The 72,089-nt window shown below is 25.5% G+C and overlaps 2 protein-coding genes across 2 annotated transcripts; both read left to right on the plus strand.

Moving 5' to 3' along the window:
* The first annotated feature begins 27,702 nt into the window (after nt 1–27,702).
* Nucleotides 27,703–53,372, plus strand: LOC129613191 (uncharacterized). Its single transcript, XM_055527161.1, has 10 exons — nt 27,703–27,990; nt 28,078–28,255; nt 31,573–31,800; nt 31,895–32,148; nt 35,093–35,259; nt 35,566–35,742; nt 35,901–36,087; nt 47,417–47,530; nt 47,656–47,840; nt 53,175–53,372. The coding sequence occupies exons 1-10, from the start codon at nt 27,703–27,705 to the stop codon at nt 53,314–53,316; spliced, it is 1,920 nt and encodes a 639-aa protein (XP_055383136.1). The 3' UTR covers nt 53,317–53,372.
* A 1,855-nt stretch (nt 53,373–55,227) lies between these two features.
* LOC129613201 (uncharacterized) lies at nt 55,228–59,969 on the plus strand. The gene is made up of 4 exons (XM_055527174.1): nt 55,228–55,231; nt 58,816–59,220; nt 59,284–59,465; nt 59,547–59,969. The coding sequence occupies exons 1-4, from the start codon at nt 55,228–55,230 to the stop codon at nt 59,967–59,969; spliced, it is 1,014 nt and encodes a 337-aa protein (XP_055383149.1).
* Nucleotides 59,970–72,089: the final 12,120 nt, after the last annotated feature.

A 72,089-nucleotide genomic window follows, 5' to 3' on the forward strand; every position in this document is an offset into this window, starting at 1 on the left:
TTTTACTATGGTAATCTAAATAATCGAAATATTCACTGCTTATAGTGTTTTACTTAAAAACACAAAAATTTGAATCCCGTTAGCGTACCTCTGCATTTTAATTTGGTATAAAAATTTTTAATATACTTAAGAGCAGTGTTTTAACGTTATGAACTTTAATCCATTGAATTAACTTGCCAAATTTATTTTTTTTTTTTTTGTATATCAATGAAATTTTTACTCTAAAGTTATACGAAAAATCGCATTTTTCTCTTCTCTCATTTGTTTATTTCTTTCTTCTGTGTGTTTATGTTTCGTTCTTATTGTTATTTATCTCGAAAAGTCAAAACTTTCTGTGGCAATTTTCTTTTATGCTTTTTCACCATTTGCGTTACCAATTTTTTTTTTTTGTTTCTTCTTTCTTATTTTTCAAAAATATTTTTAATATGTCATATATTTGGAACGTATTTTCTACAGTCAGTACATACGTAAAAGTGTTATACAAGTTTTTTTTTAAACAAAATTACAAAGTTATTATAAATTTAATATTTCTAGTATAATATTAAAATATTATGACATTTTTACGGTCTTTTAATGTTCCATATTAGTTAAATTTAAATTATCTTTTCAGAAAATTCTTACAGCTGTTGGTAAGAATGTGCTGAAAAGTAAACATTTTTATTTTGTATGTATCTAATTATGTTTTACAAGTAAACCGCCATTTTTTCAATTTTATGTTTATTTTTTAAGGACTCTAAATTCCTAAAAATTACTTAATAATATTCTCACCAGTGAATATTTCAACATTACTTCTTGAGAGTAGCAATATTTCTCAACAGTATTGTGACGGAATACATATAATTAAGGAAAATTATTTAGGAATATTTTATAAAATAAATTAATAATACTTTTGAACCGTAATTTCTTAAAATATTTCAGAAATAATGTTATATTATATCCTCCTTAATTAATGAGATGAGAAAAATGCTTAAAGATGTAAATATGAATTTTCCTATTATTGAGCAAAGTTCATTATCCAATATATCCAAACAAAGATTGAAATATTTTAGAGTAAGGTGGGAAAGTGATTTTTCATTTATTATTCCAAAATTTCATTTTTATGTCTCTTTGAAAAAAATTGAAATCATCAAAATTTTCTACTTTTAGTATCTTACATTACATGTATATACATACGTTTTAATGTATATTAAATACACACAACCAAGCATACAATATGATACACATACATTCGGTCTACATGTATAAAATGTAGTGTTTGTAGTCAATTTAAGAAAAGATGATGTGCTGATAGAATAAAAAAAAGAAAAATATGAACTTAATTGTTATGAAATTTGGTACAGAAAGTTTTTAATAACAACGCTCTAATACACATACCCGTAATAATGTAAGAGAGAGAAAAAAATGAAAGTTCTAAATAAATCTTTTAAGCTCAATGGAATTTAATTTTATAAATAATTTTCAAAACATGAGTAAATTCTATATTACTTTGTAATTATAGTATTGAGAATCATAACGTTACAACAATAAACAATGCTATTAATTAAAATAAATTTTATGTTTTGATCCTTAAATCAACTACGAAAATGTACAAAAATTTTAGAACTCTACGAATTTGAAAAATTGAAGTGTTGCAAGACTTAATCGTTCAAGTGCACTTGCGGCACGAAACTCTTTTACCAGCCTCATTCAATTAAATTGCAAATCACATCAATATTTTAACTTTAAACATATGATTGCATAAAGTAGGCATAAGAGGGACTAGAGGTAGCAACAATATTATGGGATTATCTTGATGCTAATTATGTGAACTGCACCACATAAGACTAACACTCTTGTAAACCCATTCACTTTACATTTTTAATCCATTTACATTAAATTTAAACATTACATAAAAATGTTACAAGTAAAATATGAAATTTTCAATACCAATCATGAGTTAAAAATATAGAAGGAAAATAGAATAAAGGAAAAATTAAAATCGCGTGCCAAATTACTTTGTCTATACAAAAAAAAAAACAGACAACAAAAATTACATAAAGGAAGTATGAAACAAAAAGTCTAATGCCATCATTAACATAAACAAGTTCATGTATGTATGTACGTACGTATGTAGAAGTTTACATAAGTAAATCAGAATGAGTTTAACATCTTTAATAACACTGTCAAAACATATTAACACATTAGTAAACACATTGCGTTTACTAAAGTTTATATTAATGGAAAAAGTGTGGTGACAATTTCTTCGGTTATAAAAATATCAAAGTAATAGCAATTTATCAAAAATTATTTTTGTCGCGTAAATTCAATTTTTGAAATTGTAAAAGTTTTAAGCATTTTTTTTTCTACAGCACATTACCAGTCATAATTTTATAAGAAAATATCTTTTAGTGAAAATAATAAGGCTAAACTAAGTTGGGAATTATAAAAGAGTTTAAAATTAAAAATATTTATTTCGTATATAGATTGTTCTATTTACATTGTTGTCATAATAATGTAAGTGCATTCTGTGAATTTGGTAAAGTAATAAAATACAAAATTTTTACAAGAATTTTCTGCTTTTAAGAATTAACTACTAGGTACGGCTTTTGTTTGAAAAAAAAATTTACTTTAAAAAATTTTTAATTAAAATGTTCTTTAATTAACTTTTCTCGAAATTTCGAAAAAAAAGTACTTTCTATATACAAATGTATTATACCGTCACGAAGAAATCTTTCATACATAATATTACGCCAAAAAGATTTATTTCAAAAATATAAAAAAAAATTATGTATTTAAAACACATATTACAAAATATTTCACTTGTTATATTGCGCCATCACAATACTGAAATTCGATAATATTCTTAGATTTATTTCAAGCGAACATAACTCGGCATACTTCTATACAAATTTTTATTAAAGACGAAACTATTCATATTTAAATTTTCTCATATATAGGAATATTTTGTAGAAATTGTTATTAATTAAGAGTTGCCTTCATTATTATACAAAATTTGTAATTAAATATTAAAACATTTAAATTTTAATAATAAATACCATATATAACAATTTTAATTTTAAAAATTCTGAATAAATATAGTTATAATTGCATTCAGCGCTGCCAAGAGTGAAGATTTATCTTCAAAGCAAAATTTTTTGTGCCAAATTTCAAAATTAGATTTTTTAGAATTTTAAAATTTCACATTTGAAAAGACCATCAAAATTAAAATTTTTTTCATATATACCAAAATTTACAAAAAAAAACACTTTGACCAAAAAATCAATTTAAAAAGCAACGCATGGTAACGCTACTTCCATAACAAAAAATTTTTGATAATCTCCACGGCAATTAATTCTATATTGCATGCCATTAATTTTTCTTTTTAGTTTTAAATTTGGTTCGAATTGAAATCGTGATATTGTGGCTCCCTACTTTTTGCAATTTCACTTTAAATGAAAATCTCGAAGGGGTTCGCGAGGATTTTTTTTATCGACTGAACGTTTTATTTTAAAAAAAATTTGGATATTTGAACTAATATATTTGGCAACACTGCTGCTGTTACAATACAAGGTATCTACAATGTATTTATGTATTTAATAATTTAATTATTTTTGTTTTCATCTCCTCTTAATCATATCTCTAACTTTTTATTAGTAACAATTTAATTTTCTATAATGAAAGAGTTTTGAAAATTTTATAATTAACAAAAATTATAAATTAGTAATAAAAAATAGTAGCAATAAATTAAAATAAAACACACAAAAAAATTTAATAGTAATAGTAAAATAAAATTAAAGAAAGAGGGTGTTCTTTGAAAGGTTAAAGAAAATCGAATTACAAAAAAAATCTATTTGACAAATTTTTATCTGACAATGTGTATCTGACTTACACATCTGACAACTACTATTTCCCTCATTTAATAGATCTTCATAACACTAATACCAATAACCTACTTACAAATGTCAGATCTACTATTTTCAAGCAATAGTTACTTAAACATGAAGTTTGCAATTTTTAAAACTAGAAATTTTTAAAAAATCGTTAGTTATCTCGAAGAAGTTCGCAGTTTTTTCTCTATTTTTTCCATGGCGTTCTATATCCTCTGCAATTTGGTCATATCTATACATAGATTTCATGTCACACTTACCGTTCATTTTTTTTCGTTTAGACAATTTAAAATTTCACTTTATACTAGTGCTAAATCGAAACTTCAAAAAAAAAATCCTCTTAGGTCTTAAAAATAATTCTGCTGTAATTTTACGAGTATTATATTATAATATTTTCTTATAAGTGCAGATATGCGTCTAAAATACATATGTACATTAATTGCCTAAAATTATAAATATTTACAAAATATGTACTCATTTAAATTGGCATAGATTGTTAATATCTATGTCAAATATAATTGCATGTTGTATGTATAAGGCTTATTTATATTCATTAGGGTATTTATTCCCAGAAAGGAAGTGTTTTCCTTTGATGTCGATTTACATATAATCAACATCTATTAATATTTAAATTTAATTTGTTTAAGTTTCCGCAATTTTCTCAATGGAATATTTTTCTTTTCAATGAATATTCTAATTTAAATAAATTAAAACCGCAAACGTTACACTCAAAAATGTGTTTATTTTAATTTTATAATTAATATAATTTTAGTTCACATTTAAGTTTTGCGGCATATGTTATTATACTGATTTCTAACTTTTACATAAATATTTCTAACATTAAGTAAATTTAATTAATTATTACAAATAGCTATATATTAAGAAGCAAGTAGGAGTAATTCATGGTTGTCATTGGTGGAAATTTTTTTGAACATGTGGGACAAAATTTTATTTCCGTTATATCTGACACAACTCTAGAGTTTCTATATAAATTTGAAAAAACTATTATTATAATACTTTTTATGGGGTAGATACACAGCATGGAATTATATTCTGCAGTATATTAATCAAGTTTATATAATAATATAAACCTGAATAAATAATAGGATATAATCAATAATATCATTATTTTTTCAACAAAATGCAAGGTAATCGTTAAACTCAAAAACTGTGAGAACTAAAAGTTTTTAGGCATTCAATATTTCAAGTTAAGTCAACAAATTATTGAAAATTTTTTTTACTTACAAACTTGAATTAAAAAGCAAGTAATTTAGCATCTTCCTAGAAACGTAAATAATACAATATGTAATTTTAATAAATACCACCCCTTCAAATTTATTAAAATTACATGTTGTATCACTTACTTCCACCCGCGTCATGATGGAAGTGTAGTATTGTCTCTGATTTAGAAGATACAATATTATTAGGAAAATTACCATCATTGTCATTAGTGAATTATCATGTGATTAAAGCAAAAATCTGTGAAATCTGTGAGAGATAAAAGTCCTTATTTAAATAATGAAGTAGGATCAAACTATTTTTTCCTTCAATAATTGAAAATGCCGCTCGAAAAGCAATCTACATTATTTAAATTACTTTTATTCATGGTCAATTCAGTGGCTTCAAGCACAAACGACTTAAGTCTGTTTTAGTGATTTCGAGATAAATGCATTTTAAACTTTAAATTAAATTTTGAAAAAAGTTATGAAGTTTTTTGAACCAATTTTTTTTTTGATTGAAAGATAATTAAAAAAGGAAGTAATTAACTCACAATCTGAAGTAAAACAACTAATAGTATTATCATAATTATGAAAAAAGTGAGATAGGCGGTTATACAAAATTTATAAAAAGCACTTTGCAAAGCATAACTCGACTTAGGCGATTTGTGAAAAATGACTTTTGCATTTTCGTCAAACTTAAGTCGACTTAAGCTGTTGTTGCAAAACTGAAAATATGGTTTTAGGTGACTTAAGTTATAGTGAAAAGGGAAGAAATACATACATATATTATTTTTAGGTTATTTGATTTTTCACTCTTTTTTCAAATCAGTGTCATAAAAAACATAAATTGAGGTAAGAAATGAATAAAATTCAAGGAAAAATTATTTTTAAAAGTTTAAAAATAATTTTTTTATTAAATTTAAGAAACGTGACAGTATCTTTTATTCTCTCTCGGATTCTCCAACTAAATATGGATGAGTATCTGCTAAATCTCCAGTCTTAACCAACACATTAAAAAATTGCATCAACTCTAAGTTTTTCTTTTTTGGGACTAATTTTCTCTTCTTCTTCAATTTGGAGCATGTCTTGAAAATCTAACTAATTAACACCTCGTCTTAAAATATAAAAAATCTTTGTATAAACTGTTCTTGTAAAATATTTTTGGAAGTCAATTTTTTGAAATCTGTGGTGCGACTCTTTCCACTTAAGAGAATTTCAAAAAGTAATTCGATTACAAAAAGGCTTCATTGTGCAACGGATCTGACAAAGTTGTTACATTATTGTAAAAATGAGCACATAAAGTAATTTCTAAAATGAGTTTATGAGTTTGGTGTTTGTTATTTTATTTATGTACTATATAGTCCATATGACTTTCTTACTTGTTCATAATGATACTAAATGCGAATTAATTAAAATTTTTAAATCAAAAACAAAACGAAATCGAGCGTGAGTCATTACAACTACTGTAATGAAAAGTCAAATTTGATAGTGAACTCGAACTCGTATAAAAAATAATAATTCGATACTTGTGAAAATTAAATCTTGGAGACGTATTATTAATTACATATAGAGGATGGTTTGTTCGTAAGTTTTTCTCTAAGTTCTGCCGTAAAAAGTATATAGATCTCCGTAAAAAGTTGTGGCAAAGTAAATTGGTTCGGAATTTGCTCTCCTATCATAGAGTATATAAGTATTTGATTATCAAATAAACAAAGAATATTGTGAGTTTGCTCGACATTTTTATTTTAGCTGTCAGCATTTACTTTTCAATTAAGACTCCATACAAATTGATCACGAGTCAGTTTCGAGCATTCATGTACTTGAGTGCATTCAGGAAGCCCGGTCGCGAAAGATTAAGCGAATTTTTCTAACGGTTCGGCAAATTGTAAAAGGATTTTTCTTAAAAGAATAAAAGTAGAAAGCCTTTCATATTTTTTTATCTCTACAGATATGTTCACACGCCCAATAGGACCCGAAAACTTGCTTTTGAATGTTGTCAATTTGAAAATCAGGATCATTAATACAGTCACCACGACCAAAGTCAATTGCGGTTTTCAAAACTGTATTAACTTCGGGTTTCAAAGTAAGATCTGTTGTGTAAATACTTGTTTATTTACTATAGGACCAGTTTCGCTAATTTCTATGCTTTAAAACACTTTGAATCCGTTATGTTAGTTTCAAATATATTGCAATACCTCTAACATCCGCCACAATCATCTCAGCTCTCCTAGCAAGTTCCAAAATTTTTAACGTACATTTATTAAGCGTGAATAAAGTTTATATTGGATAATTTTTGCATTATTTAACAATTTCCAACATCAGCACATTTAAAAACAATAATAAATAACTGTCTTTGTAAAAAATACTTCCTTCGAAATAACAAAAATATCATAAATATTTGAAAATCGAAGAAATTTGATCCCACGGAAATGAGTAACAAAAAGTATAACAAAATATTGTTATTCCCAGATGTACCAATTTTATATATTGAAAACCCTTGCAAATTATAAAAATTTGAATTTCCTAACAAAATGTGTTTTACTAGTGTATAATAAAAATATTGCTTTGTAATACAATAATTAAAATAAAAACTCTTGTTAAACACAAAAATTTGATCTTCCTAATAACATGTGTTTTACAAGAGCGTAATAAAACAACACTTTGTTTAATAATACATTTAGACAACAAAGGCAAAACAGTCTACCATCAGGTAGCTAGCCACGTGTCATTTTAACATGGGAACTTCGTCAATTGAAAAAAACATTTGTCGCAGGTAAATCACGAAATGACCTACAATATTATTTGTTAACTAAAAAAATTCAAATCTTAGCCATGGGATATTTGGGTAATTAGAGCATTAATAATGCAGGTAACTTGTGTACATGTTTTATATTTTGGGTTAAAAAATACAACTATCTTACTTGTCCCTGAATGTAAGATTTAATTTTAACTATAGTGAACAAGTTTTAAATCACGGACATAAAGTACCTACACTATATATCACATAAAATAATATGTTAAGCGTTATAAAATATTTTTTATTACAAAAAACTAAAAAATATTCTATACTGATCATGTATTATTTCGAACACTAAACGCTTAATTTTGATTTATTGTTCTTATTTGCACGCGTTATAAAAACCTAACTCAACATAAGAAGTCTTTTGGAATATAATTGTATTTGCAATAATCGCCTAACTCGAGATGAGTTTAAACAACCAACAATTATTATTTTACACAAATCGCTTATGTCGAGTTAGTATTTAAAAAAACTCAAAATTAATTTTGCAACAAAAGCTTAACTCGAGATAAGCGGTTGTAAAAATTCATACAAATAAAAAAAAAAGTCACTAATTTCGATTTGCAACAATAGCCTATGTCGAAATAAGTGGTTTGTCAAAAACATAAAAAAGATGTTTTCTGCTCTTAACTCGATTTAGGCGATTAGTGCAAGTGCACATAGTTACCATTTCGAGTTAGGTCATGTGTGAATCCGACAATAACTTCGGCTACAACAGTCGTAGAACCACCAAATTTTGTGAGCATATGAAACTCAAAACGGAGAATTCGCTGGTAAACATATCTCATTTTTGTCTTAACTCGAGTTAGGCGGTTTGTGTTTGAGGCCACTGAATTATTATTTTAAAAATTGCATACATTTAGGATGGAGTAACAAAAAATTGAAAGAGCCGTTCACATTAATAATCATATTTTTTGGTAACTTGCCATTTACAGTTAGTTTTGTTCACTTATAAAAATTCGGAAAGCCTGTAGTTTTCGAAATATATTATGGTGTTGAAAATTCAAATTTTACGAATTTGAAAGATGATAACTTGAGAGGGGATTAAGATGGAAAAAAAATTTCTTTTAACAAAAGAAACTATTTATTAGTAAAAGCTGCTAAAGCATCAGACTAATGCAACTTATTGTATAGAAAAAAAATTATATCAAAAATTTTGGAAAAAGTAGGTTTTAAATAGGTTTTAGATAGGTTTTAGAAAAAGGGTTTGTGGTTTCGTTGCAATAAATAGTTCAAATATGATTTTGAGGTGTTATAACTTTTGGAGGTGGTGGTGATATAGGTATAAAAATTTTCTTCTACGGCAATAAAGTTACAATAATAAAGATCTACCAAACCTCAATCTTTTTTCTTCAAGGGTGTAGAAGTTTTGTAAACCTATCCGTGGACGAACGGATAGAAAATTTTTTTAGAAAAGTGCTGAAAACTGACTTTATAACAAATTTAACAAAACCTTTTACAATCAAAACAAAGCTTCATAACCTTTACAGAACAAAGTTTCATATGATTTCATATTTCGAATAAAATATAAAAATTAATTGTTCATCTTTATTTGGCTACAAGTCTATATTAACCATAACTTCCGTCAAATATCTTGTTTTTTTGTTTTCTTTGTATCTTGTTTTATACTTCACCACTACTCTCCTCGATATGGGTATCTGACGCGGTGAAATTATTCGATTTTTCAGTCTTCTTCACTTTAAAATCCATTTTTGTTGTTATTGATTTTTACGGTTTGTATTATTAAGTATATTTGTGTGTTTATCACTACTACTTCTGTATTTGTTTGTTTGTATTTCGTATATCACCAACATCGTCATCTGATTACATTCTGTGATACGATTAAAATTCCAAACAAGAAAAAAAACATTTCTTGTGTAAAGAAAAAGAAATCAATAAAAAAACCCGTTCATTCACCGCTTTGCACTTTTGTATGAACATCAACAAAAAAGTTAAAAAAAAATTTGAGATAAATAAGAAATTTATAGGTCAATAATTAGTACATACATACATACGTATATAAGATGCGTGTAAAAGGTGCGTTTGTAAAAAATTTTTAACATTGAAATTGTGTGTGTGTGTTGCTTTCAATGCATTTTTATAAATCCTTCTGATTTCCCTTTTTCCTGAAATTAAAATACAAAAATTTTTCTACCAAAATTTTTCTGATATATGAGGGTATACATATATAAATTTACAAATAAACATTGCCTTGCCGCACAAAATTAATGATCGCCTATCGAAATTATCGTTTATAATAAATCAATGATGGCGACGCAACTTTCCATTATGTTCCGAAAATAATGAATGCTTGCAATTGACAACAAAAATTTCCAAATTTTCAAATTAATTTTGAAAATGTTTTGAAAAATTTCAATATAAATAAAAATTAATCTTCACAAACAGCATATGTCAAGTCTCATTTAAGCGTCTTATATAATACCAATAATAATCAATTGAAACGGAACAATTATAATAGCCTATTATCACATTAATATAATAATAGTAATAATAAAAATAGAAAAAATTGTGCTTTTATACGGAATTTTCTTAGCAATAACTGTTGAAGTATTAAACATTTTCTTGCATAAATTAATCTGCAATTAATATGGGAAATGATAGAGTTGATCGTGCCAACTCATTCATTTCCATACGACATAATATGTTAATCGTACCTTAAACTTCTTCAATGGAGCCCGATACTCTATTCACTGCAGCGTCCGTATATAAAGATATGTCATTACACAATTTTGAAATGAAACTTTCAATTACGTGTTAAACTTTTTACACAAATTTGTGTTAGTGTTTAAAATTGTAGATTTCAAGCTTTTTGTGTTTATCATTTAAGCCATAATATTTTAAAAAGTCAGTCCATTTAAACAAAAAGGTAAAAGGGTTGAAGAAGAAGTTTAAAAATTAAACTTTGCGTTTATCACCGTGAAGTTCTTTTAAAACATATTAATCTTGCAGTTTCGAAGGTCAGACGCAATTACTTTTGAAGTTCTAAGGAAAGTGTTCAAAACATTTTTTCGACCTAATCCATTTTAGATAGTGTTCAGCCATAATAACTCAATTCTAGCTTATTGTGATTGTTAACTGTTACTGAAACGCACTGCCAAAGGAAAAGAAATGAAACAGTTGAACTGAATAACGATTAGACACTGATTAAGAATTGTATCTATAGTACGTATATGGTTTTGTTCCTAAGCATTAAAAACAGAGTGGATAATTTATAACACATTTCGAATATTTTATTCGTACAAGTATAATAAAAACTCGAGAATAAAATTGTACAACATCATAATTATGCTTTTTATTGAAACCGTAATCAGAATAAGTGTCTCTTTAAAAAGCAGTAGGAAAAAACTGTTTACATAACATACTGGAGGTTAGATCTTATTTGTTTTTATTAAGTAGTTGTTATGTAAGTGGAATTTCTTGTAATAAAATAAAAACTCATACAAAATTATGTTTATTAGTAAAAGCTATTGTTTAAAACTCAATTTGTCCAAATTATATGAGAAAAGCTTGAGATATTGTTAGAATTCTAAGAACTTTGTTAATACCAAAAATTTATTGGGAATATTTTCATTTAATTAAGAATATTGGCCGATCTTAAAATTCAAAAAGACTAGTCAAGTAAACTAAGATGAATTTTTTTTATATATCTAAGAATGCTCAGTCGTACATTTTGCAGTTCGAGACCACTCTCTCAAAGAACTTTAATCGAAGCATTAGATTTAGCAGCCTGACTAAATGAAAAACCGAATCACATTTCCAAGATTTCAGGCGGACAACATAAACACAATTATTATACAACAGTTATCCTGACAATATTGTTAAAATAATGGTAGAATTTGTCAATTCTGGAGAATTCATATAAGCTGAGGCACTTTAATGGTACTTTTGTAACACCGTAGTCAGATACACTATCCATCACCAAGCAAGCTTTGTCAAACTTTAAAAACAAAAGCAGAAAAAAAAAACAATATTCATTATTATAACTACATACTCGACAAACACAGTTCATATTATTCCAACTTACTTGAAGTAGATTTCTGTTGCTTATGAAATCTACAATTTAGTTCAAAAGAAATACTTTTCTAAATGTAATATAGAATGTGAGAGGTCTTGATCTGAAATATGAAGATTTTTTAATTTTATGAAATAGAAATTTCAAACTTTAAATATCTATAAACTTAATAAAAGAATGATAAAAACATAAAAACCCACTAATTTTTCGAATAAACCAACACTCAACATTCATGCTTTTACCTTTCAATCGATTAAACTTTCTTTTTAAAAAATGTACATAAAATGTATAGGTTAATATTAAAATTAAAATAGGCATTTATGATTTTTCAAAAATGGACAAAAGGTTATTAAAATAATTTTAAAATTTTATTAGAGTCAAATAGATGTTCCTATATTCAGATGTGATCTATAGCTTATTCAAAGTATAACAAAAGCATTCTTCCAATACGTATAAAAATTAAGTTATACTTTTTAACCTATTAGCCGTATAACGCCAATTTCACTATCTTTTACTCATAGACACGTTTTTTTCATAAACAAGTGTGACACTCAATTTTGAAAAACTAGAAAAACTAAAATTTATTAATTGCAGGTTAATTTGTTTCGAAAAATTTGTCTTTTTTTAAAAAAAAAAGGAATTGTTAAAACTTTAATTTGTTTTTAGCAATTTCCAAAAAAAAAACTTAAAAAATTTCATCACTCTGTTAGTGTGCGCGTCGGTCTGGCCGTGTGTCTTTTTGTGATTATGTTTACAAACAATCCTTTTACTAAAAACTTATTTCAATAGAAGAAAATTTTTCCTACTTCCTTCTCTCTAAAAGTTATAGCTTTAAAAAATCCTTTTATTATATTTTTTAACTATTCATTAAAACAAAACCATAAGCATCTAGAAATTTCTAAGATTTGAATTTTTGGCCCCTTATGTTGGCGAAACTGGCAGCTTTTCCAAATTTCAATGAATGCAGAAAGCTAACGGTAAATTCCATGATTAGCAATATAATATGTAATTATTTTCTTGACTTGACAATGGACTATTAAATTCGAGAATTATGTTAACACCTCTATAAATTTTTTTTTGTTTTATCCTAAATATATGCAATTTTTAAAATATGTTGGTGTAGATTGCAATATACGCAATGTTGTAGATGGTTTCTAACAGCAGCATTTTGAGTTGTTGAATCTTACATTACAAATTTTTTATGTTAATTATCAAAAATGTGAAGAACAACTAAAGAAAAGAAGAACATTTCGTTATAAACCACAAAAATATTTTAGTTCTTCGTATAGACCACACGTCTTAAAATACGTGATCTAAAATATTTATTAACTAGAACTATTACTTATATATTTTAGATATATTTCTACGTGAGAACAAAATCTACATACTATGAAGATACTTTGATTTTGTAATACTTTTTTATGGATGTTGTAATTGACCTTACGCTTCACGTGTATAAAATACGAGCAAAAACAAATAAATGAAATTTAAGATAAGTAGTTTTAGAGTAAATCTATGCATCTATATTTACAATAAGGAACTGCTTAGAAAAGTTTTGCTTACGAAATGTAAGCACGTACCAAAATTTCTTAAATTTCGTTTTGATAATAAAATCTTGAATTATTTCTTTGTTATATCAGTTACATTGTCCGAATTATGCTGTATTACATAAGTAGTAACATTCAAAGCTGTTTAACAAAAAGTGTTAAATCTTGATTTTATTGCGTCTATTCTAGCCAACATTTTATATGTATTAAAATTTAAAGTTTGCGATATACCGTTGGAAAAAAACATTCTAAAATCTTTAAGTATCCCAGACAAAAAAATTAAATTATAAATTTAAAATTTTGTTGACTTTTTTATGCGAACTCTCAATACACGTTTTGCTGTAAACTTAAGGGTTTACAGGAATGTTTAATTTATAAACTAATAAAAAAGAAGTCTAAATTTTGTACAAACATAATTTTCAAGTTTTTATTGACTAAAGCCAAAAGAATTGCCTTTAAACTATGTGTACTTTAAGGAAATAAAATAACGAAATTTTCTGCGAACTTCCAATATCAAATTTTACTTGGCAAATTCAGTTAAAATGCCTGAAGAAAATAAGCACGTGTAAAATATATGATATCAAGGCTACAGTAATGCTCTTACAATTAGTTCAAATAAAAGTAAGTCACGTCGAGTTACATAAAAATTATTTGATTTCCTGGAATCTAAATAATATCTTTTAATAAAATCTAATACGTAAAACAAGTTGTTAAACGGTAGTTAGAAATGAAAATCAAAATTACGTTTGTAAACTGTAAAATTTTCTGACCAAAATCTTTTTTCTATTATTATCCACTCTTCACGTGCTGCTCTTTTGTATTTGTAAATAATGTTGTCTATTTCACTTATTAGGCAAATGGGTATTATATAATTATGAAAAGGTTCTGATATAACCACAGACGCAAAAAAAGAAAACAGAAGAATAGTATGTATTTCAAAGGTAGAAAGACTAAGTGAATCAGTTTAAAGAATAAATTAATTAAAACCCTAATAAATAGTACTTTGAGTATTTAATTTAAATATGAAAAATATTGCAAGTCAGTTTACCAACAATTCGGGATAACAAATAAAAATGACTGAAACGACACAATTCAATGTGTGCATAATATCAATATTATTGGCCATGATTGATTTTTCTGATGTAAGTTTGAAAAATCACCATAATTATCGCATACTAACAAATTAGAGCATTGTGTGCCGACAAAAAATGTTGTATTTTCCTATAAATTTTCTTAAACTACTCCTAGACCTTTACCATAAAAGGTCAATATTTTTTTACTATTAACACTTTGCTATTAACAATTGCTTCCAAAAGCTTCCAAAACATTTTCACAATGATTTTTCTCACAAAAACAACCGCTGTAGTCAATTTCATAATTTTTACGGAACACACATACATGTTGTTTTTCTAATTGAAAGATATGCTATCTTGCTTTTGCAAAAAACGGCACTAAACTCGAAAAGGGCAATTTAAATATTCCAATTTAAATATTCCTTCTATATGTTAAAACATTACACTTCAAATTGCCATTAATTGCGCGTTTGATCTGAGGAAACTTGGTTAAAAATTTATTATGTAAATGTTGGTGTTCTTTTTTTTCTGACATCATAGTTAAATACTTCTATCTTATAAGGGAACACCATTTTGGTATCTAATTTTTTTGTTTGTTTAATATTAATCAATTTTTAATATGGAAAAAATGACAACAAATTTTATGGTAGCTTAACAAAGCTCATGATCAATAAATGTTCAATGTCCAACCCCCGTCCTTAAAATATGAATTTAATAATTTTGTAAACAAAAAAATTTACAAGAAAATTTTTACAAATTTTAATTAAAAAGTAAAAAAAAAAGTGATTTATTTGTTAATGCAAAAAAAAAAAACCTTTAAGTTTTTTTTTTTTCAAAGATTTTCTCTTACCTTATCATTAATTGAAATTAATATGACGCATACCTGAGCGAATTTTTAGTTGCGTTTGTTTTTAATTTTCCTACCGGCTTCTTAAAATATTAAAATTATTTGTAAATTCAAGAAAAACTATGCATCACAACTATCGCAAACTACATGAATACGTGAGAAAACTTTTAAAATGAATCATAAACAATCTCAAACATTATAAAATAACTTTTATGGGAGAAATTTATAATTTCTCACTACATTTTTATACGTAACATAGGTTTTGAACAGAAATTTTTTTTTCTTAGAAATTTAATGAAAAAACGCATTATTGCTCGTTTTAAAGGTTTTTGTTTTTTATAGTACGACAATTTCAATTTAATTAGAAAATTAAAAAAATTCACTTTTCATTCGTGATTTATTTAAAACCACATTTAAGTTTAGATTTTCGAAATGGATTACCCTACACTTAATCTAAGATTTATTAAAGAAACTAAAAATTTTAATTGAAAGCTTAAGTACCTACGTGCTAATTAACTTGAAAATAAAAATATTTACGTCTAAAATTTAAATAGATTTTAACAAAGCTTCGTTAACATTTCTGAATGAGAGTTCAACTTTCAATAAAATTGGAAGAAAAATGCAAATGCCTGAACAGAGTTAGTATAAATGTAAATATTTATATTGAATATTAAAGAATTTTAAATTATTAAACAATGCTTCCTAGTCTTAACATTGCTATAAACCACTTTTCCAATTATTTTAATTTGTTTCCTTTAATGAAATTTAAACACTTACTTACTTGACTTTAATGCATAAATCTTGTCTCCGATCAAAAATAACATTTATTAATAAAGAAGAATTACATTGTGATTTCTCAGATTCTTTTTAAATCAGAAATGCATTCAATTCCGAAAAAAGAATTCAATATTTTATACGTAGGTTATTCCCAAAATTTCGATGAATGAAAACTATTTTAAGGCAACTGTTGAATTTTTTATATAATAATCACAATATTTTTTATGCATTTGAAACATTTCTATACTAAATATCTCATATAATTTTAGAAAACTCTAATACAAATGTAGCTATACAAAATCAATTGTAATATGCCAGAACTTTACATTTAATCTGAATTATTAATGCGAAAAAAATCATTTCTGTTTTAATTTTCATTATTTTTCATTATTTTTCGATGACGTATATGAGTTTTCATCCGAATGAAAAATTTCTTCAATAATAAATAAGAACACACACAACATTGCAATCCATGAAATTATGTTGTGTGTGTTCTTATAAAATACTCGTAATACTCAATATTTAGTTTATTGCTAAAGAAGAAGAACTAACGGCCCCTTGTTGCGGTTTCTCACACACAGGAGCTGGTAAATGTGCGCAAGCTGTAGAGCCGACTCGGTACATTGATTAGAGCTCTTATACCAATTTACAATATAATTTTGTAATATAATATTTTTCTTTTAATTGTATTCCAATCTTTTTAAATAACAATAAAATAATAATTATAAACAAGGAAAGGGGAAATAGGAGAGAGGTCTCATAAACTAGTCTCAAGCGCACGCTCTGTGAGAGATCTTCGGGAGTAGATTTACACTTGTTAGTAAATGGTTGTCGAAACCCTTACTTACTGCCTATTGGCAAAAATGATTAAAATGTTGAATATTAGGCCTTACAATATTTGTCAGGATCGGCCTTCTTCTCTTAATCTCTCACATCGAATTAGTTTTAGTATAAACAATAATAGATTAAACAAGCGATTAGTTAAAATTCAATCAGTTAATTTAGCAAAGATCAACGTTTAAAAGTGCAAATCAATGGATAAAAAAAATTTTTCTTTACTAACTCTTATACGCATAACAATTTAATTCCTTTTTATGTGTATTTTATAATTTAAAACCAAAATCACTTTCTAACGTGTTTGACAAGATTTAAGATTAATTTTATTTAAACTGCACCCAATATAAAACTGTCATATTCTTCAGTTATTACTCATTATATAAAAGTTAGTGGTTCAGTATTCTTTAGTTTGGACATGAAGGCACATTTGCGAATATACTTCATCATTCTTGATAACGTATCTTATGATAGTTTCTAAAATAAAGAATGCATATTAAATACTCACAATTGCAATATAAAGAATTTTGTTGTAATTAAAATTTCATATTATCATAAAATGTGGTCTTAAAATTAAATGAATCAATAATTCTTGAACAATTTTCGTTTTATTCAGGCTGGCAATTACCAGAAAACCATAAATTTTAATTTTTAAATAAAATAAAATTGAAAAAGAAGAAAATTATTTTTAGGTTGCACTTGCAACTTCTTTAGACAACGAAAATTTTTGATAATCAATTTTATAATATAGAAACGAGAATTTCTGTAAAAATTTTTCAGTATTAAATGAACGTGTTTAAAATACTTTCAAACATAAATGATCGGTGAAATGATCTTTACTTTTACATTAAACTTTAAGCAACTACAAATGCACTTAAAAAAAATATTCCGTTTTGCCTTAGAACATTTTTCAAGTATGTTTAATATCCGTGTTAACAATTTACATAAAATTATCTCTGACTTTACTTTCTTTCTTAACTATCAATTACGGTTCAATAACTACAATCAGGTTTTTTCTTAAAAAATATTCAAATAATTCTTGTACTATAAGTCAAAGCAACGTTCATAGATTTATTAAATGTAACAGACATACTTAAAAAAAAATTGTAAGTCACAATACGTTCATCATAACCAGAGTTACGTATATGCAATATTTTTGTAGAAAAGTACTAAAACGAAACTGCAAACTATAAAAATAAATTTATCCGAATTCCATATGGTCACTTTTATTAAAAATTTTTATATAGAATATTTCTACCAGAATAGCGCTATTTATTTTCACTATTAATTTTACTAGGCTGACGTCATTTGATCGTCATTAGGCGACTATAAAGACAGGTTGTTCATAATTCGTGTTATGACAATCTATAATTCGTAATTTTATTATTGAAATTGAATTTTGTTGCGTTTTTATAAGTCTAATAAATATAGAAATATTTGTGAGAATTTTTAAATTATTTTGTGAAAAATCAGACATTAAAATCTAGATTTGGAAAAATCTAAATTCTAGAAACAGCTAATTTTTTGAGAAATTCAAGAATATAAATTTCCTAATACTGCTCACAAGTTTACTGAAACGATTGAATACATTTTTCAAAATATTTTTTTTTCTCTAATTTTAAATTTTTTCTATACAAAACTATTTCTAGGATTGCATATATTTAGAATGATGCATATATGCAGTCATTGAAATAAAGCAAAAATTAATATAAAGAGAGGTTAACATAATGCTCGTTTTTAAGGGTTAATTGTGTGAATTAAGAAAAATAATTATATTTTGTAATGTCATGGAATTTACCGTTAGCTTTTTGCGTTTATAGAAATTTGAAAAAACGTGCGGTTTCGAAAATATAAGGCGTCAAAAATTCAAATTTTACAAATTTCAAGAGGTGATAACTTGAGAGGGGGGGGGGGATGGAAAAAAATTTTTCTTCTAACAAAATGAACTATTTGTTAGAACTATTCTAAAAGATCCTTAAATTTTAAGCTTCTACAGGCTGGGGTCTAGAAGAAAAACGACATCAAAAATTTGGAAAAAAAAGACTTTAGATAACGGTAAATTTGAACGCCCATTTTGTTTTTCTAAAGTTTAACTATGGTATATCGCGCTAGGGGAAGCAAGCCGCTGCCTTTATGCGTTTGCAAAATTTCAAAAATGCTTATGGTTTCATTGCAACAAATAGTTAAAAAAGTCCATTTTTAGGGTTTTGGGGGGGTAAAAGTTCTAGAGGGGCAGAGATAAGTAAAAATTTTGTTCTACGGAAATAAGTTTGTAGTAAAGATCTATGTACGTACAAAATTTTAGCTTTCTATCTTCAAGGGTGTAGAAGTTTTGTAAACAGACACATGGACAAACGGACAGACAGAGTGAAACTTATAAGCACTTTTTTTCAAAATTTTTTTGGAAAAGTGCTAAAAACAAAACTCTTCTTACAAAAATTTATTTAATACAAAAATTTTGATAGTATTTAATTATCAAACATCTAAATTACCTACATTATTAAATCGGAAATCCGTTCAATAGAAAATGAAAGTCATAAATCGAAAATAATCCCCTAAGTTTTTTCTTATTATGCGCCTATAATATTAAAGAGTCTTATTGAAAAACACTTACCTATTACAAAGAATTTTAATAACTTTGAAAGCTTAAAGTGCTCTACAAATTTATTTATCCATAAGCCTACCTCATATTTTATTAATAAAGTATAAATACCACCCATGTATGTATATGTATGTTTATGTATAAGCATATTAGAATTGTATACCAATAAAATTTCATTTTATTATTCACCTTCCATCATTTGTGTTATATTTTTTTTTTTACTATAAAAACAATTTTAAAATACAATAATGACGTAAAAGTCTTAATTTACAACGTTGTAAAATTCAAAAGGAGAAAAAACTAATCCACTCTCAATTCTGACGAACTATATTGAAAACGCGACGTAATCTGAATTAAAAAACCAAAAACGTAAATAAAAAGATTAAAAATTTCACCTGCGATCGCCTTCAAATAAAATAAAAATGTTTTCAACTTTAATTAATTTTATATGTGAAAGTGAAAATATTTACCGTAGAAGAAAGAAATTGTAAATAAAATAAAAAAAAATAAAAGCATTTTCTTAAATTTTATTTTTGTTTTCAGTTGTTTTTTAATTTATCTCTCAATTTTCTTTTATTCTCGATAATTTTCCAATAACCTTTTCCTTCAATTTAAGTACCAGTAATGAAGGTTTTTCAATGCCTTTGCACTAAAGAAGAAATAAATTTGTTATTTAAACGGTTCAACAATTATTGCTATTTTTTTTCTTATTTCCTTTCACATTAGAATTTTATTTCTAATTTCTAATATTTTATTACACCTTTAACATCTTCTAAATGCCAAAACAATTGAATTATAACCTTTTTTTTTCTCTCATTTTATTTCCTATTTTTTACTATACATCACCTTTATTATTACATACAATTTTCCTTTACATAAATAATTTTATATGGTCTTTCATTACATACACACGATAACTTTATCATATTATAGAATTCAATTGTCATTAATTGTAGATATATTTTCAACTTGAACACCCTTAACAATACACACAATTAATAGTGTTAAACTTATAAAATTCATCGTATTGGAACATATCAATTGTAATATTATATATATGTGCAAATATATGTACATAAAGGGTATCTACATGGGTAAATATTTATTACATGAGTTCATTAAATTATACGGCTTACAGCTACCAAATACAAATATCATTTACGTTCCCTTATATACTCGTATTACACTTTATTTTGGTTTGATTTTCCATTTCGAGCAGCACATTTTTCTATTCTCTCATATTTCCCGTTCATTCATTTTCGACCTTGTTTTTTTTTCAATAAAAGTTAAAAATTTAATTTATTAATAGATTCACGTTTTTACAACAAATTGATTTTCTTTCTTTCTATTTATTTTTTGTTTTTTTTTTTCATTTTATTTATAAATCATCCAATAAATTTTGCAGATGATCAGCTTTTCACTGAATAAGACGGTGACTACGAATTACGGCTTATAAGATATTAATAGATAAAGGTATATTTTATGTACACACATAGCTACATTGTATATGTATATTTGTAAAGTAATATAGACGTGTTGAGGCACAGTCACATCTGATTTTCATTTAACTTGTTCTACTGGTTTTTTCCTTTATTTTTATCTGTATATAAAATATTATGGAAAAGTGTTATTAAATTTCTTAAATGCATTGCACATACACACAAAAATGAAAATAAAAATTGCATTTAAGTAAAAATTTTTACAGTCCAACAGGAAGCAAAAACCATATAAAAAGTGAGTTAGTAGTACCAAGGTTAAGAAATTGAATTCGAATTTTATGTATGTAAGAGAAATAATGAAGAAAAAGAAGGAAAAGAGAATATTTAACATTATTTTGTGTGCATATTGGGAATAAAAAGAAAATTATTATAAAATCTGACTGAACCAGTACCGTAGTAGTTAGTGCCATGCAGAGCAATTGTAACATGTATGTGTGTGTACTTAGTTTGATAAAAAGAAAACTTAAAATATATTTTAGTGTTGTCTTTTTTTTTCAATTACAGTAGGTTAACAAAAAATCAAGTTTAGGGTTAATAAAATTATTGGACAATGTTATTAAATATATGTATAACAAATTTAAGTTTTTCTTTTACAGTTTACTATCGCATTTAAACTATAGAAATCGAAATTCTTTAAAATTTCTTAAACTAAAAATTTTGACTGAAATATTTATCTTAGCTTAATATTTATGACGGAAACTTTAATATAATATCCAAGAGCATGTTAATTTTATGATTTTTTTAGTCACTGCGTTACGAAATGCTTAAATGTCAAATGTAAAAGAAGTAGAAGTTCTGTGTTCAAAGGTAAATTTTCAAATAGGCAAATGCGAGCACTAACCGTTCATTATTTTGAGTATAGTTTGAACCTATCATCAATTCTACTCTAATTTTCCAACTTTAATGAATCTACGAACAATGTATTCCATATTTAAATATGGGAGGATGAGGAGTATCTAGTTGGTATTCTATTTTTTACTAAACGGTAAACAATATTCCGAATTTAGTTTTGTATTGCATTTACATACATAAATATATAATATATAAAAAACAAAAACTGTACCTTGTTATATTTTTTAAAGATAAAAGAAAGAATAAAAATATATTTAACATAATTTTGTTCCATAAGACCGAGCGATTGAGAACTAACTCAAATTTTACTTAACTTTGAAATTTTGGTAAACTAATCTTAAATCAACTCTACCTTTCGCTGGTTGTGTCAAAATTTCAAAAAATTAACTAAACGTGAAATTTTTAAAATGGTAGAAATTCAAAAACTTTAATACTAATTTAAATGCCACATAACATAACTTCAAACGTTCAGAGTTGATCTTTCCTTAAATTTTCATTTTAGAACAGTTCACACAAAATTTTCTTTAACGCACATTTGCAAACATACATACATACCAACTTCTTCTTCATTGCATTTTCTTCATTACTTAATGCTCCAGAATTACTGATTTACCATAATGCCCTTGAATATTCCATTTAATTCTTATACATACATATATATATTTGCAGGTAAAATAAAACAAATTTATAACTAATATTTTTTTACCACACTTCAATTACCATTATTATTGAACACGGTAATTCGATCGAATTCTGCACCTCAAATTTACAAAAATCTAAATGTCAACGTTGGTGTAAAACTGAAAACCTATCATTTAATAAATAGAGTACATAAAGAGCAAAAAAATTTAATCATAACATAATATACTCATTTTTTTTAAAATGAAAAAAATATTCATATGCAACTGACCATAAATGGGAAACCACCAATACTTTTATGGTTATACCATTATTACCGTAAAGAAAAAGAAAAAATTTGTGTTCTGGTCACTTGGTCAAGCGGAATTTCAAATAACCAATATTCTTCAGTGAATTATTAACCACCGGAGTGTTAAGGCGCGATACTTTAATTTATTTTTTGCTAACTTGCTTTAAAACCACGATGCACTTATAATTTTTATTAGATCTTATATTTTTATATTGTTTAGCATTATTTTGATATTTTGTAGTTTTGAACTATTTTTTCATTCACTTTTTGATTTTTCATTAATTTTGTTAATAAGATGTCTTAAAATTAAAACTTATAAATAAAAAGAGAATGAATCACGATTAAATGTTAATGAAATACATGTATGTATGTGTATGCAATGTAAAAATGTAAAAAGAAATAATGGAAGAAATCAAAATAAAACCGAAAACTTGAAAATTGAAAGAAAAAGTAAGTGAAATACAACCATAGTAACGAATCAATTGGAAAGTTTTTATTTTTTCTTGAATTTTAAAAAGTTATTAAAAGAAAAATTAAAAAATACATCATCACTTTTGTTTATTTTGCATTGGAAACAATAAAAATATTGAATCTGAAGGAATAATGAATGCTGTAGATTCTTAACTTTTAAATATAAAATTAATTCTGAGAAGAAAAACATAAAAACTGACTAAAATTTTAACTAAACTAAAATATTTTTTTACATTTTTAATTAAAAAATTTTTAAATTATTGAATATTTTTCCGAAATTAAGTAAAAACGAAGATAAATATAAGACCGAACGAACTCTGTGATACCCGACATGTGAAAAATTCTTGCAATTAAATGATGAATTCTATAGGGATTTAGCTATTGAATTTAAATGTCGTAATTTTTGCTTATGGTACATATCGGTATAAGCTGTAGCACTGCAACTTGAGTATTTCCGAAACATGATTTCATTGTTGAACGAACGAAACTATTTGCCTCAAATAATGGTTTTAAATGAAATAATTTTTTTACTACTTAATACTTAGAGTTGTGGAATCATGCTGAACAAACGAAATATCTTCAGCTCTCACGAGACGTGCGCAACGTAAAACAATTTATAACCAACATGGCGGATCGATGATTTTTGATGCTCTTTTTTTGGATGAAATTATATTTTTTGATTTTTGTTTGGTTTTTTTTATTAATCAAATTTCTTCACTAATGTGATAATGAAAAAAATTTCATTGAAATGTTCAAAACAAAACAAAAATTAAAAAATTTAGAAAATAAAAGTTGAAAATTATAACTGGAAGTCGGTGATCATTCATTTAGAATGTCATTAATATTGTTATATGTATTTCAAATAATTCAGTTTTCTGTTGCAAATTAATTTGTGAAAAATATTATTCACGTGTTTTTTGACAACTATTTTATTTATGTTACATTTTGACAACTAGATCTATACAAATATAACCTTGCTTGCCAATTCAAATTGAATTACCAAAAACAGAAGTTTTGAACCTTCTCTTAATTTATTTATTATCGAATTTAAAATTTGGAATTTCGTTCAAATAAATCTGTGCTGGGAAATAGAAAACCATGACCCTTAAAGGAAGAATTTTCAGTAAAAAGTAAAATTTATAAAATTAACAAATGCAACTATAAATGGAAATTATATGAAATTGCTGAGAAATAACAGAAGCAATGAAATCCAAACCATTGGTAAACTGCAAGATTAAAAAAAAAATAAAAAAAGAGCAGCCTTTTTTAACGAAAATTAATAAGAAATAATCTAAAGTTCAGAAACTTATGATTTTTTAAATATTTCAAAAATGGAAGCGACAAAATGTTTATAAGTTTCATACCATAATTTTGTATTTTAAATTTCCGCTTACACTCGCGAAACTTCAATAAAATCCAATGAAATCAATCAATTGCACAGATTTTGCATATGCACAGAATTTCCGAACAAAAGTTTTCAATTAAATAATTTTTTCGTTGTAACAATTTCTTCCTCCTTTCAAAAAAAAAAAAAATTTTTGTATTCAAAGAACCGGTTTGGAATTTTTTTTTGCACATAACAACTACAAACACAATTTCACTTGCATAATAACGTAATCAATTTCATGCTTTTTTTATATTTTGCCGAAATTTTTCCAAGTGCATACTTTAATACTTTGTTTTTCTTTTTAGCACTTTTCCAAAAATTTTTTGAAAAAAAGTGCTTATTAGTTTCACTCTGTCCGTCCGTCTGTCCGTGTGTCTGTTTACAAAACTTCTACACCCTTGAAAGCTGAAATTTTGTATGTACATAGATCTTTACTAGAAACTTATTTCCGCATAGAACAAAATTTTTACCTACCTGCCCCCCTCTAGAAGTTATTTTTTTTTTTTCCTTCTTCACTCCTAGGAGAAGTACAGGGCTAGTGCATGATATCTATTTAAACTCCAGCCTGTAGAAGCTTGAAATTTTAGGGGCTTTTAAACATTAACAAATAGTTCATTTCCTTAGAAGAAAATTTTTTGACTTCTCCATCCCCTCTCAAGTTATCGCCTCTTGAAATTTGTAAAATTTGAATTTTAGACACCTTATATTTCCGAAACCGCAAGCTTTTTCAAATTTCTATAAACACAAAAAGCTAACGGTAAATTCCATGACATTAAAAAATATAACTATTTTTCTTAACTCACACAATATTAACCCTTAAAATCGAGCATTATGTTAACCCCTTTTTATATTAATTTTTGCTTTATTTCAAAGACTGCAAATAAGCGTCATCCTAAATATATACAATCCTAGAAGTAGTTTTGTATATGAATGAAAATAATTTTAATAGTGTAATAGGTATACATAGACTGTATTTAAAAGCAGAATTTTCACTTGTTGAAGGGAAAAGTGCTACAATACAAACCATTGGTTTGACCCAACTTTATTTTGTTCTACTTGTTTCTCATTCCATTTCACTTGATCAAAACCTTGTACTTGTATGATAAACTATTGTTAGTCATATACAAATACCTACTTACTTTATTGTTTTTTTAAGGGAAAATATTTGGATTTTTATACGCAAAATATTTGAACAAAATTAAAGTTGAGGGAAGAAGAAATTGTAAATCTGATGTGATCAGCACATATAGCAAAAGTGTTGGATAATGATAATGACAATATTATTTAAACATATGTGTGTTTCAGATTATGAAAAATTTAGTAACTTATAAGTGAGTTATACATACATAGAAATTTGGTTGTTTATAAATAATCTTTAAATTAAAGGAATTTCCTTGAATTTTCAAGATATTCTTTAGATTTGAAAGTTCTGCTTCCAAGCTCTAATATTGCCGAAAAATTTATTATTTCACTAATTTTACAAAAAGAGCTGAAATATGTATTAAATTTTGAAGAAATCAGTTGATTATTTCTCTATACTACACATGAGTAAATGAAAATGTAGTATTAGCCGTAGTTTGCTATGTCCAGACCGCGAAACCAGACATATCACAAAAGTCAGTCGCACAACATTTTTCAAATTTTTTTCTATCCAATGATTTTTCTACAACCATGAAGGAATGCATGTCAATTGAAAATTCAATATGTGAATTCAATATTTTGTAGCATCACATAACCTAACCGATGAATGCAATCCATTCGGTAATAGTTAATCTATGTTCAGTTCGAAAATTATTGCAGAACTTCATTTTAAAAATATTCAATCCAACTTATACACACACAATTCACATATATGTAGATATTTTTCTTGATTTGAAGAAGACTATAACAAGAACAAAAGCTGTACCTAGAAAATGTAAAGTAATTTCGAATTTCAAACTTGTTAAGCTAATACGAGTAAGACAACATTTTCCCAATTCGTCTATTAATACAACAAATTTTCAAAAAACCTGAGCAATGACATTTAATACCGAGCAATAATAATTATTGTTACTTTGTAGTGCTAATACAAATCAGTTATATTATTTAAAAACCATGCCATATAAAGATTGCAACAAAACAATGCAATATTAATAATTAAAGAGCACAATAGAAATTTATTAAATACGAGTATTAATCACAAAGCAACCACAATCACTAATTACTTTTTTTTCAATTTTTTCATTTCAGAAATACATACCAGATGTCAGTCAAATCAAAAAATAAATTAATTCAAAAAGAGAATTTCACTTAACATTTTGGTTATCATAACAGTAAATAAATACAATATAATTTTTTAATTAAAAATTTTTTAAAAAAAAAGATAAACACAATACAAAATGATTAAATATAAACAATTAAATTCAATTATTAGTTGCCATAATCATTGTAAACATACGAATAATAATAAAATGATTATTAGGCCAATAATTTCAAATAAAAAAATTAAATTTTATAAAAATTCAAGACAATTATTTAATCATCATAATTCAATATGTATAAATAAATTATTAAAAAATCAGCTAGTATTACTTTTCATATCATTAATATATTTTTTAAATATACAATTAATTAATAATGTTGGTGCATATAAATATGAAAATACAACTTCAATTTATACAATAACATCAAATTTAGATAATTATACACAACCAAAAATAACAAAATTAAATATTATAACTAGTCTAAAAGATAGTAAAAATAATAACAATAATAATTATAAAATTTATAATAATAGTACACAAAATTTTTCAAGTCTGACATCAGTGCCAATTTTACATGCAATTGCACCAACAGAAGAATTATTGCAACATTTTCATTATAAATTAAATAATGATAGTACTAATAATAATAATTTACCGTTTAAACCATCAACATATTTTAGTACTATAGAAAACAATCATCACATAAACAACAACAATAAAAATATGAGCACAACAGCAATGAAAATAACAACAGAAAGTGTTAAATCAATACAACCAGAACAAAATTGGCAACAAAATAATAATGAAAAATCAAAATTTAATATACGTACGGGTAATGAACTTTGGGATAGTATAATAACGGAATGTTATACTCATCCGACATTTTCATGTCTACAAAAAAATGTTTTCACTTATTTAGATAAAACTTTAGATATAAGTAATATAAATGTTACAAATCGTTTATTATTTATTAAAAATAATGTTGACTATAAAAAATACACAAAAGAATCAAATGAACAATTTTATATAAAACAAAAACAATATAAACAACAACAACAACAACAACAACAACAACAAATAAAAGACAACAAAAATCATATAGAAAAAAATAACAATAGAGTTGATGTCAACAATAATAATAATAAGAGCAATGACAATAGTAATGACAATAATTATTATGATAGTAACCATCATAATGATGATAATAAATTGAATGAAATTGATAATGAATATGATGATGAATTACAAAATGAAATTCCAGACGAAGGTAGATCAGGTAAATGTACAAAAAAAAAAAATTTTTAAAATCCAAAAAAAAAGCAACAAAATTCCTTCTTTCACCTTTTTGACTTTTCAATCTCTGAAAATTAATTGAAAAAACTGTTATGAAAACGAAATTGAAATAATAATAATTTTCCTACAGAAAAAAAAAGTGTATTACTATGCCATTGTAATCCACGGCATGTCATAAACAAACAATATTGTGAACACAATAAAAAAGGCTTTAAACAAAAACTCTCAAATATTTTGAGAAAAATCTATGTAAAAAGCGAGGGAAAAAATTAAATAAATTGCAATTTCCTATAAAATTAACAAGACTTTAAACAAGTAACAAGGAAATAAAAAAGTGAAAAATATTAAATTAATTTATATAACAATCTTTAATAAGGTACTCGTAGTAAACTCAACAATAATGAAACAAGATGACTACATAAGTGATGCTAATAAATCGCCGCTGACAATTGAAATTCATTAAATATGAATTAAATAAAAGAGTCAGTTTATAAAAGTTGTTTCTTAATTCCTCTTAAACATTAACTCTTCATTAATTTCATTATTAATATGACAAGCCAGCGTAATATTTTTAATAATAAACAGAATACGTGACATTAATATAAATATAAGTAAATAATATAATTATGTATATTTTAAACCAACACAGTTACTTTATTAATAATTTCATTGGAAGAAAAATTGTTTGCTTTTTAATTTCACTTTGAGTTTGAAATTTTAATTTTAACAAAATAAATAAAATATGCAAATTGTTTGCTCATTCATAAATAATTGTCTAGTTTCATTAAAATTTCATTCTTTAAACTCGGTTACGAAGTAAAAACGGAACTTGTTTAAAATCGAATATGTGTCTATATAAAAAGAAATTGAGAAATTAATATTAAAAATAATTTTATAACAAATCATGACTTTTAAATATATACATATATATTGTATGTACACATCTTTGTGCTGCAACACATGTCGACTTTAAATAACTTAAACCATAACAAGTAAAAACGTTTCAGTCGGTATAAACCGATTGAATTATACCCTGCACCTTTCGTTATTGTGCAGCAATAGCTCGAACCTGTGAAATCACTCTATAGAAACTTCACGGATATGTCTGACCTATAATTGGACATCCAACTGCCAAGTCTCATGAATCTGACTTTATTATTTTTTCAAATATTTAAAATAAGCTTTTGGACTTGTATGAACCTGTCAAGCAATTCCACGAAAACTTCAGAAATATATCTGACCTATAACTCGACACACAACTGCCAAGTTTCATGAATCTGACTTTATTTTTCTTTCAAATATTTAAAATTAACTTCTGAAGTTGTATGGCAGGTGCCCAAACCTGTCAGGAAATTCGTCTAAAACTTCAAAAATATATTTGATCTATAATTGGACACATGACTGCCAAGTTTCATGAATCTCCCTTTATTATTTTGGCGAATATAAAAAATTTGCTGTAGGAGTTGTATGGCAACCACCCGAATCGGTGCAGCTATCCCATTATAATTGTAGAGCATATGTAGAATATAATTGGACACATGTATACAAAATTTTATATTTATAGCTTTATTAGTTTTTGAAATATTTAAAATAAACTCTTTGAGTTGTATGGCAGCTACCCGAACCCGTTGTCCGAATTAGTCCAATAACAATAGGGTTCGTCCTTGGTACAAAAGAAAAAACTTGTGAAAGTTTGGTGTCGATTGGATTATTCATTTTTGAGTTATCGTGCGATCGGACGGACGGACGGACGGACATGTCTAAATCGACGCAGAATTTTACGCTGAGCAAGAATATATATATATATGTCCATATCGCAGATGACTCCTTCAAGTAGTTACAAACTCCATACCAAAGTTAATATACCCTTCACGAAGTGCAGGGTATAAAAACGCATGTAATTCTATTACTGTATTGTTATTCGTTTATTTAAATTTCATTTTGACATTAATGTGCGACATTACGTGTGACAGTAATGTGTGACAAATTTTATTTTGACATTACAATTAATAGTCGACTACCCTGTTGCATTTTAAAAATGGAAAACTGGCGCCCGAAAAAGAGTGGATATTATTTTCGTCATGTGAACCAGACAATTCACTTTCATAACATTACGCAATTTGATACTTCTACAAGTTTTTTTCTCATAGAATTAAGCGCTTCGAATATAACGTAAAAATTATATAAAATTTAAGAAGTATACTTCATTATTTGAGAAGTATACGAGTACTTCATTAAAAACTTAATTATTTTACAAAAATATTTAAAAACAGTTTCATAAAGCAATAATTATAAGGTACAAAAGTAATGTTTGGCAGTACCAAATGAAAATAGATAAAAATTAACTATAGAAACATTTCGATAACACAAAAATAATCACTTTTGATAACAGTCGAGAACAGGTTCATCAAGTCAATTGTCTAAAAGTAACAACAAAATATCAAATATTTATTGTGTCGAAACCGGGTTAGGTCAATTTTAAAAGTTCTTTAAAATTAAAACATATTAGACAAGAGCTGATTTTCAATTTCCAAAATTAATTTTTATTTCTAAACATTTATAAGCCCCTGTCAAAACTCACTATCAAAAAATTTACTTATATATAAAATATCTTTGAGATAATATATGAATCAATAGCATTTAGTTTATTTCTTAAATAGCATGACATTATTCCAAGCAAATTAACTCTAATTATTGCGAACATATTTTAGTCCTAAATTCTTTCACTCATTACAAAAGGAGTGTACTTCCTTAAGTATTAAATAATTTACTTCACAAGCGGTATATACAATTGATGTTTCATACGAGCCTGGAAATTGAAAATTATAATTTTTAATATTAAGAAAAATATTTTAATTGTACATTTAATGTTTTTTGTTGGTCGATAATTCCATTTTGATTATGACACTCCTTCTTTCATCGCATCTCTTTTATTTTCAACCTTAATTAGTCAGTAAATGACTTTTTTCTTTCACATACCACTGATATTTTGTAATTATGAACAATTACACATAACTCTTTAAACTGGCATTAGAAGTATTTAAATATATTAAAATATCCAACACATAAGTTTTATGTAAATCATGATTTTTAGTTTAATATCAAAATCACTTTAAGAAACTTTCTATTTAATGAGATCAGAATTGCATTTTCTTTAATACAAATGTCTCATAGAAAATTAACAATAAAATTACAAACCACCATGTCTAATAACAGTTATGAAACAACATCATTTAAAAAAATATGCATAGCTTTATTTAAATTTTAAATTTGTCAAATATTTTTTTCTCCTGAATTTAGCTGAGTCACCAATTGAAGAAGTTACAAACGCTCTCTACGATAAATCAATTAAATTTGCAATGACGCATGATATTGCATTAAAAATGCCTGAAATGATGTTTAATGGGGCAACATTTAAAGTATCACCGAGATCTTTTGAAGGAAATGGTGTAATTGTTAAATTGGAATTAATACCAAAACAAGAAATTGAAATGCGTGAAACTGGCCGTATATTTAAGAAAAAAATTCGTAAGTAATTTCTTTTACAAATTTTCGTAATCCTTTATAATATTTAAAATTTAATTAATATTTTTTTATGTTTTGCATTTTATTTTTAATATAGAAAATTTCTTAAAAAACAAATTGTTGCTGTCGTTTATAGCACTCGTTTTAATTATTAAATTAATTAAAATCAAATTATTCTGGCTCCTACCCATACTTATTGGTGTTGGTGCAGCTAAAAAACTTTTACTTAAAGTTTTATTATTTTTCTTCCCAGCATTAGCTCATATATTCAAATTATGTCATTATTATCATAGTAATTACCATCAAACCAAATATTATCATCATCATCATTTAATTAATCATCATCATACGGTAAGTTAAAATCGATTAGTTTTAAAATTAAATTAATTTTTAAATATAAAAGTAAAAGGAAAGGTATTTAACAACTCTGTAAAGAGATTGCAATCATCACCATTATTTTATACACACATAAACTACATATTCAACTCAAATATGATATTGAAAAAAAAGTTGAATGAAATCTGTTGCTTCTATTTAAAAGCAGTAATCACCTTGAAATCACCTTTCATAATTTATATTCTTTAATAAAATTAATTTCAAAATAATAGATTCATTTACTTCATTTACATCTTCTTAAATGTATTTTGAGATATTTGATCTCATTGAACTGTCATGTCTGGGAATTACCAGACTGGAGAGCTCCAAAATTATTTTTCATAAGCTATTGAAAACTTTTTAAATTGTGTTTAATTTGGATATTTTAGCGTTTACCTAGGTATTGTCTTATTTGAAGAAAGAAATTTTTTGATATTATAGGTACAACAGCTGATAAAACGATTTCGGTTTGAATTAAAAAATAATAAAAATTTTCTTTCAAAAAAATAAAAAAAAATTATTCACAAATAACCATTAATGTTAAATGGAAGAATTTATTCTCTTAATTTGCAATTCAGACAACCAATAAGCTCCGAAGAAATATTTTAATATACGCATTTAAATTCGCCATAGACGTTGCGTATTACCGTTATAAATCAATATGCTTATATCAAACAGAGTATACCCACAGTAATATAGATTTAAAATTCTAATATTATCAAACACAAAATATCAAAATACGAATTGAAATTAAAACTAATCAAAAATATATTTTATATGATTGATCGTTTAATTCCCATACGCTTGCCAAGTTCTAGGCATTGAAATTTGATATGATGTAAGCTTTTTATTTCCTTTCTTTTCACGCTTATTATTAGGTCTGTTCAAATTTATAAAGTTATAGCTAATACATGCGCTTGATAAAGGAAGACGAAATTATTCGCTACAGTAAATATTTTTTTATGGTTATTTTTTTATTTGTTAAATTTAAATTAAAAAAGCTTCGTTTAAGTATACTTTTCCCACACTCTAGTAGTGCAATATAAACGAAACCAATTATTTGCCTCCAAACAAAATTATTTGACCTAAGGTAAATTTACTATATCAGTATCTTGTAGAATAAGTTTTGTCAAATCTATAGAAGAATCTTACATTTCTATAAGCCTATTGTATAAATTTTTTCCGATATTTTAAATGTCCTTGTTTATATTACCTTTGCAACGGAATTCCTGTAGTAAAAATTATTTAATTTTTTGACTAAATTCCAAAAACAATGCGATTCCAAAATTTTCATATCTATGATTCCGTAAACTTGGCACAAATTTCCTCTCTACGTGACTGTAAAATGCTGCCATCCTTAATGAAATCGAACTCAAATAATATAATATTAATTTGCAGTCAATAACAGCATACTCGGTAATAATATTATAAAACTCATAGGTATTCAAACTTGCAGATCATCGTATAACATATGTGTTAAAACTAAAATTCAATTTTTTTTTATCAAAATCTTAAAAATTAAACAAAAAAAAAATTGCTTTAGACAATCAATTTTGGCAGTCAAAAACAAAAAAAAAAACCTACAGAAAAATTTTAATATTTTTACAAACACAATAAATCAGGTCATTGGCTCTTTCTTTCACATTTTCTTCATAGTCTCTTTCGTTTCTCACTTTTAGCTTATTGAACTTCACCATTAGTATTATTTTACCCCACCTAATATTTGGCAAAGCGTAAAATAATCATATAATATTAAAAAAGTTATTACAAAAAACCATTATAAAATAACCTCCATTACTTCTTCCCCTCCTTTTCTGAAAAAAATCAAATTTATAATGACAAATTGTAAGAAACAATAAGAGTATTACACCTACAAAACACAATGATATTTAGCCGTCTAAACACAAATATTTACGTGTGAGTATTAAATTTCATCGGTCAACTTAAATATGTATCTACCATATTCATATAGCTACATATGCCCAAAACAGAAGTATATACATATATCAATCAGTGTTAAAATTATTATTTTAAACATATTGAAATTTCTTCTGTACGCATATCTTTATACAGGTGAGAGACGTACTTTTATACATGGTATAAGATAATTTTGTTATTTTTATTATTAATGTACGCAAACACGCCTTGTTGTTTGTTATTTTGAGTGAAAGTTTTATTACAAATTTTTGTATATCACATCACAATATTTCTTTTTGAAAAGAAATCACTAAAATGTTTTTATTCTTTAAAAACAAATAAAAATGTTTACGTTCCATAAAAATGTAATTTAGACTTCTCCCTTCTTGTGTGTTCGCACAAAAAAATTAAAATAATAAAGAATTTTCATAAAAAATTCGAATGAAACAAAAACAAAATTTGTCACATTTAAATGTCAACAACAATTTAAAGAGTTAAAAAATTCAAAGGAAAGCGAAATTCAATGAGATCATTTAAAAATTTCAATGCCAATGTCCAAATCGTAAAATAAAATTTTCTTGTACATTTCTCACTCTGTTAATTCTCTTACCTATTCCATTTGTACTTTTATTTACTGTAGTACCTTCGACTAATTACTAATTTTTTTCTTTTTCTTCTACTCAAAGTTTAATACAGATTTGGACAATATTTTGTTATTTGGACCATGAATAGTAATTGTCAAAAATAATCGCATTTATAATTGAATTTTCCCATTTTTCCTCCTTATCTTTCGCTCTTTCTTACATATTTCAATAATAAATGAAAGTAAAAATATTTTGTCAAATTTTCACTTTTATTTTTCTTTTTTGAAGTTTCCTATTATTTGCAATTTCCAATTTAAGCTAAGCGTCATTTATTATACTTTTTTTTTTGTTGATCTTTTGGTTTCTTTTCCTTTCTTTATTATTACGCATTTAAAAATTAATTTTCTATAATTATATAGGCGCCGCCAGTTTGGGCTAATGAATTATCAGTAACATTACCAAATGGACCGGAACTAATCTTTACACATCCACCAAAAGGTATACCACATCAAGAATATGGTGCACCATCAACTGTTAATGAACATTATGATAATTGGGAATCATCTGGGCCAGGTTTAGGATCTGAGTAAGTATATATGTACATATTTGCTTTAATATATAAGAAATAATTTTACTACTCTTGATCATATACTCGATTCTATTCGAAAAATTGTTATCTCTTTAACAATTTCTTAATTTTAACAACTTCTTATTTCTGAAGAGTAATTTAAGTAAAATTCTATTCAAAATTCTCTTTAACGTTTTCTCTGATATAGTCAGGTTGAGACACAATATTAAATTAATAAAAAGTCTGTAATAAATTTTTTTAAAAATTAATTTTCAAAACAACAAAAAAAAAAACATTTTTTTTATGATTTTTTTTTCCTTTTAGGTATTTGGCTGATAATATTCATAGGAATGGTCAAATAGACAGCTATTTTAAACCAAAACCGGAAGATGAAGATGATATTAAATCATGGGGTCTATTCAATAGCCTTCCAGGGACAACAATATCACCACCAACTAGTCACAGTTATAAAATTAATCCATTCATACCAAAACATCAAAGGTTCGTACTTAGAAAACTCATTTGAATATTTTTGTGTTCTACTAAATTATTTTTAAATTTATCATAAAAATCATATACACATGTGTGTATGTAGTTGTGAAAAAAGAAAACCAAAAAAAAATTAAATTTTCCTACAATCTTTTTAAATTTTTCAACAGTATTATTGCAAATAAAATTCGTGGTGTCGGACATAATCCATTATATGTTACACCATTAAAAAGGCTTATATCAACACATAAAACAGCGGCACCCCCACCACCGCCACCGCCTATTAATTTAGTAACTGCTTTACCAAATGCAGCACAAATTGCAGCACAATATGATCCAGCAATTCATCAACAAGCGGTAAGTTATGAAAAAAAAAATTTCTAATTTTTTCATCCATTTTTATGTCATAATGGAAAGTTCTAAAATTCTTTTTCAACGGATTAAATTAAAAAAGTGTGATTATTTAGGTTTATTTTTTCTTAAATTTAATTATAAAAGGTGATCAATGTGAAGCAACATAGGAAATACTTCAACTTGTAGTTATAAAATAAATTTTATGCAAGATTTTATATTACAGGTGGTCTTTTTATGGTGTAAAATAAATTTTTCTGGTTCTTTTTTCTTTCAGCGTTTTTATTAAATTTTCATTTAAAATTAAAAAGTATTTTAAAACTAAAGATAAATTCCTGAAAATGTGTTGGTGTCAAATAAATTCAACTACAATTATTTTTTAAGTTCTAAGAATTTGAAAAATAATTTTTAAAAGAATGAAGCGCTCATCTTGTGAAATGAAATGTTTTTTTTCTCTATATTAGATCAAAACGAGGTACACGGAATATCGCCTGACAACTGACATAATAAATTTTATGATATGGTCAATTTACATTTAATTAGTAATTTATTAATTATGAGGTTAACCTAAAACATTTGGAGAAATAATTTGAAAATCTTTTTGTTTCAATAAAATTAAATTCTCTTACTTTAAAAATATAAATAATACGTGCTTATATGCGACTTAATTCTTTCAATATTGCAATGGCAGAAAGTGTATCCTTTGTATAGTAAGGCTCAAATAACAAATCACATTTCAAATATTCATGAATATTCTTCATTACGATAAAAAGAAGCCTTCCAAGCAGTAGAAACATTACTAGTTAGGGGGGGAGGGAAGTCAACTCCAGATCCAATCACTGCAACCATTATAGTATAAAAACTTTAATATGGAATTTTTAATTACCTTATCTTAGAAAAATACTGCACTAGCAAATGAAAATTTTTAATTATGTGAAATCCAAGCTGGTTACAGAGAGAGGGAGGGAAATAATAAAAAAACATTTTTCCAAAAGGATTATTATTTTAACATTGAATTTATTCCAAGAATTTTATTTATTTAAAAAAAGAAAAACAAATAATAACGGCATCTTGATTCTATTTAAATGTTTACCTACTCCCAATATAAAAATTTTTTTTTTTTAATTATTTACTCATATATTTTTATACTTTTTTACCGACCGTATTGTGTAAACAATAGGTAGGTTATGTGAAGGCAACAAATTTTGCATATCGAGTTTTCGGTGGGAACGTTCTTCTCCATAGTAGGGAAGTGTAAATAAACTATTTTTAGCAACCTGTCGGTCTGTCGGTCTGTCGGTCTGTCCGTCTGTCGGTCTGTGTGTGCACGCGTGTATCTCAAGTTCGGCTGAACCGATTTTGATGAAATTTTATATGTAAGTTTGTTTCCACCATGGCACGGATCGATCAACTTTTTGTATATACCAGGCCTCGGGAACTGCACTTTTTAGCGGGCCTGTTTTACATTTTTGAACATTTTGAAGAAAATATTCAACCGATTTACATGAAATTTTATATATAAGCTCAGCTCGACCGTCCGCAAAAATTCGTATGTTTTGGAAGAAATCAGGCATCGGCAACTAGACGTTTACTACGGGCCAAATATACATTTTTGTGTATATAAAGAGAAATAATCAACCGATTTCATTGAAATTAAATATATGAACTCCTCGTATTAAAACAATGAACATATAAATTTTTTGGAAAGATCAGGGCTCGAGAACTGATTTGCGGGCCGATTTTACATTTTTCACCATATCCACAGAACAAATTGATGGAATTTCTTGAAATTTGATATTTGAGTTCTGGTTGTTACCGAAACTAACTGGCGAGCATTTCAGGGAATTCGGGTAGCACAAAGCGAAACTCTACTAAGAGCCAAATTTACATTTTTCTAAGTATTTTAACTATAAGCTTACTAATGTCCTAAAAATTGGAAAGAAGTATTTAACAGACATTTTTATAATATTCTGTAACACTTTCATTTAACTAGACAATACACAATGCGGTCGGTTATGTGCTGACCACATCACATTTTTTTTTTACTCTCGTCTTCCTCATTTTCTTTTTTTTTGTTTAATTTTGAACTTTTTTCTAATCGTGTCTCTCTCTCTTTCTCTTAAATGTGTAACTATTTATTTAAAATTTTCACCTTTAAATGCAAGATACGCGGTGCAATTATTTCATGACTCAAATGATACACTTAAAGCATACTAATAAGAGAAGTAAGAATTTTTTTTTCATTTTATTAAAAATGAAAATGTTTTATGGGTTGTTCAAATAAATAAACTGAAATTCAAGTCTTCTTCTCTCTGCAGGTGAACCTGTTAATGAAAAAGAAAACAAAATACAAATTACAAGCAAATATGAAAACCAAAAATAAATAGTGAAAATATTCAATATTAAAAAAATTGTTTAGTTCAAACTTGAATCTAAATTAAAAAGTAAAATCGAATAATATGGTGCAAGCAAACCATAGAAAGCACACTATTTAATTTGTACTTAAAGTTAAAAATTAAAAAAAAAAAACCAAGCAAATTAAATAAAAAATTTAACACTTTCATTGTCGATTTGACACTATTATAAAGGAATGTAAATTACTATATTGGTACACACACACACACAAATACAAATTTAGTGTAGTTTATTTGCATATTATGCTATTTAGATTAAATGTTATTTTTTATTCATTTAGCGCTGATCTAGTGATGTTAGTGATGCTAATGATTTAAGTTCCATTAAAATCATCAAAACAACAATCAATTCCATTGAATTTTCTATTATAAATTACTGTCTGTTTACACGAGTAAATGCGAGCATATACACTGTTTGCGAACATGTATAGAGAAATTTTAATATTGAACTTTTTTTTGCTTTCAATTACAAATGAGAGAACATTTTTATTTTGAGAAAATGCCCTCATATGTACATACATATGTTGTGTTATATATGCATACATGCTGGCTTAAAACGCAGTTTTATAGTTCCAAACTTGCACAATTTTTAAAATTTTTAATGAGTAAATACTTTATACGAATAAATACGGTTCTTAAAATATTTAACTATATACATAATATACCGTTGCAACTAAACTCTCGCTTATCATTTCTAATAAACCCCGTAAATGTGTAAATTTACAACTGTATAATATTGATCTTAACTTTAGCCTAATTGAATTTAAGGAGACCAATCCTTGTCAATAAAATTCAATAAAAATTATAATAAGAAATTATAACAAATAAGAGAATATTATTGAAATATCAAGGAAAAGCGTAATATTGCACAAACCCAAATCAGTATTGGAGTTGTCGTATTTGCATATGCCCAACGACTACCATGCAGATTTGCTTTCATACACCTTGACTTATTGTTTCTACGTTATTATTCGTCTGGGGTGTCCTAAACTTTGTGCTTAGTGTTACACTATTAATATAGAACAATAATACTGATTAAAACCACATTCAATCAGAGGAGTTGATAAATTTTTGTTTTCAAATAAAAGCGCTCATAAAATTTTTTTACCCAAAAAATATGCGTTGAATCAAAAAAAAACTTGGAAACCTCTGGTTTATATAGGTCTGGTGTATATAAATCCATAAAAGAGCAATACATTTCAACTTTAAAATTGGTAAAAATAATATCGTTTTAAACATATTTTTCGAACAAATCTTGCAAGTCAATCTTAACATCCATTAGATTTTAAGAGGAATGAAAAACAACTGACAAAAACTGATAAATAATTTTTGATTAATGAATAATTTTCTAAATATAATCGAGGAATTGAAGAAAAATATTTTCCATCCCAACACCTTTTTATTCGGATTGCTATTTTTACCGCCCAAAACATGTTTGCAAAAAAAACCCAAATAAAAAAAAAATTTTAAGCAATTTTGGAGAATGTCTTGAATTTTGTTTTTTTTTTATAAATTGAAAAATGATGGAAAAAGAAATTTAATATTCTTTTTTAAGTAAACAACAAAAACAAGATTTCTAATTTTTAAATTTCTTAAATTTTTGAGGAAGTTCTACCAGATGAAAAAATTCTAGTAAAAAGTTAAAAAACCATTCAACAACATATTTTTTTTTATTGAAGACTAAGAACAAGAAAAAAAACTCGTTAATCCTTTTTATAGCCCAAACATAAAAAAACAAAATAAATAATTATCTTGTTTCACTATATTAAGAGTAATAAAATTCTCGAACTGCCTTTAAATCTGTATACGTATACCCTTAGTAAATCAGGATTTCTTATAAATGATGAGATCTGTTTAAAATTTAATATTCTGATAGGCTACATGGTATGTAATAAAAGAGGTATCATAATAGCATCAAATATCACAAATCGAATTTCGAACAGAAATGAATTTTTATGTGTAAAAGAACCAAAAATATTCTGCTGTAGCTCAGTGAGGTATTATTCAGGAAGTTTGTTCGTAAATTTCTGTATCTCACTTTTCATTGAAGCGCTTCTAATCAAAATTTGATTTTTAGTTTATAGGACCTTGAAATTTGGTATTCCGAGTTTAGTTTTTAGCACTTTTCCAAAAAATTTTTGAAAAAAAGTGCTTCTTAGCACTTTTCCAAAAAAAGTGCTTATTAGTTTCACTCTGTCCTCGAAATCGAGCATGACATAATAACCCCCTCTTTAAATTAATTTTTGCTTTATTTCAAAGACCCCATAAATCGTTCAGCCCAAATATATGCAATCCTAGAAATAGTTTCGTTTATGAATGAAAATAATTTTAATAGTATGATAGATATACATAGACTGTATTTAAAAGCAGTATTTTTTGACTTGTTTAAGGGAAAATTGCTACAATACAAACCATTCGTTTGACCCAACTTTATTAAAAACACAATTACAAACAAACTTTTTGCAAATTACACAACTTTGAAACTGATTAAGCGTTAACTGGAAATTATACATTTTTTATCTAATTTTAGATATCTCAAAGCCATTAAGAGAGTTTCTTCAAACACAAATATTAAATTGTGCTTGCCAATAAATCTGTCTTCATCGAACTCTACAAACTGAGCCTCTAGTAACATTTACGCTTTTATAGTTATATTAAGCAGAAAGTACCCTATTTTATAAAATTTTATACAAGTTTTTAAAGGAGCCTTTTAAATCAACGTTTTTTCTTATAGGTAATTCAAATAGATTAATAGGTTTTTTCTAAGCATATATTCAGAAATATGCTGTTCACACCAAATTTTTTATCTTCATTCTTCAAATTTATTACTTTAAAAAAGGAAGATCTTCAAAAAGGATTTTGATTTTCTAATACACTTGCCAAAGAAAAAAGAGCAGTACCAACACCCAAAAAATTATATGTACTTCCTTATTCGATTTATTACAAGTGCGTTGGGAATTTTTTTTTCTTTTCCAAAGTTTTTATACTATTTTTTTTTATTAAATGCTGGCGATTTAATTTAATTTCTGTTTTAAAAGAAAATATTCTTTGAACAAATATGGGGTTCCACAATTCTGGAACACGTGTTTCAAATAATTTTTTAAAGTAGATAATTTTAAACTTCAACAAATAAATTTCTGAACGAAATATTAATAAGAATCACTTTGGGACACGATAAACATTACCATAACCATTAAGAATCACATTAACGTTTAAATCTATTTATCAATATATTTTGGGTGTGTACAGTAACTGCTGGTATATTTTAACTGTACAGTAACTGGGAAATATTTTATTGGTTCCTTTATATAATGAACTGCGAGAACCTTATTTAAAACAAATATGAAATAAATTAAGTGGAAGTGGGATGATACAAAAGTTAAAGTACAAATTTTATTTTTAAACTTGTAATTTATATATTTTTTGTTCCCGTACACTCCATTTTGAGAGCATTAGGATCTTCCACTTGACTTTAGAGTTAAGCCTCAATATTACAGGTCATTGAGTTACCTAGGCGGTGACCAAACTGATATAGTTTTTCCTTTATATTAAGTTTAAATATTTTAGTGAGCTGAAAAAGATTTGAATCCGAAACCCTTCGGTTAAACTGCCGGCATCATAACCACTGCACCATTAGTCAGATAATTTATACACTAATTATTTTATATATTATTTAAATTAAAATTCGAATAAACACAAATTAATTGTATACATAAAATTTAAATTCTTACAGAATGCACCAGAGTGAAAGTTAAAACATAAATCAATATGACCTACAAGTAATTCTGTAGTATTCCCTTTTATTATTATTCTTCCTTAATTGAACCAAAATTAAGTTTCGTATTGACTTTTCAACAAATGTGTATAAGAACAAAGTTTTGTGAAAAGCTCCTACTAATCCGACCCATTTATCAAATTTTTCATTGCGTAATTTATGCGTTACACAAACCTGTGAATAGGCCTTTAAATAATATCAACCTTCTCTATTAGAATCGATGTATATGTTATATGTTATACGTTGTATATTATACATAATTTTTATTAATGTTAGAAATATCTTCTAAGAAAAAAAAAATTTTCGAGTTCTTGATTGATGTGTTTTTTTCTTACTATGTATTTATGAAATTGATTGATTACCCACGAAAATTTTAAGTTAAATTTATATAAAATGTCACTAAATTAAAAAAATGAAAAACATGAAAATTAAATTTTAATATACTATACATATGTACACTACATGCGAGTTGAATAACAACTTGATAAACAAACAATTTAAATTGGATAAGGATTATGTTATGTACTTGTTGTAAAAACTTCAAAGAAATCCGCTTACGTTTTTTCAAGGCACGATGATGTATTACTAAATTTGTATGGGTATAAACATTTTGAAAAATACGCCGAAAACCTAAAAATAAATAAATTCAAGGTAATACTCGTATATTTCTGAAATTGTTTTTTGATTCTGATTAAAGATTTTGCCACGAAAAAACTAATTTAACGAAATTTTGCAAATTTGCGATTAAGTAAAAACAAGAAAATGAGGAAAAATCGAAATAATCCCGAATTCATGATATAGAAATTAAAACTTTTCCATTCAAAATTTAGTGATTTCCGTCATACATACAATAATTTGAAAATTAAATGCTGCATACATTAATTTTTAATTGGCTGTATAGCACATCTCATTTGAGAAAAGCAATAAAATTTATTTATAGAAAAACAATTAAATTAACTCTTTGTAAAAATACGTAATTGTTATTGAATAAAAGCAAGCTAATTAGTAATCAAAAAATTTTTAAATAAACTTTAAAATTTCAATTAAATTTCCATTTATACGTCAAGTTTATACTTAAAAAAAAGAAGTGTACTCTAAAATCCTATATTTCAAAAGCTGTGCAAATTTTAAAATTTCTTTTTGAATGCGTTATTAAATACACTACTCAAATACACGCACCGCTTGCATAAATTTACTAATTTGTTACATCTTATCACATACTTATCAAAAGGTATTTCAGTAGTTTGGCCTTATTTTCTAATTCTATTGCAAGCTTTTTAAAAAAAAATATTCATTAAGAAAAAAGTTTTTACTTTTTTTAAAAACTACAATAAGCAACCTGTCCGTACAATAACCAAAACTTTCATCGTCAATTCAAAAATGATATTCATGAATTTGTTGTGCAGCATGTCTGAGACTTTGGTACCACCGCAGCAGTCTGTTGTCCTGCATCCAAGCGAACAATGTTTTTTGCTCGTAGAAGTTGAATTTCATAAAGTCTAAAGCAACTAAACAAAGTTGACTTTGTCTATCACATTTCTCAAATTATATAAATCAAAATGTAACATCCAGACGATTTTCTGAAAAACCAACTCTGAGATCTCATAACTCGAGGATGCAAAACGAAAAATGTCATTCGTTATTTCTAGTTCGTCTATTCTAATAGTGTTATAGTACTTCGGGAGAATCACTGATTCTCGAATACCCTATACACAAATATTTTAATCAATTATTTTAAGGCTTTCGGTATTGCTATGAAACTTAACTTACATTGTTTTATTCATTATTTTTCTCGCGTTAATAAATCTTAACTCAGAATTACTACACAAAGTTTGAAATTTTATTACTTTCCCTAAAATTATGCAATATTACTTTATATTATATTTACTTATAATATATAGCAAATTTAATAATTTCTGAAAACTCAACTGTAAACCAAGTTAATTTCAAAACTAACCAAATTCTGGAAAATCAAATTTTCCTTAAAATTTTGGAAACTTATTCTAAATTTGTTGTCATACACTATTATTATTTTAATACTACATTAAAAAACACATCTAGTGTTCACTCAAATTATAATTAAATATAAAAAATAAATTTCTTAGCATTCATGAAATCAATAAAAAAATTATTACAAGACAGATAAATAAAATAAAATTCGACATTGAATTGTGTAAATCTAAAAATCATTTTGAAATGTAGAAAAATTGAATTTAAAAATCTATTCCACACTGAAATTTTATTGAAAAAGCAAGAATGATTTATTTTTTCATTCTAACAAATCAAATAACTAAAAAAAATAAAGCAAAGGGTAAAATACAAAATTTATTTATGGAACCTCGAAAATACCAGCGAAAAAAAGCAAGAAATGTTATTGGAGTCATCAAATAAAAGCATTCGCAAAATTTTCATTTTAATCTCCATCAAGTAAAGCAAAAAACATGAACTTTGTAACAATGAACTTTGTAAATGAAATGCACAGATTGACAGAAACGTAAGATAGTTTATCGGTAACCACATTGTATGCATGTATGTATGTATTGCACGTATATTCCGTTTTAATTAATTTAAAATACCAAAGGACCCAAGTTTGATTTTTAATTTAATATTGATTTCTACAAATTAAAATCAGTGACATTTGCATAGTAGTGGGCAATCAAATCCCTTATAGCCACATATAATTTTTATACGGAAATTTTTACTACATATACATACATACTTATATAGAGCATTTAGTTCAAAACAATGTCAAATTCCTATAGAATTTTTTTCTAATTGAAAATGTTTTTTGACACAATTTATAAAAAAAAAATTAAATAAATTTCAAAGTCACTTGTACTTTTCTTTGTAAAGGAAAAACAATTTTTTATTCTGAATTTAACAATCAATATTTACATAAATACGTTTAAGATTTATTGCAATTTTAGCAAATCTACTATTTATATCTATGCACAATTTATTCGAAAATTTAAATTTTTCTTTTACATAGATTTCGATTTTAATTTTTAATTTTCTAATAACTTGCAAGTAATGAAGATTAAACCGCTATAACAGAAAAGTAATGCGTGAAATAGTGAACGTCAAAAATCAATTCTATGCCATTCTGAATATTTTTGTGTAAATCAAAACGTTGTTTGGACATTCGAGTTCAAATTAAGTTGCATGTAAATATTTGTAGCTAGATTATTAGCTAGATCAAGAAATCTCATTAATATCCTTGGATTATTCTTTAAAAATGAAATGATAACGTGAATAAATATATTTGACCGTGTCAAGTCTGCGCCGTACGACTGAATGATTCTAAGAGTTACAATAAGATAATAGGCAAGCTGCTTCATACCATCTAATATTTTTATATACATAGTATCCACTTATAAGAAATTTTAATAGCACAAACCAAATATAATCTATTTGAAATGCGGTTAAGTTACTTTCACACTTGTATGGCAGCTACCACAACAGCTAATGCAATCTCAACTCTTTTATCCCAATATAATGGCCCTATTATACTATATTAATTAATATAAAATTTAAGTATTGTTATTTCGATATTTTCTAAAATATAATCAAATAATTATTGTAATTTGCAGTTGTCTGACAGCTATATTGCCTCGATTATATTCACTTATGAAGTTCAAAATCACAAACCATTTGTGAAAATTTGGTAAACTTAATTCATTTGGTTTGTAAGTGATCGCTAGAATGAACGAACAGATATGAAAAAATCGACTTAAGGAAGAATATTATAAATAAATATCGTCTTTATACCGTTATTTTTAAGCGTTACGAGCGAAAAATATTACATTTATTATATTCCCTTCGAATATACGTCCATACCGGTATAAGAATTCAAAGCCAAAGAAAATTCATTTTTCTATGATCCTCACTTTTCTCTAGCTTCAATCTTTAGAATGTAATTAAGAAGTCATCTTATAATGATAAAATAATCTTTTTTTCTTACTGGGAGAAATCGAAATCGATTACAATCACACCAACATACAAAATAATATTCCAATTTAGTTTAAATTTATAAGTTATCGCCATAATTATTGTAATTAGATTACTTTTATATTTATTTTTCCCATTTCATTCACTTTCCTACGCGCATTATAGTTAAAAAACCTAATTAAGTTCAATCATATTGTAAAATGTGAAGGTAATTAGTTTTGCTGCATGTCCTATATATTTTTTTTAATTTTACATGCTGATCTTCATAATATCGAAAAATGAAAAGTAACAAGTTTTCATTTTTTATCGTATTCAAAACGTTCACACTTTTTTCTTAATTTTATTTTTTGTTTTTCTGATTTAGTTAGTAATATAGTAAATTGACATACTTTCTCTATATATAGGGTCTATTATCTAATGCAAGAGTATAAACAAACAAACAAATAGGTTTACTAAATTTTTAATGTGTGTTTTATGAATTCCTTAAATGGTGATTAATAGATCTGTTGTAAAAGAAAAAAGTCATATGACATAGATTACAGGTAATACGAATTGAAGCGGAAAAAAGTTGTAATTCATTTTAAATAATGACATCTTAAGTAGCAAATTATGACATTTAAAAAAAAAGACAAATATGATTATTCTGTACAACAAGTTTCGTTTTGTGATTTGCCTAAATCTATAAAATGCTAATTACAGAATAGCGTTTACGATTTATTAATATTTTGTACATGAAAAGTGTTACCATCTTAAAATACTTCAAAATGTGTCAATTTAAAAACTGTCAAAACGTTAGCTATATTTTATGAATACTAGTAGTCATAATACACTCAAATATTTAATTTTTATAGAATTTATTTTCGAAATATTTCAACTTCTTCTGGTCATAGTTATGTTCGAATTAACTAAAAAAGTGGTCTGCCATCACGCAAAATTGCAACAGGTAATCGCAGAGATTGATTAAGCAGCATTTTTTTTAATCTTCTGTTATTTCCGATATGACAGCCTAAATGAAGCTCTATTCTAACCGAACGTTAACCCAAAGACATATTTCCTGCTATGTCAATATTCCTGCAAAACTTCAACGAGCTTTAAGATAAAATCATGCAATTGTTAAAAATCAAACCATTATAAATTTAAATTTTGTTTTTACTTAAGCATTTTAATAACTCAATTTTTAATTCCATATTTTATACAGGTGCATCGCGCTCAGGCTAAAGTAAAAGAAGCATTAAGAATACAAAATGAACAAAGAATTATAGCTCAGCAACAAAAAATACTCTCTGAAGAACCGTTTGTTCAAGATGGACAGGTGAGAATTTCCTTTTGTATTTTTATAAAATATTAAAATGAAATTAAATATCCAATTTATATTGTTCTTTTTTTCATATTGACGCAAATTTATATCATAATATTACATAAATTATAATGATGCAGCCAATAATGCCAAAGGGATACGATCCATTTTATTCACCAATTTTAGACCGAATGGATAGAATATTTAAACAATTGGGGCCTAATTTTGATACAGATTATTGTAAAGAACGTTTAGTTTGCAGCATGTATAAGAATCCAGGTCGTTATTCACCTCAAAGTAATTTTATATCAGCTGAATTAAGCAGGTAAATATTATTAAATTCGTATTTGATTGTATTTATTTTCTCTTAAAAACTAGTAAGGCACTATTTTTCATCTAAATGGTTGTTTTGAATAATTCACATTTTTTTCTTACTTAAAAAATCTATAACATTAACCAATTCAATCACTGTAAGATCAATAATGTGAAAATAGTTCAACAATTCTTTAATTTAAAATTACAACTTTTACAGCAATTAAATAAAAGTGACAAGCAGATATAGATAGTCTAAATGAAATATGTTAAATTTGTCATGCCCTACAAAATACCAAACAAAAAAAAATTTAATCTGATGAAAACCTGCCAAATAAAACTCATTTTAAATTTTCCAAACAATTGCAATATTTATAAAATCAAAATGCGTGCATTATGCACCTATTGTGTAGAAAATTAAATGTCATCCATTAGAAATTTATGATAAACATTTATATTGTTGTTACAATAACGCTCTTTTATTATTTTGTACAATATAATTGCATTTCACTTATTATTAATGTTCAAAAAGAACTTGATTTAGTTCATCAATTAAATAGGGCATCTACAGCTTTGATCAATGATAAATTTTTAATTTTATAAAAAAAATTCTGTAAGCGAAATGTGTTTTAAGTAAAACAATCATTCGCCTCAAACTCAAAGTACATAAAGCACCGACAACAGCGTCAGAAAACGCAGTTCAAAAGGGAGTCCAATAGTAATTATTAAAATCAATTTCACAATTTACTATTTTATATTTATAAGAACATATAGTTCAAGTTTTATTGTGTTACATAACAAATTAAACATTTTAGCCTTTAAGTATTTATAATATTGTAAATCTCAAATCTATAAATTTGCAATCTTAAAATAAATTATAATAATTATTAATGGTGACATTGAAATTTCAAATAAAATAACATCTTGTACATAAAGCAAGTTAAAATTTTTCATTATTGCCATAGTTCTTAATGCCAATTCGAATTTTGGCTATTATTATTGAAATCTCGGATAATGGCAATAATTATGAGATTTTATTTACTCTACATCTACATCTCAGAGCATTTTCAATATTTTCAAATTCATTTATTATTTTCATAATTATATAGCAATTTAATTATGACTCATAACTTTCATTTTACCCTAAAATCTTAAAGCGTAACTACCAAATTAAATAAGTTTATAAGTTAATCAACTAACGATTTATCATATAACACAGAAATTTAAATCTTTTCATATTTTCTATGAAAATCGTTTGATGTTATAAATTTATTATTCTTACTGAAGTACATAATTAAAATGCACTCACCTGTATGACATTTTTACGTTGTTTATTTATTTTAAACTTTTCTTTTACATTGTGTGACACAAAAAAATTTGTTAATCTTTAGCAATGAATTTGCAATATTTTACATTTTTTTTTTTAAATCATACAAGAAATGAATGATTTTTTCCGCTTACACTGATTGAACAGAGTCAGTGGAAAAAAATGAAATTATTTTGTATGTTACAAGCCAATTAAAAAGGAAACAATGAAAATAAATGATTAAAAATTGTACATAATAAAGATTTCACTTGTGAGCAAAATTTGCTATTTAAGAAAAAATAAGGTTTGAAAAAAATAAATATTTTAAGTAAATAATGCACCAATAATTAGTAACCTAAAAGATCTATTTTGACTCCCCTCCACGACCGCCCAGAACACCCCCCTGAGACCCACACTTCTTATATGAGTCCGAGTAACTTTTTCGGGAGACTTCTCACAACCCACCAGCCAGAACCCTCCCAAACTTTCCCTTCTCTTATGGATCAATACTCCACACTTATATTTTCAACTTTTCACTAGTTATTTATACCAATAAATTTACTAATAATTGGTAAATAACTAAAGAAAATCTAATGAAATTTTGACTCAGAATTTGATGTCACAAAAATTTTTAAAAATTCTGATAAAATAGAAATAGAAAATTTTTTTAAAAAAGAAATAGAAAATTTTTTCCTACTGTGGCGATTCTACTGAATTTTTTTTATAACTTTATCCTAATTACCGCAAGTACTGTACATAACAACAATAATTTTTCATTCAAATTCCGTTTTGACAATAATTAGCACAATATTTTAATATTCTAAACCAACAGTTGATTTACAAAAATAGTTTTAGATTAAAAAATAGTTTATATTAGTTTGAGTCTTTGTATCTTAAAAAAGCTTAAAAGAACTTAAATGGAATATTTTTTAGTTATAAAAGTAAGAACCACGTAATAGGCAGGTATGTGGGTCTAGTTAAATATCACTAAAATTATGCAAATTTTGTTCCAAAAATCGAAAATAAAAAACAAATTATAATTTTTCTTTCATTTCTTTTTCGTTATTGTCTCCTAGTACATTTTAAACAAAATTACGAAAAAAAATATGAATAGTTATATTAACACTGTCCGTCAGTATGTTTTATAATAGCTTACAAATTAAGAAAAACGAGAACGGATAAAGTTTACTGTGTCAACTCTGTGTTAGCCTCTGTGTTAGCCTTGGTCATATTACTAAATTCAAGTATCAATAAGTCTAGAATTTATTTTCACATTTTTCATGTTACTACAATGAAACCGTCTAATTTTAGTGCATTTCAATTATTTTAAATTAATAACTAAAATATTATTTTATAGAAAAAATCTTTCGAACACCTACTTCCGAAAACCCTATAAATATTAAATTTCATTATCGTTTTTTTACTTTATCATTGTTTGTTATGTCTAGAGTGTCAATGTAATTTTGAAATTAAAAAAATTAATTATGCAAAAATGTTAAAGTAAAATTTATTTTTATGTAATAAAATTACAGTAAATTGTCCTATTTCCCTATTTAGTTAAATTCCATAATTACATTCCTTAATACTTTAAAAGTCCACCTGTAATTAGCTTAAATTCTTTCACCTTTCATATTATGAACAGATAATAACAAATCTGATAGCATCGCATTGTTGTGGTACATAAAATTTTAATTGCGTTGTCTGGTGCTAGAGCAAAATTCAAAATACAATTAAAAAATATTTTTTACTTGTTATTTTACTTTTTTCTTTGATGAAGAATTTTAATTTTTTAAGATTAAATTTTCTCTCATTACCAACAACATCCAATACAATAAGGAAGGTATTGTAATCGCAACGAATTTTATATTTCAAAATTTTAAATGAAAATGCATTTTTCGACGCTAAAAAAACATAAATAACTTTTGGTAATGTCGTAAGAATTCCTAAATATAAAATTTGATGAAATCGATTTCAATTAAAATTTATATCTGCCAGTTACAATTTTAAAGACGTCTGATATTCCACATGTGGAGATTTGCATAATTGGCTGGGATGTTACCAGTTCGTTAAAACACGTAAGAATTGCAGATATTATTCAGAACACACAGAATGTAATTCGTTAGGTGCTGACCACATCATATTTTCTTAATTTTTATTGTGCCATTGTACTCGTACTTATAAAGTGTTTATATACTTTTAATGTACTTTGAAAATGTCTCAAAATTAGAATAATATTTTGACTTTTTGAATTAAGAAGAAAGTGTATATGTACTAAAGACCTTCTTAAATCCATAGAATTTCTTAATCACCTTTATAATTATAAGAACAACATCCATTTGGATAATATAATTGTTTTCCCTTTTTTCTATAAGAGAAATTACTTTTTTCCTCGTCGCTTATATTAAGAAAAATAAAATTAGAACAGTAAGGTTAATAAAGAACAATGTTTAATTCAAAATGATGATGATACTAAAGAAAATTGTGTTTAACATTAAATCCAAAAATTTCTTTAAATTTTCTGTATATACCGTTACCGTATAATTTGTGTAGAAAATTGGTAAACCGTTAATTATACTTAATAAAATCGATATTACTCGAAGAGCTAATTATATGCAGAAGGATAGTGCTCAATTATATAATTTGAAAGAAATATGTTATTACTTTAAATAAGTCAAAAGATCAAAAAATGTCTATTATTATAGAAGCCTAATGCCTATGAAATCCTATATGTCCCCAAAAGTTGATTAACTTTTATATGAGTCATGAAACATAGATTTATTTGAAACCATGTTAGCATGTTAGGAGCATGTTAGATCTGTCTAAGGTTTCGAAATGTATTCCTCTTACAAACACAATATGTGAAATTCTATCACAATATTCTTCTGGGTGCACTCAATACGCTTGATAATGGCTTTTGTAATCCTCAAATCTATGATCAAATGTTAAAATAATTTATTTTATATTTTGCAAAAAATATACATAAATAACGATTACGTCATATTATCCATTATTGAAAATATCTGCAAATGTCAAAAATTAGGTATTGAAAATAAGATACAACAATTAAAAAAAGTCAAATGTGACCAGCACATAACCGATCGCATTATTAAAATGTTACATAAAATTATTAATTAATTTCGCCTAAACATTTATTTATTCAACAAATTTACTGAGTCATTGTTTTAATATTTAGACTTTAAATGAGAAATTTCAAGTAAATCGGTTAATTATTTCTCTCTATATGAGCAAATATATAAATTTGGCCGCCCGTAGTAAAATTCCACTTGTTGACACCTGATTTCCTCAAAAAGTTATATGATATATCGATTATTTTCTTAAATATAGTTAAAAACCTAAAAATTGCCTGTAGCAAAGATCCAGTTCCTGAAACCCTACATGTAACAAAAGTTAATCAAACCGGCTCATCTTCAAAATAAGCTTAGATGCAATTATGCAAATATTCGTGAAAATCCGTGTATAACTTGAAATACTGACCTGCACATATAGATTGGCAGGCAGACAGACAGATAGACAAACCAACTATCATCTAAATTGTTTATTAACACTTCCCTAGCACGAGGAAACACATTTCTGCTGAAAAGTTGGTATGACAAATTTAGTGCAATCAGATAATCTCCCCTTGTGGTATGCAATCCAGCCAGTAAAAATTTGCATGGTCTATCACAATTTCTACGAACTTTAATTGAAACTTTCTATAATAAATTACGAATTTTTGTACAAATTATTATAAATAGATTACGGTAGGATCGTCATCTACCTAGTAAACTCAATGACGTCAGAAACTTGTATTTATTCACAATAATCATGCACCAGCCCTCCTAGGAGCGAAGTACAATAGAAAAAAAATTATAAATAGCTATACATGTCTCATAATTTTAAACAAATTCAATAATAGCTCTATATTTTTTTACTGAGTTTATGTGCATAATTAAATACCATTATTAAAATTATTCTATTAATAAATATTTCATTATTATTAATTATAAATTTCTAATACTAATTTATTTATTCATATTTTAGAGATCCATCAGAACTTGAGAAACCAACTGAAATGAATCAATCAGTATTAAGATTTTATCGTTTAATTCAAGCAGCACGAGATGGCCAAGAACAACGTGATTGTTTACGTTTACATCCGCAATGCTCTATTAATACAGAATAATTACAAAAAGAAAAAAATGAATAATAAAACAAAAATGAAGAATTTTTTCATTCATTTTCAATTGAATATTAAGCTTATATAATAAAATTAAAGTTAAATTAAGAAACAGAGAAAGTCAATTTTTTTTTATATCAAAAAGTTAAATAAAAAAAAACAAATGAAAAATTATGTAAATATTAATGATAAAGAACGTAAATTTATTCATAATATATTTAAATATTATTAATAATTAATATTATACAAAATTATTATTATTTCTTTTATTTTTTTATTTAATTTAACTGGTAAATTGTTGCCTATGTAAATAATAATTTATAATTGTTATAATTTGTTTTAATTATAAGCATTTATACTGTGTGATTCAGAATGGTATGCAATAATATTATATTACCATCAATTAGATTATCAGAACATCAAAAATTAGGAATTTCCGAAATACAGGATAGGAAATTTCTAAAATAAATCCGGAAAGTTCTATTTGTCTACGGTTTTTTGCTAATAACTTGTGTTTCAAAGATAGAAGCTTCAAACAAATTGTAGTTGCCCGCATCACCCCCAAAAATTTTTATTTATAGAAAAATATTGGAAATAAATAGAATGAAATAAATTTTTGTTTAAAATTTGAATGTTATGACGTCTTGAAAAATATTTGTAGAAATACATCCAACAGCAAATATTAATCAAATAATTACAAATTTCGAAAACGGGAATTATTTCTTTTTGCACCATCTATTTTAATCGCAAATCAGTAATAATTACATCACTTACTAAAAATTAATAAAGTAGTGAAAACAGCGAAAATTGTATATTTTTTATTAAAGTTCTTAAAATCTTGCAATTCAAATGGGTTTTTTTTGCTATGCCTGTTGGACCATAAAAGATTTTTTAAAGATTAACCACTTAAAATAAATCCTAAATAACGGGCATTTCATTCTATTATTCTATTATCTCTTATTTCAGAAACTGTCAAGAATTAGCACCCACCCTATGGAATTAAAGTTTTACTCATTTTTGATTCTCTAACCAATTGTACATATTTTTGCATAGCTTTCTTAATCACCCTTTATAATTGTTATTTTGAAAGAGTAATTAACATTTAAATAAATATTTTTGTAATTTTAATTTTTTTTTTAAATTTCCTTGAAATTACATACATATGTATATATAAGAATAATATTTTACAAATAAAAGGTTATTGCCCTATTAATTTTGTAAAAATGAATTTCTTAGAAAAATATTTATGAAAAATTTTTTTATTCTAATACAAAACTTTAATATCCAAAAATTATTGTAAATAAGAATTTAAATAGCACTATTCCAATTTGATACACCATTATTTAAATAAATCCAATTCGAAGTGATATTAAAAATAACAAAGAATTCTAATTTAGATTTCTAAAAATTTCAAAATTCTCAAATGAGCATAAAAGAAAATTTTTTAATATAAAATTTTTTCCAAATTTATTTTAAAGAAAGATAGATAAACTTGGTTCTTTTCAAGAAATTTTTAAAATAATTTAAATAATTTTTAAATAATTTAATATGGGTCCAGATGTAATTTGTTTAGCTAAAACGGCGAATTCCAAACATTAAAAATTTATTTCTTATAATTGTAATCTTAAAATATATGAGGTTTTTGGAATCAATTTCTAAGAAAATCAGAAAAACATAAAAGTTAATCGCATACATTGGACTCCTAAAAGTATGTTTGATATGTAAGTTTCAACAACACAGCTAATAAATAATGAAATTGCAGGCATATTAATGTCTTTTGGAGACTTCTAGAATCTAAATTATCAAATTTAATTGACAACATTAACTTTACCTTTTCACTAAAGCAATCGTAATTCCTGCATTTAAGTATTTTTTTTGTTTTTTTCGCATATTTTATCAGCATCATTAAATTGAAAAATGGGTATTTTAGAGCTCCGAACATAAATCTCAAACGAACCTTAATAAATCATTCAATTTATTTGAGTATAATCGAATTAAATTACTGAAATTTAAAAAATCCCAAATTCAGCTAACAACCGACCTATTCTTAAAACTTTCTTTAATTTTTTAGTCATATCCCATGAAATATGATTTTCTATATAAAAAATTTATTCAGAATAATTTTAAAACCAACTTAAAAAAACTCAGCCACATTATAACTTATACGAGTATACTATCGTTTGAGACACTCATTGTCCACTATAAAAACAATTTTAATTAAAAAATTTTTAGAATTAAACTGAGTGCCTTCAGATATAGTTGCAAAATATTAATTTGAGGAAACCTTAATTTAACCTAATATACTAAAATTTCGAATCGGTAATGTTAATAGAACAATTTGTAAGAGATTGTTAATTAATTGTAATTGTAAGAATTATTTATTTGTTATTTATTTTAATATGTATTGTTAATTTATATCTTAAATCTACATATATAATTAATTTATTTATTATAAATATTTATTTATTGAATTGTTAATTTATTATTTTTTTATATTTTAAGTATTTATTAATGTTTATTTTTTTTTGAATTTTTGAAATAAAACAAAAATCATTTTGAATCATATTAAATTTAATTAATTGTAAATTAAAACGAAAATTGGTCAAAGGTGATTTAATTACAAAAATTATATTCAAATATCTATGTATAAATGTGAAAAAAAAGGATTCAATAAATTTCGTTAAAAAACAAAAATTTGTAATTTTAATTTTTATTTTTAATTCAGAATATTATAATTGAAATTTATAGCCCACCTTGCAACTTAAATTAAATAGTATTAAATGAAATCTTTCCGAGAATTTTGCAATTATTATTGATTTTAAATTTAATGTAAAAGTACAATGTGCATTCTACTACTTTAACATCAGACAAATTACAGGTTGTTTCAAAACATATTCATTGTTCACAAGTGTTTTAATTACGAGTATAAGCAGATTAATTTGAAATTTCTAATTAATGTATAAGTAATACACCAAAAACTATTTCAAATCGGACATGAAATACAAAAATTTTTACTCCACAATTATTTGCAAGTTTATAACAAATTCATTTCATTCCAATTATAATAATTATTGATTTTAACAATATCGAATAATTAATGAACCCTAAAAAGGCGTTTTATGGCTCTAACGCTAATTTTGACAATTTTGAAGCTGTATGTATTATGATTCAAATTATAATTTTATTGTCTAAACATCAGTAATTTTATTCATAACACATTTTTACACAAAATTAAAACTACTGCTCGGGCCCCAATGAATATGTTCTAACGTTTGCTTATATTCTCAAATTATAAAGCTGCAATTTTAAAGACAACTAAACTCAAGCTTTGAATAAAAATATTTTTAAAGTCAAAAATTTTCAAGCTAATCAAGCGACTAATTTATTTAAAACTTCAAGTTCAATCAATATTTCAAAGGTATCAATCAAAATGTATACCGTTTTTTCACCGCAAAATATACATATTTTAGAATATCCTGATTCACTGCTAATTCCATTTTATGCTGTTTATCTTCTCCTAGATATATGTAATAGGCCTATTTACGACATTGAGCAAATACTGCAAAGGATTTAAATGCTAAAAATTCTTTTTAGAAAAAAAAGTTGCATTAAACCAAATTTATTTGCTCTCAGGAATCAGACTAATTACTCTTCTACAAATATTTCAAACATTTTAATGAATATGAGTATTTTAACATTTTTTAAGAACTATATTAATATTTACAGCAAAATATTATTGGCGCGCTTCTTACATTTAATCAAAATGAATATTTAATTTGAAAAATTGAGTTTTTTTAATTACCCTGTCATTATTTAAGTTTCATTTTGTTCGAAATAAATATAATAAATTTAAATACTAGCAATAAATAAATGGAGAAGAAGAGAGAACAAGAGAAATACAAGAAGCTTGGTAAAAAAATGGTTTTAAATTAAAGTGAACAATGGTTTCAATATACATCGAACAGTGTAAAGCAGCAGAATAATAGAACAATGAATTTTCATTAATTTTTTCATTAATTTTTATAATAATTAAAATTCTAATGAAAGCTTATATCTTTAAAGGTGTGTGTATTAATGTAAAATTCAGAATTGTTTACGCGGAATTCTGTGCATCTCTTTATTTTAAATAATAAAGAAATTCATAATTTTTTGAATATACATGATGTAAAAATTTTCAGAATTTACTTTATTACTAATAATACTATTGTTATATAATTTTATATAATAAAAATTAATATAATACTTTTTGAGCTGATTAAATAAAGTACGAGTATAAGCAACTTACCGAATGAAGGTAATTTTTGATTTTAAATCTGAAAAATTTAAAAAATTTTTTTTTAAATACCTGCTGATTATATTTTCTGCACGTTGTTTACTTAACAATTTGGTATTTTTATTCGAATTTCTTTTAATTGAAATCAAAATATTTTCTCCTATTAAAATTCATTTTAAATATACCTTGAATTTTTATCAAAAAACAATATTTACGCAGGGAATTGAAAACTTTTGATACTACAATATTTTAGTATTCAATCAATAATAAAATTCATGTTTTTAATACAACATAGCAGATTTGGCACTTTTCATCACAACATAAAAGCTAATTTAAAGAAATTTTTTCTTTTCATTTATGACCAACCAAAATATTGGACATTTTGTAATTTTTCTATTTAAAATTCTATATGCATTGACAACCTGCGGTAGTTTGTTTAAATTAAAATATATTTATATATATATATATATATATATATATGTACATAATATTTATAAATAGATTTAATCTCCCACCTCCTTGAACAAATGCCATTAAAACCAAAAATAATGAAAAATGAAGTAAATACTATTGATTCTTAACTTGAATTCCACCTGTTATACAAAAATTAAATTATTATACAAATGCAAATTTAAACCCGGCATTTCACCAAAAAGCAAAAAAAAACAAACTCACGTACCTTATTTAACAGACATATGTGTGCGTGTGTGTGTATGAGTGTATATTTGCATTTAAAATATTTTCTTCGGACTGATGCAATTAAACGTTTTTGAAAGTGATTTGATTCGCATTTTTCTTTGTTTTTTTTTTAATAATAATGAAATAAAAATAACAATTGATTTATTTTTAAAGAAGAGAGGTACAACGCTACATGTTAATATAAACGTTCAATTCATTAAATAAAGCAAGTTTTCATTCATTTAGGGGAAATTTTACATAAGTACATACATACTATATATACACGATACCATAAACGAAATTGTCTGAAATATGATTACAAATTTAAGTTCCATATAAAAACCTGCACCAATTGAAATTATAGTGGCATTATTAATTTAGTAGTAGCCGCCTAACATTGTTGATAAAAACTAAAATAAAATTTTTTACGATATTTTACGATTTAAAATTTAAAAAAGAATTGGTATAATTTTTTTTTTCCCAATTACATCCGTTTTCTAAAAGGATCATGAAGCCTTTTATTTTTGGTTTAATAGTAACAATCATTTTAATAGAAAATTGTTCAACAGAAAAATCTGCTATTGATTTAGCATTGGAAATTTATTCATCATGTTTGAAAGATTTTAAAGTAAATTGTATTAAACCGAAAGCTTTAAGTTGGTTAAGTAAAGCTGTACAACAAGATGAAATCAAAATAACAAATGAATTAACAATTGTTAGAACGGGCGAAGATAATGGTTTTGATTTTGATAAACAACAACAAAGATCTGGAAAACGAGATGCTAGACTTGAATTATTTGATAAAATTGATAGTTTTCTAGCAACACATTCATTAAAAATTAATGCACCTGAATTTTTAAAATCATCTGAAGCAAGATCATTTATTCCAAATTCATATTTAGAAGGAGGTTTAACACAAGGTGTTGAAATTCCATTAACCGATGGAAATGCTGTAGAAGGTATTGCAAAAATTATATTAAAATAATTTAAAATTTTTTTTTATTATGAAAATATAATTTTAGGTCGAGGTTTTGTCAAAAGAATTATGTTGCCATTCTTATTAGGTTTAAAATTTAAATCGACAGTTTTAGTTCCACTTGCCTTATCTTTAATTGCATTAAAAACATGGAAAGCTATGACATTAGGTTTATTATCATTAGTCTTATCTGGTGCTATTCTAATATTTAAGGTTGCAAAACCAAAGGTAATTTAAATTTTGTATATATTTATATATATATATATTATATAGTTAATTTTGTTTTTTAACATTTTGTTTCAAATTCAGTTCGCACATTACGAAGTTGTACACTATCCACATCATCATCACGTTGAACATCATGTTGATCATATTGTACCACACCACCATATCGATCATATTGTTCCACATCATGTAGATCATATTGTACCACATCATCATATCGATCATATTGTACCACATCATCATATCGATCATATTGTACCACATCATATTGAACATATTGTTCCACATCATATAGATCATCATATAGATCATGTGCCACATCATATTGAACATATTGTTCCACATGAGCATGTTGTACCACATCACATCGATCATCATCATATTGATCATCATCATATCGATCATCATGATCATATTGATGCACCTCATGGTTGGGCTAGATCATCAGACAATGGGCAACCGCAGGATGCTCAAGAAATTGCGTACAAAGGACAAATTCCAAATTAATTGAAAATAAAATTTAAGGAAGAGAACAGAAGAAAAACAGAAAGGAATTTCAAAATAGAGGAGGTAAAAAATGACACAGGAGACTGGCAATCACATCAATTGAGAATTTATTTATTTGCTTTTCAAATTTCCAAAGATTTTATATTTTATGTATGCAGATAATCTATGAAAATTCCAACAAACTTACTTATAGAAAAAAATTAATTTATTTAATAAAATATTTATTTATTTAATTAAAATGCGAAAAAAATTGTATTTTTTTAATTTTCGAAATAGCATGTTTGAATTTTTCCTTGTACTAAATTTAGTAGACAGAATTAAGCTCTTAGTTAGCTGTTCGTCCACTTATTGACTAAGAAACAGTTTGAAACCATATACAAATAAAAAAAGAGAATTAGAAATATTTGAAAAGCTTCAAATACCCATGACTCTAGCCAGTTATATAGTCCAGGTCTACATGTGCATCATTCTCGCATTTGTTATTTATTAAAAGAAATTAATTTTTTTCGTATATTCAACGTCAATTAATTACGAAAGATCTAATTGCTTAAAATATTGATTTTAATATTATCAATAAGGCACTACCTACCTTTTTTCGAAAGGCTTCGTTTTTTAAACTCTTATAACTTGGGATTGAATAATTCCAATTGAACGAAATTCCTCAGATGTGATATCATTTTACAGCAGACACATTGAAAATATAAAATTTCAATTTAATAGCTCCCATACTTTAAAATTTATTGATATCTAAAAAGGCAGATTTCGTCACTGATTTACTAATGATGCTGAAGGAATAACATTTTCATCTAAATCAATTCATAGCTTTCAATTTTTCGAACAGTTTAGATGTCTTGCAAACGTATAGACAGACGTTGAGGTGCAGTAAGGCTATTAAGCATATTTTTTTATAAAATATTTAAAGAATTATGTTGAAACTATATTATAGTTTTGTTTTACTCAATGTATATTCTAGTCACTATAGTTGAATTTTGAAAGAATTTCTTTCAACTACAAATATAATGTTCTGAATCCTGAGACTCCTCGTTGTTATCTTAAAAATTAAATATAATTAATAAAACATTATGTAATATAGAATAATAATTTACACTTTAATAGAAAACTGGGGAGATTTGTAAATTTCAATACAACAATAATTTTCTTTTGTGACCAAACACAAAAAAAAAATTTGCAAACCCTTGGAAAATTAATTGTTCTCATCACTTTTATTTTCAAAAATCTTCAAAAGAAAATTCTAATTATGAAACGGGAAAAAAGTGAATTAAAAAAGGGAAAATTTAAGGTCGAAAAGTGTTAATTTCCATTTTCCTTTTTTATAATTCCTTTATACTTTTTTTATCTACCTTTATCTTTTCTGCGTGATTTTCTCTTTGATTTTCTTTTAAAAGAAGATTTGAATATTTTTCTTATCATAGAGCATATAACCACACAAACAAAAGTTAAAACTGTCCAACAAAAACAAAGATGTTTGATTTTTGAAATAGAATACTTTAATTCCTCCTTTGTTACGAAAAAACAGGATTTTTATACTTAGAAATAACCCTTCCAGTAAATAATTACTACGCTATAAGTTTAAACAAAAAAAAACAACAACAATAAAAATGCAATTCAATTTTTCCCCATTTTTTTATCTAATTTTTAAAAGGTAAATAAAGGAAAATTTTAATTAATTTCCTTGGAACAAAAGAACTAACAAAGAAAACTTAATTTTGTTGCCAAAGAACTGGAATAATTTGAACTCATCAAGTAATTTTTTAAAAATTAAAATAAAACAGGGTAATGAAATTTCAATAGTTTATGACAATTTTTAAAATTTTTTCTAGTAATTTCAGGTATATTTGAAAACTCGTTTGGCAAAATAAAAATGTCATTGGATCCTAAATATTTTTAGTTTTTTGAACTTCAAATACACAATGTATATGTACTTATTTCATCATTTTACGATAAGATCGGGTAATATCCTTTAATTCTATGAAATTACAATAGACTAGACAGCAAAATGAAATTCAATCTACAAGACATTTATGATTTCAAAGTTATTTTAAATGAATTTGTGATTCACAATTAGAAATGACAATACACAATTGACATATGTCTCAGGAAAAATTGACCTGCATACATATGTATATTATAGCAAGCAAGTTCAATTAGAAAATATAATTGCCAATTGTGATGAATGTTAGGATCATAAAATGGATATTGGGATGAAAATTTTTAACTAGTTGTCGACATATTTTCACATAGCAATATGAAAAAAGAAACACAATTTTTATACCCTGCACTTCGTGAAGGATTTTGTAGCTACTTGAAAGAGTCATCTACGGTATGGACATATATATATATATTCTTGCTCAACGTAAAATTCTGCGTTGATTTAGACATGTCCGTCTTGTCGTCCGTCCGTCCGTCCGATCACACGATAACTCAAAAACGAATCATGCAATTGACACCAAACTTTTACAAGTTGTTTTTTTTTTTGTGCCAAGGACGAACCCTATTGTAATTGGACTACTTCGGACAACGGGTTCGGGTAGCTGCCATACAACTCAAAGAGTTTATTTTAAATATTTCAAAAACTAATAAAGGTATAACTATAAAATAAATTTTAATGGGATAGAGGTACCGATTCGGGTGCCTGCCATACGACTCCAAAAGCAAATTTTTTATATTCGGCAAAATAATAAAGTCAGATTAATGAAACTTGATAGTCATGTGTTCAATTATAGGTGAGATATATTTCTGAAGTTTTAGTGGAATTACTTGACATGTTCGGCTACCTACCATACAACTTCAGAAGTTAGTTTTAAATATTTGGAAAAATAATAAAGTCAGATTCATGAAACTTAACAGTTGTGTGTCCAATTATAGGTCAAACATATCCATTAAGTTTCTATAGAATGGTTTCACAGGTTTGAGTAATTGCTATACAACAACGAAAGGTGCGGGGTATAATTCAATCGGTCGTTTTTACTTATTCTACTTTCATTCAGAAATTCTCTACAAACAAATGAGAACAATGTATTATGATATTTTAATAATGCATACTTTTAGGATGAGAACAAAATTTAAATAAGTAACTGCAAATTGAAATTTTCCTAATATTCTGAAATTGTGGCGTGGTAACCGTAACTCGCCATACTAACTATGTAATATTGAAAATTAATTACATGAGCTCAATTCAAAAATGAAAAACATCAGTCAAGTTTGTCGTTCTAACGGTTTTTAGTGAAAAATGTCCCTTTTTTGATTTCGATACGCCATATCTTTTAGAGAAGGAAAACGAGTTGGAAAATGTACTTCTAGACTAGCAATAGATTTCTAATTTGATTTTGCAAAATTTTCAAGATTTTAGCGGCCTTATAAAGTGAAACTTATTAAAACCGCACTAGTTTCCGAATTTTCTGGAAATTTTCTTAAAACAGTTAACTAGAATAAAATCGTTTCACCTAGCTCTATATCAATAAGCACCAAAATGAATTTTCTTTAAGGCGTAATTTTGTTTTATAAATTCGTAACAAAAAATAGTAATTACAATTTAAGACGATGCAATACTAGAATATATGCAATATAGTTGCTATTAAAATGATATATAAAATCCTTAATTCTTCACCATGAATTCGATATGAAAATACAAGTTAGAATATAAAATTTCACTTTTCGTGAGAAAACTAAATGACAACGGACAATTGTCAATGGCTGCCGCAATGCCTTTTACATACTACGGATCTGGCGAAGTTGAAAAGTTCGGGCTGTTTCTCGTGAAAGCAGGGGATTTTGTGTATCCCAACTAGACCTAACCCAACTTAACAAACAACGAAAAACCTGTAAGAAAATTATTTCAAAATTTGATTTTGCACTTGAATATTTCGTAAACTAAAAACGCCATTCTTATTATAAATAAAATGTTTCCTATTATTTTTTGTTCGTCTGGACTGGATCCATTTTCTTACAATTTTCTCACATACCAAAAATAATTTTCGATATTAATTTTTATTAAATATCTCAAAACACACCGTAATTTCACGTTTATAACTTGCACTGTAAATATTATTTGGAACATAAAGTTATTACATACTTTTAATTAATCACAATTTTCTGCAATTTTTGGAAGTTACAAACTTATAAAGTTATAGGAAGGATTTTGAAAATTTTTGCAAAATTAAATTTTTCAATATTAAAATCTTCTTTATATTTATAATAAATATTCCCCTTGCAAAACAAAATTATATATTTTTTTTCAAATGAATTTTAAAAATTTCCAACTTTTCTTATTAAATATTAATTTTATAAAAAATTAACTATACTCTTAACAACCAATAATCCACAATAGTATTATAACTATTGTGAATTATTATATGATATGAATATGGCTTTAGTTGAGAATATTAAAAGTTTTATAAGAGCTTAAATTTTTGAAAGTTATGTAACACTTATAATAAGTTGTAAAGTGTAGTGCACAATGTATCTGTAATTAAGAATTATGATTTTAATTAAATTGTATATTGATGACTTATACAAGTTTATAGGAAAGAGTATTTGGAACTAGTTGTCAAATCTCAACAATTAGGTATACAGGTATTTTAACGAATTTTCACGAGAAATCTATTTTTGTTTGTAACTTCCCATCTGAAAAAGATAGAAGACTTATACAAACAGTTCTCGAAAGGACTAGAAAAACGCTTGAAAGCGTTTGAATTACTTGATTACGTATTTTATGTACTTTAGGAACACCAAGCATTTGAACTTTAGAAAAATTCCCTATATTTTGGAAATCGTACAAAATACCTGAATTTAGGATATAGTTGAAATTTAGTAATTAGTTCCAAACAAAAATTTTAGCCATTTTAGCCAGTATAGGTTTATATAATAGTTACCATATAAACCTATACAATGTAAAAGAGTTTTACCGAAAATGATGGCCACATAAACAAATTTGTTTGTTCGAAATTTCAGACGAAAAATTTCAAAATGAGATTGTACTGCAGCTACCATAGCTTCGATAACTTCTGAGATACCGCCAAATAAGGCAGCTATCCGAACCAGTACCACGATCATATCCAATATTATTCTTTGGATTTGGTTCTGGCATTTACTAAAATAAATCCTTTGTGCAAATTTGCTGAACTTAGCTCAATTAGTTTTTGAGTTATCGTTGAGGCGGGCAGATAGACATACAGACTTGGTTCAATCCACTCAGAATTCGACGATGATCAAAAAAATATACTTGAGTCTATATCTAAGACCATTATTTCTTACAAACAGTAAGCCAATTTTTTTTTATGCCCTCTGAATATACGTTCGTACGAGTGTAATTATGAATTTTAAAATAAATGATACTCGTATAAGGATATTAAAAGAAATAGTTGATAAATAATTCCGAATAATTTTCAGATTAATTAAAATATATAAGATAATTGCAAGATTTGTTTTAATAAAATATTTCAATAATTTTCAAAGATAATTTATTTAATATTCTTTTTTTTTATTTAATTTTCTAATTTATTTCTAATTTTTCAATTTATCATTCCGATTTTATTATTATTCACACACGAAATTATCTTTTAAGATAAATATATCTACTTGATTACAATGAGTCTTTCATATTATATTCTTCTTAAATTTTTATTCAATATTGTTTAATATTGATTTCAAATTAAATTTTTACACCAATATATGACTGCCTATATGGTATAAAATTTCAAATACTTAGGATTTTTGTTATATTTTTAGATTCGCTGCACAATTTTTAAAATTAATTTAAAAAATGCGTATACCTACGCATTCATAATAACTATACTCGTAAATTTTAAAATGAAATTTACTTACGAAAGCGTGTAATTTACTTACGTTCCATATTTACGCACATAGAATTAAATTCAATTTTCGATTTCAAATTAGCTTGAATTCTTTTGAGTATAAATACCATATATAAAATTTAATTAAGTGTATAAATTACAAACTAAAATTTCTAAATAAACAGTGATACACCGCAATGTTATTTACATGATTTACTTCAAAAACTTTCATATGTTGAAATTAATTTAAAATAATGTACGTTAAAGGTAAACTTTTCTATTGAAAAAAAGTGAAATTAACTTGTATTTTAAAAAAAATACAGCGGCGTCTTATTTAACGAGGTTTCCTTCTCTAATTGTAATTGTAAAATAAAATTGAGTTATTTTATTCCGATAATACAGATGGTTGTGACATTTCAAGAAAGTGCCAAATATTCTTTTCATGCAAGTTAAAAACAAAAATTTGACTCTTTTGACAATTTTCAAAGCATGTGTTTTTGGTAGTTCGCTTATCATACATCAATTCTGTTAGAAAACCTAGAATACAATTTAAAATTATGATTTAACTTACTGCAACTATTTACACATTTACCTATTATTTTAGCTCAAAATAATTATTACTGCAAAGCAATCCAGGTAATCACTGTACACACATACTTATGTGCGTTTTTACACACTGTTTCACTGTATATACATATTTGCATGGCCGTTAATCAATAATTTTGTGGTGAGAAAATATATACATTCGATAACATAAAAGTAAACAATATTAATCGCAATTAATAAAAACTAAAAAGAAAATTAAAATGGAAAGTGCCATCTATAGGATCATGTTGACAATGTTAAAGATCTTAAAGGAAAATTCAATTGACTTTTGATTTTTAAAACCTAACCTATAATTATTTATATCGCAAAAGCAATTATTTACTAAAATAGTTTTTAATACTGCCTAAATTAAATACAAGCCTTCAATAAATATTATGTCTTGGATAGTACAATAAATTTTTGTGAATATTATTACGAAAGGCGTCTGCGTTCATAGCTCTAACTATACGTCCATAAAGTCTAACGTAATATTATTTTCATTGAATTTTTCTTATGAAATTATAGTTTTATAATACAGCTTAAAAATTTTATACAAAAGCATTATACAAAAATTACAAGAAATAAATTCAGATATCAAAAGTGAAATTTTAATAATGCTGTGTACCGGACCCTTTAGCATATACAGGTATACATACAGTGCCGAGCATGACATTTATAAATATGTATTCGATAATGAGAATATTAGTTGCAAATTCAAATAAAGTATTTACGATGCGACCTATATACAATACATATTAACGTACATAATTATGTTGATTTAAGACATAAGCGCCTCTTTGTAAGTTTTCAATAAAATTTTAAAACAAAACGACGACAAAAACTTTCTTTTCATTTAAAACGAAATTTAATTTTCAATTGATATAGATAAAAATATTGAAATTGAAATGAAATTAAAATAAAACTTTCCCTTTCGAAATAATTTTAATTTTTTTTTACGATATTAAAATTCAAATAACGATTTTCTTACTCAATACTTTTTCTTATTTTGTTATTATAAATTTGAATGATTTTTTCGCCTATTTACTAGATACAAAATCTATGTATGAATGTGAAATGAGACCCTTGCATAAAAAAATATTCTTATTTGATTTCAAATATAAATTTGATTATTTTTGGGAAGTACACACCTTGTACATGCAACACACACTATGTGTTCGTAAATTTTAATATTCAAAGTTTGTTCGCATATACGAACATTTTATGTTTGGTTTATCAGAAACACAAAAATACAGAAAGGCCATTAAAATGAAATTATGCAACATTGTATAAAACACAAATTAGATTATTAGATTAAAATTACTTAATTATTTTATAATTAATTCATAAATTTTATTAATAAATGGAATGTCAAAGTGTAAATGAAGCGGAAGCAGAAAATTATTACATTTTAAAATTTCTTTATTATTTGTTTTTTTTTTTAATTTTTTCTCAAATGACAATTAGCAGAGTAAATTAAAGTAAATATGAAAATTTGAAATTTATGTCAGTACACTACATTTTTGTAATTTGAATAATGTCACTAATACACACTTTGCAAACTTATAGTTTGGGGTTATTTTAATTATGGTATGACAGTTTACTATTGGGAATTAATTTTAAGATCGCTACAAAAGTACTGTAAACCTAGGATATACTTACCTAATTTGACAACTTTATTCACTTATTAATTTAATATATAAGAACTACGTCAGCTTAAAAAGGTTTACTAATAAAAAAAGTAAATTTATTATTGTTTTCTCACCTAAAGCTTCGTGAGACTGATCTTTAAGATATCATAAAACAAAAATTGTATAGAGTTTTTTTTATTGTATAGCGTTTTTTTTATTACTGTTTTCTGATTTTTTTTTGCACATTTACCGAAATTTTAAACGTTTATATGAAAATCGTCTGTTTCTGTTAACACATCTTACTCATCATGCCATGCCAAGCCATATAAAATAAAATTAAATACATTTGATTAGTTTCAAGTATCTAGCACTAATTCTTTTTCTCAAATAAGAAATAAATAAGAACGGGATCAGAAATTTTTTCTTTCTCTTCTGACATAGATCGCAACATACTTATATGAAATCAATTCTGAAGAAGTATGCGCTGCGAAAAAGTTTATGTATGTACTTGTACTTAATACCTAATTAGTTAATGTAAATTTTATTGATGGTTTATTTACTGAAGCTGTTTAAAAAACAGAGAAAAATAGAAACAAGAAAAAATAGAGTTGTATAGGAGCTACCCGAACCAGTACTCCGATCATATTAAAATTAAATAGGGTTATATTTTATATATAGGCTATTATATTTTATAGGGTTAAATTACTATAAAATAATCATTTGTGAAAATTTCGTGTACTCAGCTCAATTAGTTTTTGAGTTATCTTTGGGACGGACGGAGGGAAGGACGGACAGACAAAGCTAAATCAACTCAGAATTCGACGCTGATCACAAACACACACTTGAGTCTATATAGAACATTATTTCTTAGCGTTACAAACGGTAAGGCAAATTTAGTATAACCTTCGAACATATGTTCGTACGTGTATAGAAAAAGTTGTTTTCACCTTTGATGACGAAATTTAAGGGCGGTATTATTTTTACATTAAATTTCAAGTAGGAAAATTACAGTAATATTATACACAGCGTTTTTCATTACAACAATTCCAAGAAATATTTTTAGAATGGAAGTCCTTTTTTTCAACAGATTTTCCTTTCTTTGCCAACTTTACGTATTTACAAGGTTTGCAGCCGCAATTTTTGCACAAAATTATCGCCTATTTAATATTTCAATTTTTTAATATTCAAACTCGTAGGTTTTAAATAAACATAAAATTAAATTATGTATTTATTTTTGTAAATATCTTTAAATAATGTACAAGTATAATACTATCGTATTTGTAAATATGTGCTGACCACATCAGATTTTTTTCTAATACATGTAGGATTAAAATTCAAAGCATGACTATTGGATATGCAAAAATCTTTCAAAATACACAAAAAGCAAAATATATTTTAAAAATTTCATGTTTACAATAACACACTTTTCAATTTTCTGCAATAATAACATTCATGAATAACTTTTTCCACATAAAATTTTCATTTTATTTTAAAATTCCAAAATAAATTACATTATACGATTCTTGACATTTTAACAATCAAACAATGAAAAAACAAAATAATAATTTCAATATGTATGTACTTAAAACATTTCATTTGAAAATCTAGTACACCATGAATATTGTAAATATAAATTTAAATTTACATAAATTTAGTAAAATAATAATTCTATAGTAATCTATATAATACGAGTATATAGGTGAATATTAAAGATTTGTACCTCCATATACATGTACATATTTGTGTAGAAGGCAAGTATATTATTTGTATATGGATTTATTGTAATCCAAGAATTCATACATAAAATATACCTTATTCTCTGTATAACCAATTGAACATTTTGAATTTGAATATTTGCCTTAGTTAGGTTTTCCTCAAGCTTTTTAAATTGAATTGCAACAAGATTTACATTCTTTTTTTCTAAAAATTCCGTAATTAATATTTTAAAAGAGAATAACATACTCGTACTTTCTTCTAATTTAATAAATTTAATAAAATCTAATGTTTTGTTTCTTAGTAATTATGTTTCTCTACAATTCATTAGAAAATTTAATTATTTCAGTTGAAAGACTTGAACTTATTTGAATAAAATTTTAATGTGAATAAGCACTTTTTTTCAAAAATTTTTTGGAAAAGTGCTTAAAAATTGAAAACTTTTACTTTTTATATGAAAAGTAATTAGTCGAAGTAATAAACAATATTCTCATCTTACACATTCACTTTAGTTTGACTTGGTTGTATTTCAAGTTTATTCTGTTACAGTTTCCTTTTATACTTAAAATCAATTAAAATTTATATATGTATGTTTTAGAGAAAAATTTCCGAGCAAATGAGTTGAATTTTAAATTGTTATGAATAGAGTTTTGTTTCTATATGTTTTTCTGGACAACTATTTATATTTTGTCGAATATTAAAGAAAATAAGCAACTCAGTTAATAATTTTTTATTATTAATTATTTAGAATAATTTAAATTCTTGGAAGGAACATGAGGAAAATATATCAAGTCCCAAAACTAAAATTTGGTACTGAATTAAATTTAAGGATTTTTAAGACTTTAAAAAGTCTTCTTAATGGGTTGACATTGTCAGTTAATTAATTTTTAAATAAAATGAATAAATTCTTCAATACATAGAAACTATGACAACATTCTTTCCAAGAAATATAAAATTTTTTAAAATACATAAAAATTTTGATATGTAAAATTTAGTTAGGGTTTAGTGTAGGGTTTACGTATGGGGTGCAAGGTTTAGATTAGAGACTAGATTTGGATAAGTGACTAGATTTGGGATAAGTGATTTTTTTTTTACAGATTTAAAAATTTTTTAAATTCTATTCTTAAAAAATGCTGACTATGGCTTTGTCTATCGCTTTTGGTAAGTCTTTACCTTAAAGTTACTCAAATACGACTATATTATTTCTAGATTTACATAGGATCTACTTGAAAAACACCGCTTCAAATTTGTAAAAATTTGGTTTACGATCCAATCGCCGGGTTATCGCCGGGACAGACCTACGGGCAGACGGACGCACAGATGGCAAAACTAAGCAGAACAACTGAGTCGTTCAAAGCAATCTTCATTTGAGGTCCTTTGAGGATATTACAAAATATGGACACCCTTAAAATCATTAAGTTTTTATTGGTTAAGGTTTTAAACATAATTAAAAAATTTTATTTTGAATTCAGTAAAGTCCTTTTTTATGTAAATTAGAATTGAAAAGTATTAAGTCAAAAAATCTTTTTTATAAAATATAGTTATAATAACTATAATAAAAAGAATTCATATATATGTATATATATATATATTATATATACACATATATATTTTGTACACTTTATTATTAATTAACCATTACTGTAAAATTGTGGTAAGGCATATATATATGCAAAATTTTAATAGAAAATACTATAAATGCTACACACAATCCTGAATACTTCAACATAAATTTTAATGCATAAAGTAAATAAAAATCAATTATGTATTTACATTTACAAGGATACTTATCAAACCTAAATATTTTGAAAATTGTGTTATTTTCTTAATGACCATGTAGATAATTTCATGAGGATTTTATCTTAATATCCCACAAATTGGTTATTTTCAAAACAATTTTACACATAATATTTATCGAAATATTATTCAAGTATTACACACACTATAAAGCCTGCTAACATAAATATTAATTTGTATATTATTATCTATATTGTACTTGTGTCTAAAATTAATCCACAAATCTAAATATCTAAAATTATTCCTCATCCTTTAAGCAGCTTTTAATAATACTTAATTCTTCTTCAATATTAAGTAGATTTTTAATTCTAAATTTTCGGAGAAATACTTTTACTATTATTTAAATGACATCAAACTATCTGTGTTAGAATAATGGGTATAGATTGGTTTTATGTTTGATAGTTAGTTACATAATAATCGATTTGCAAAAATTTAATTTTATACAATTCTATTGATTCATATTTGATATTGACTTAGTTAAAATGGTTGATGAATGGTGAAGCAATATACATAAGGTGTAGTCGAAAGTAATAACTTGGGTAATATAGTTTTATGCGCGTATTCCTGCTGTTCAATATACTCTT

This window comes from Condylostylus longicornis, unplaced genomic scaffold, assembly GCF_029603195.1.
Source record: "Condylostylus longicornis isolate FDR11 unplaced genomic scaffold, ASM2960319v2 ptg000004l, whole genome shotgun sequence".
Taxonomy (NCBI): Eukaryota; Metazoa; Arthropoda; class Insecta; order Diptera; family Dolichopodidae; genus Condylostylus; species Condylostylus longicornis.

Coding starts and splice junctions, on each gene's coding strand:
- LOC129613191 (XM_055527161.1), top strand. CDS start 27,703: ATGAGCACAACAGCAATGAAAATAACAACAGAAAGTGTTAAATCAATA. Junction 28,256..31,572: donor TCCAGACGAAGGTAGATCAG/GTAAATGTACAA, acceptor TCCTGAATTTAG/CTGAGTCACCAATTGAAGAA. Junction 36,088..47,416: donor CAGCAATTCATCAACAAGCG/GTAAGTTATGAA, acceptor TATTTTATACAG/GTGCATCGCGCTCAGGCTAA.
- LOC129613201 (XM_055527174.1), top strand. Junction 59,221..59,283: donor CGATGGAAATGCTGTAGAAG/GTATTGCAAAAA, acceptor ATATAATTTTAG/GTCGAGGTTTTGTCAAAAGA. Junction 59,466..59,546: donor TTAAGGTTGCAAAACCAAAG/GTAATTTAAATT, acceptor TTTCAAATTCAG/TTCGCACATTACGAAGTTGT.